The 70,127-nt window shown below is 42.0% G+C and overlaps 1 protein-coding gene across 1 annotated transcript; it reads right to left on the bottom strand.

Annotated features, from left to right (window-relative positions):
* Positions 1-23,302: 23,302 nt before the first annotated feature.
* Positions 23,303-39,391, bottom strand: LOC131592156 (transcription factor E2F7-like). Its single transcript, XM_058863471.1, has 12 exons — positions 39,311-39,391; positions 37,079-37,354; positions 35,003-35,171; positions 32,420-32,701; positions 31,620-31,778; positions 30,426-30,563; positions 29,386-29,580; positions 28,675-28,759; positions 27,481-27,994; positions 26,343-26,613; positions 24,719-25,143; positions 23,303-23,479 (listed from the first exon to the last, which is right to left on the bottom strand). Exons 1-12 carry the CDS (start codon positions 39,389-39,391, stop codon positions 23,303-23,305), a joined length of 2,772 nt encoding a protein of 923 aa, XP_058719454.1.
* Positions 39,392-70,127: the final 30,736 nt, after the last annotated feature.

The following is a 70,127-nucleotide window of genomic DNA, read 5'->3' as shown; positions in this document are numbered from 1 at the left end:
TTGCACTGCTGGGAACAACATCCCTTCACAGGGGCAGCTCCAGTGAACCCATAGGTGCTCTGCTGGACTCCCTGCACACCCCGTTTACACGCAGACCAGATTACCTGACTGGTTCAACCCCAGGTTTCCCACAGCAGCATCTCAGATGTCTCATTCCATAAAGCCATAGTGCAGTAACACAGAAACAGTCTGAGCTGGTGCCTCTGGAGAGAGACCCCCCAACCAAGGAACCCCATGGCTTTTATACCCTCACAGCCTTCTTGGGCACAAGCCTTGCTCTTCTCCTGAGACCTCCTCTCCTGCTCTCTCCCTCAGTGTCCATCCACCCAGCTGATGCCTCTGGTCTTTGTGCACTTTGTTATCCAAAGGGCTGGCAGTTTATGGCCTCTTGTCTTGGGCTCCCACCCAGAGCTCAACCTGCACCTCAATCTGCATCTCTACCAGCAGCGAGCTGCCTGCACCAGATGTATTCCTCAACACAAATGTGAGCTGACAGGCAGTTCCCTGACCCTGTGCCCCCTGTCAGCTGGGCTCTTTCAGAAGACTGTGAGATGGTTAGGGTAACGTCCTTCCATGCAGCACTTTGCACACTAAGTGTGCTGAGGAGAACAACATTTAGCTTTCCTTAGGGTTGGATTCCTCCTGCTAATGGTTTCTTTACCAGCAGCTTATGTGGGCTTCTCTTGGACCTGAGCTGATTCAGTTATGTTATTTCTCAGCATCATCTCCAAATAGCTCTGGATGGCACTGTCTTTCTTCTCCCATTCCAAGGAATGCAGTGATGTCTCACCATCCATTTATCACACTCTGGATTTTTCTGGACATGTTAATTGTGTCATACTTGAAGAAAAGTATTTATTGCCAGTGTATCAACAGAAACAGAAAGGGCACCACAGAGACAAGCTTTTGCAATTACATCAGGGAAGACTTTTTAAAAACTCTACTAAAGACTCCAGTAAATCAAGCTAATTCCAGGTGGCAGTTGGTATTTTTTAGCTTTCTTCAGGTTCCATCAGAAAATGTCCATCTTTCTTTACTGTTCTCCTATCCTAGACCAAGGCTGGGCTGTGCCATGACTCCTGAAGTGCCAAAGGAGGTTGTCTGCATCCTGGAAATCCTCTTTCCTGCTGTCAGCCTAATAAACACACCCCAAGCCTCAAGAGTTATTTCTATGAAATAATGGTGTTGGTACCCATAAAAGATGCTGGCTTTCCTGTTCAGATGTCCAAATACACATTTAGCTTTTGTTTCATGCAGCTACCCACTTGTTTGAAGTTGCAAGCGCATGCTGAGTGCTAGTTTCCTTCTTTCCTTGTTTCAAAATGTACACTCTGTCTCTGTATAAAAGTATCTCTAAGTGTAGGAAATCCTTCTTCCTTTCATTGTGCATCTATTGGACATGTAATCCATTTGCGTAAACAAAAAGGGAAATTTTGAAAAAGTGGAAGGAAAATCCCAAGCACATTTGAATTAACATATTTTTGCCTTTCAATATATTGTATTTACCTTATTTTCCAATGTAACACTCCTGAAAATTTCCAGACATTCCTGGGGGACCCAAATTTTCCTCTAGAGACCCAAGGTATTGGATTAATCAGGGATGACTCAGATGGCTGTGTAAGCCTGGCTACTGACAGAGTGGGCTCCACCTCACTGGAAATCATCTGGAGGATGCATATTACATAAAAGAAATAGAAATTCATAGTTCATCTAGGCAGAAAAAGTAGTGCAGAGACATGTAACCATTGCACTGCTCTGAAGAGCTCTTCTGCAGGACTCCAGCCATGGGGAGAGCCAGCCAGGCTGGGCAGCTGTGGCTGCCCGTGTGGTGCTGCCAGCTGCAGCATCCAGTCTTTCAGCCACACAACACCAGGAACCTGGAGCAGCTGCACAGCCTCCAGTGGCCAGAGCACAGCTGGCCCACCACAGGGGCAGTGACAATGGCCACTGATGGGTAGCCAAGTGTTTCCACAGCACTTTGAAGTGCTTTTTTTCTTTTTCATAAATAGCTTGCTGTCTTGTTTTCCCAAAGAAGCACAGAATGTGTTTTACTTCCCAAGGACACCCATGTGCCCATGGGCAGGAAGGAAACACCTGTGGAGGTGAGCAGGCATGGTGAGGAGTTTTTGCTCTGTGCTGGTTTGTAGGAATGTATTGCAAGCCACTTGAAGGTTTTGTACAAAATGAGTAGTGTGCTAATGTCCTGGCCTTCAGAAGTATTTCAGGGCTGGGGTTTTCCATTTGTCTTACTTTTTTGCTTGTTGTGCACGAGATGCCGAAGTAAATTATTTGGAGGGGCCAAATCCGCACCGGCACTGTCTGGGCGATGTCCACCAGCCTGCCTGGAGCCCAGGCCTGTGTCTGGTGAGACTGAAGAGCGTGCCCAAACTGATCAGATGCAGGCTGTTTCCAGGGCACCTGTCAGGACCTGGAAGGCAGCACCTTGGCATCCCACTCTACAATGCCCACACGTTGTGTGACACAAGCAGCAGGGCCAAGGGTCCAGAGCCTCGGTGCGCTCCCGGCTGCTCCAGTCCCCAGGGTGGCCGGGCACAGCCCGGGCAAATGAACAGCTGGGAGAAAGAGGCCACAAAGATGTAACACAAAGCTACTGTTGGAATGCTGGCTGCCCAAGCTGGTTCTGGAGAATGTTTTGGAGACTCATGGAGATTTAAGTTGTGGTAATTTAACATTTAAAAGCAAATAGGTTCTCCCTCCCTACATATCTTCTAGACAACAATGTTGATCTGAAGTGTTCACGGTGCCAAAGGCCTGCTCAAAGTGACTGGGGCTTTGACTCCTGCCTGTCAACACTGGGTCTTAACATATGTCTCCTTGGAAGTCAGTGCTACAGGCCTAACCTGGCAGGCATGGCTTTGGAAGAGCCCAGATTTGTAAAAGAATGGCAGGAGGGTACTCTGTGGTGTTTCTAACCCCAGTTACTAGAAATTATAACAGGATCTGTAATGCTGTAGCTGTTTAGATAGGTGCCTTGGCAGTCGTTTTCTTCCCCTGGCATTTTCCCATTATTTTTTCTTGACATTCTTATATAAGAAATAATACTCTATTTTATGGAATTGGTCAGAAACTTAAAAAAACCCCAACCAATTAGAGTAGGGGCTGGTCCCATTTTAAAGTAACTTCTCCCCATTGCTCTCTCTGCTCCAGGGCTGGCAGCTTGCTTCATTCCCAGGCATTCTCTTCATTCCCAGTTTGTAATGTCAGAGATGAAGTGCTGTTAAATATATAATTAAATACATTTAGGAGACACAATCTACTACCTTGGTGATATCTATAGGAACAGGTGCTTAAAAGCTGCGTGGAAAATGAGAAGTCCATTTTTCCAAGTGTAGCAAACCTACTGCTCAGTAATGGTTTTTGTCAAACTGAATCTCCATGCCCTACTGTTAAAACCCAGGAATCTGGTAGAGTATTTTTTTCCAGAAAACCATTTTTTCCTTACAGTCTGAAAATGGCCTCTTAGTTTTAAATGATGATTTTAAAACACACCAGAAATTTATTTTCCTGCATTGGTTATTCATTCTGCCTTAAGAATAAAAAACAGATGGGACTCATTTTCTCTTACTCGGTCCAAACATTTCAACAAGTGGGTTATTTTTCTTACCAGCCTTTGGACTCCCTGCTGTCCTTAACAGGATTATTTGGATAAATAAACTGATCCAACTTTGACCCTTTACTAACCATTCACCTGAGGCAGAACATGCAGAAATTAAGGGAAAGAAAGGATGTCTGTTCTGGTGAGAAGCAAGCTAATATTGCTTTACTATGAAAAGACATAAAATTATTCTTGTCTGAAAAGAAAAATCATGAATTTTTGGAATAAATATCCTGTTTTATTTCTGATGTAGTTGAACAAACACTAAAAAGTTAACAGGTTGGAACAGTTTGGGAAGGAAAAAGAAGGAAGGCTTACTCTAACTACCTTATGGTTTACAGATGTTTCAGGTAGGCATATAGACATCTTTGTTTCAGAGTTATCCCTGTAGGACTTTGCCAGTGTTCCAACTCATTTTTCCCTTTGAGGCTTTGTCTACCTTAACTACAATTGGAGGAAAACAGGATATGGTCTAGCATACAGCAAAAGCAAGATAAAAACAAACAGTGAGACAAAACCAGTATCCGCTATAGACAGGAAAGGAATATTTTCAAAAAGTGAAATTATTAATAAAATAGGACCAACATCCTTGTTCTTAGGGCTGAGTGAATTAACAATACAAAGATGCAATGAAATACCTTTATCAGTGATAAGTTTCAAAGACAATACTGAGGTGGAGATGCTGAACAAGGGAACTTAAAAGCTGAGCAGTGTTGTAAGTATGCAGGTCACAAAAGAGGTGCAGGTTAAATTCACACATCCTTCAACTGCTTCCCAAGCTCTGATCACCAAATGTTCTACCAAATTCTATCAAATGTAGTAAAATGTTCCAGTGGGATATACCTACCTTTAGGATTAAATGTTTTGGTGCTGTGAATGACAGCCATGACTGAGGTCCTCTGACATGCAGACTGTGTAATGCTTCTGGCCTTCTCCTCACAACCTGATCTTTTAGTAGAGGGGTTATAGGTGCAATGGAAGTGATGCTATGATAGAATGGAAGTAGGAGTTGGACTGAAGCATCGCTTCTGCCTGGTGACCAAAGGTTTAAGTGACGTTGATGTGTTGTCCCAGTGTGCAAGGAAGCACACACTGCAAACATGCAGCAGTGGAAGAGGATGTTACCTGCTCCTTTTTTGTTTCTGCTGGGTCGCCGAAAGCTCCTGTTTGCTCAGATGTGCTGGTAGGGCTACATGTGAAACTCCCTTCCTCCGTTAAGTTCCTGTGAGCTAACTGGCACCTCTGAATGGAATTGTTTGGACTAAGAAGGGGTTGAGGAGATGCTCTCCTGAGGAGAAAGTGAGAGTGGTGAGGAGTGGTTTGCAGCAAGCTAAGAGCACTTGTCTCTTTGGCTGTCAGTGTTGCAGTCGTCCTTAGTGTCAGGCCCTGTGAATTTGGCCCAGTAATTTATCACCATGCAAACAAGGAGCTGGTTACAACTGTGAATTCCAAGAGCAGGCATATAATTATCCTGTTTTTACTGACTCCTTCAGCTAGAACTGCCTTAGGACAGTTAACTGTGGCAATCGAGAAACCAGACAGATCTGTAAAATAAATTTTTCTCAAGCAATCCTCTTATTTTATACACAAAGTACTAATTAAAAGTAATTCAAGTTGTGAAAGAGTGTGTAGGCAATTTCACTTTACTATAATTTCTCTTTATATTCGATATTGTGGGAATAAACCAAGGAGACAGAGCAGTATATTTGACAAGAGGTAGGGGAAATGACCCTACACAAGATCATTTTGTTTCTGTATCAGACATATGTCACAGCTGCAGTAGTGTTCTGCTCTGGATAAGAAGGGTGTGCAATGTAATTTTAATGAATATTTAAGACCCTGTTCCAAATGTGAATGTGGTCTAATGAACATTGTGTCCTGGTCTCCATTAACTTTGACTGTGTAGTGACCTTGGATAAATCATTGCATTTCTTTGTGCATATGCTCATCTACAGATGTGCCTTCCTCACAGATATGTAGTGAAGATTCATTACTTGATGCTTACAAAGTTCTTTGAAGACATAAATAAATACCGTTATTTAACAATGCTGAAGCTTTGAGACCAAGAGGGCATTTTACCCCACTGCCAGTTGGGAGCTACAGTGACTGTCCATAAGTAAATGCGTCTTTCACCTTGGTGTTTGCACATATTCTGCTAGGTGTGGTTATGAATCCACATGATCACTGTCTGTGAGTGCCCAATCTTTTATAGCAATTAAAGAACAAATTGTAATCATTTTTGCAGAAACTGTACACTAGAGATGAAAATCTTTTGTATGCACTGGCATGATTTGGCGCTCCAAGCAAATACAGGGCGATTTGGTTTCAATCATTCCTTCATCTAATTCATCTAATCCATAGCACTTCATTTCCCAGGCAAACAGCAGAATCGTATCTGGACCTGGGGATGCATTAAAATGAAACAAGTTTGAAATTCATAAATTTATTTCATGCCAAATCCCTGGAACACATTGGCATTGTTGTGTCTTTTCTGAGCTTTCAGATGAATGTTCTAAACTGATATACCTACACTTCTTATGCTGTAGTTTAATATGCAACAGGAGATCTCTCTAGCACAATGAAGCAATAGAAATCTTGATCAGAACTATTGAAAAAATGCATTCTCATAAAATCTGACTAAAAATAGTATAAGTTGCTGAATATTAGATTTCCACCAATTAAAGTTAAATTAGACTTTGTCCCAGATTGGTTGTTAACATATTTTTGGGGTATTTCTTGCCAAAAGAAACAGCACTGTCATGGAAATAAAGAGGAGCTAAAAACTGTTAGAGTCATTCTAAATTGTTTCCAGGTTGATAAGCACACAGTTATTATCATGGCTCCATTTCCCTGTGTTCTCTCTTTGTATTGAGGCTAAATGGGTTCATTTCCACCATGAAGGGTGACACACACGGAATTGTGGGGAAAAACAGCTGTGTGTCCAGAATGGCATGAAACAGACCGTGAAATAGTGGATGAGGGTACTTTGCTTTACCACTAAACGTTAATAGGAAGGAAGGAAGACTATGACAACCATGAGCATCATTCACTGATGACAAAACAAACAGTGAAGCCACAGGTTTTTTGTCTTTGCTGCCATCTAGCAGAAGATGGACAGCCTGACATCCATCCGCCCACTGGGACAGAGAGGAATATTAGAATGCTGAGGCATGTGGGGGATAATGTGGATTATGGTTCAGGTCTGAGCTGGCCATTCTGGCTAGCTGACTCTTAAAAGGTGGCTTGTTTCTGGAAGAGCAGATTTAGAAGTAGAACTAGCTGAGACTCACTCCTGTTGCTGGAGGAGTTAAAACAGTCTGGGCTCCCCTGTTTGCGCTGTTGGACTGAAGGAGATGTACAGCCAAAAGACTCAGGAAAATTCAGATATGCCCTCTAAAGACAAACCTTCTGAACAAGATAAGAGCTATTTTCCTTTCTGGGGAAAGGAAAGCACTCGTCGTGTGTACAGACCACATTTAAAAATAATCAGTTAATAATATCAGTCACCTTGACCAAGGTTTGGTCAAGGCTCATGCTAAAAACCCTTTTGCTTGTAACACATTTCAAGCAAGTCATTAGCTGATTCTGAGTGTATACTGCTTTATCATCTGAATGGTCTTGAAGAAAGCTTAGTTACGTAATGATCATGTTAGGCTCCTAAATGAGTTTCCTTTCCTGTAATTATTAATCGTCCAGCTTCTCTCTTTCTTGCAATCTCATTTTCTCCTGCAGTGTATGTTCCTTTTTCAGGGACAGATAACTATGTCTTGCACACAGTCATTTATGGTCTGTGTTCATTAGCTCACAGGCAAAGGAAGCAAAGCAGACTGCACTCTGATTTTCCCTTTGTGCAATGGAAACGGAACATTTATTATGGTTTTGTTGCTGAGGAGAAGTTCAATTGCTAATGTAATGCAGGCTAAAAATTTGCAGGAAGAAACGTTTCGTGTTCTGGAAAAACTGAACTCGCATGTGTTTTCCTGGGAGGGAAAAAATTGTCTAAACCTGGGCTGAGGTGTTCTTTGGAGGCTGAGAAACATTATGATAATGTTGTACTTAGGCTCAAACTAAGGATTAACCAGGTCGCTCAGCCTGAAGGTTAAGCTTTAAAAGAAACTGAGACAATTAAAGATAGAGGACTATACACACAAATCATCCAGGTAAGCTTGCCCTGTAACTATGTTCTTTATATGATTGAAGGTAAATAATTTTCCTGCCAGATATGATTAGACTGAATTTTTCAAAGATTAAGTGAGAAGTTTTATTCCCATTCTTCTTCTATTTGACATCACAATATGCAAAGAGCATTTGCCTGTGAGGAGCATATCAGAACCTATGAGACCCACACTCAGATGAGTTTCTGTGATGCTGCTTTTTCCTAGGGCTTATGAATACAACAATAAGTTACATTCTGGGTCTCTAAACTACATTAGATGAATTACATTATATGAATGCAAATATATGTAAAGTAGTTTAAAGGGAGTGCGTTGGGGAGGGGATGTTGGCCACCCTTCCATGCTGGAAGGGCACAGGGCATGCCTTGCTTTCCTTGGGGGAGCTGCCAGGGGGACAATCCTCTTCAGCCCAGTATGGGGAAGTTCTCAAGGGCAGAGGGCTGTTTCACACATGCTGCACCTGCAGAGCCACAACCCTTCTCCAGGTGCTGTGCATCAGGATATCACTTGCCAGGGCCTGTGGCTAGTGTGGGATAGACATTACCCCATGAACATCCGCTTCAGAGGGAGCTGGGAGTGAGGGTGTCCAAGGAACCATCATGGCCCATCAGGACCATGCTGCCTGGGTGCTGTGGAACCCTGTCCTATCCTATGCATTACAGCACTGGGTTCTCCTCTTAACCTTGCAGTAGGGATATTTTGAAGTGATTTTATTTCACAAGCCTTCTTCAACTATTCCTTTTCCCCAGATTCCAGTAGATCAGAAGGGAGTGGTGTCTCTGCTCAGGTATAGCCCAGTAGCCAGCCCTGAAGAGCTCACCCCACTCATGTGGTCTCTGCAGTGCATGAAGTGTTTGTGTTTCTTGTGGGGCTCAGTCTGGCAGAATTCCATGGTTAGCCTCTGCTCCTGATCAAGAAGGAAAACATTCATGTATGCTTGGTTAAAATAAAGGACCTTAATTGAGAGAAAATGAGAGAGTAACTTTAGCTTTAAAACAAAACAGTTTGCAAAGCATATTGTCAGTGTCATCAAAGAACTGTTTTAAATCCACTTAAGCTAACTCAAATAGACTACTTTGTCAAAATGAGAGTGTCTCATGCTGCAGAAATGTACTTTTAAGCCATCTAAACAATGCTATCCTGGCAGTACAATTATTATTTAAAGACAGATTAAAATTAATTGATTTTTGTATCAACACACTGATACCTTTACAATCATTTCAGTCTTTCTGAAGTCCACTCCAATGCATGTTTCCTTTATGAACTGGGAGCTCCTAAAAACTCAAGAGGACATTCCTTTTTTATGTTCACCAGGTCCAGACTGGTAGATTTTGTGTTGTTTTTCAATATGTGCTATCCAAAACAACATCTAAAAGCAAAGGATGTGTAAAGTGACAGTCAGATTCAGAGAAAGTGGAGTTATGTGCATGATCCTTGTATTATTCTGACTGACAGCTTTATTAAATCACTCGTGCCTCTCTAAGCACTTTCTGTGATAATTTACTTGCAGTTGGTCTGCAGTCCTTAATTGTAGGATGTGGTTGGTGAGGCTCTGAGCATACTTTAACTGGAGCTCAATATTCAGGGCAGGAATTATATTTTCAGATGTGCATATCATGTCATGATATGACTGCTTTTTATGCAAGCAATAAATGAAGGTAACTACAGGAGGCAGAAACCTGTGTCTTTCCTTTTGTAGAGGGCCTAAGGGTATTTCCCAGAAAAGAATAGTTTGTCAAACCTACATGGAGTTAGCTAAAATAAATTTACAAAAACCCAGTATTAGATGATGGATTTATGGGCTACTGATAAGTGACTAAAAGCAGGAAAGAGCAAAGCTGCCTAAATCACCACTTTCTCTGTTATTAGTGTGCATTTATGCCTTCTAACATTCGTTGATGATATTCATTCACTCTACAGTGTGTTTTATTCATTCCTTTTAACGTATTGCCTGGTTTTCTGGTTTTCCCAGAGGAGGAGAAGGTGGATCCTTTTCTAATGTCCTCTCTATAATGTTTTCCCTTCCTCACTCAAACCAACAGCTCTTTGTGTGCAGATAACTGAATGGACAGTTTAGCTTCCAGTGGAGTTTTACATGTTCTGGAGATGTCAGCCATGGAACAGGCACGGAAAGATGATCCAGAAACCACAGCTTTGAAGCATGATGTTACCTACACAGAAACTGTTTGCTCTTTCATGTAAAGGCTGATAACTTTGTGGAAAAAATGTCAAGGGCTATCAGGGAAAAGGCTTTCTGAAAATTCTCAAAAGCTGAAGGCTTTTTAAAAAATGTTTTCAGAAAATAAAAAACAAAAATGCAGAAAATGTGAGGAATGGCATCTTTCTCTCCAAGATGGAAACCTTGAGCAGAAATAGAAATTACTGTCTGTGCTCCCCTGCTGTGGAGATATTTTCACTCTCAGAGAATTTATGGCTGCTTGGGAAAACACTTACCTGGGTAGAAGAGCAATAAACATAAGAAAAACTGAGAGATGCCAAGACAGTTATTTTATCATCTATGTTATTTTAACTGTTTAGAAACTGGAAAAACCCCACTGTGTTTATGTCATGCATAGATTTAATTTCTTGCTTACTAAGGAAAGCTGAAATCACTCACTGCTTTTTGGAATATGAGTGCAATATGATCACTTTGTAATGCTGGGGAAAAGAGTGGGGATCTCTACATGATAGAGATGGTCCCTGAAGGCAGTATCATCATCTGATCCTTGGCACAGACAGTGTCTGACATCATCTGAGACCAAAGACTGTCAGATAAGTAGCTATTATCTTTACATAAAGAGGCAGCAGTTATGCACCTTAAGTGTTGTTTGAAGTTCCCATCTGCCAGAGCAAATGCCCAGTGCACAGGTTATACTTTGCACATACCCTGAGGAAATGTATGTACCTGGCTATAAAGAAGGAAAATGAGGGCAGGCACTGGCAAGTTGGCTGGACCCAGAGACCTATTTTATTCTTGCGGTTGAGCTATTGTCAGCAATGCTGCAGTTCTAGGAGCAGCTTCTGCATTGGTTCCAGCTGGGGACATTGCTAGTGCTTGTCAGAGCCCCAGACTAAAGCACTGACTTGCTCAGAGTCCTAAACCCCCCTATGCAGGGCTGTATGTCACGTACATATACAAAAAAATAACCCCAAGAAACCTCCAAACAACATTTTGGTTAAAGTGTATTTGGGTTATGAGCATATTTAGGTCTTGTGTGCAGCATTAGAGATTTCATTATTGAAGGCTGTCATCAATTTGAGGTCACTAGGTGAGAGATTTAGTGGTGCAAAACTGGGTGGCTGTAGTTTTGCTGCTGCTGGGGACTTGGTGTGGCTAAAGTGGAGATAAGAAAGCTTCTTATTCAACCTCACATTTGGTATTTACTTAAAAATCAGCAAGCTGTTCATGTGGACAAAGCTTGGCAGAACTCGAACATATCAGCACTTGCGTAATGAAGGGTGCTCCCACATGCTTGTCTTCTGAGATCCCCTTACTGAGATGTACCCAGGACTTTTTGGAAATTGTTAAGTTTCTTAGGGCCAAAATAAGCCTTTGTAATTCCCTCTCTGGAGAAGGTGTTTGGAAGAGGAACCAGCTGCAGGTGACTAAGAACTGTGACAAAAAGGTGTTGAACAGATGATGAGGAGCACTGCTAGCAGGGCTGTTAGGAGCTCTTGGAGACTATTCCACTTCTATTGCCCCATTCTTACCTTTCTAAAAAAATATCAAGCCCTATATAGCCAAACAGTAGTTTTATAGGGTAATAGACTTTATCTATGCTAGCTAGAATACCCACATAGCACTTTTCTCAGCTCCTCAAATACCTCATACTTGGTATGTGATTTTCCTGGCCACAGCAGATTGTGGTTTGGGCATGGTGGTGAAGTGCTCACAGCCATTGGTTGCTAAGTAGAAATGTTGCTTTATTTCATATCAACTGAAATATTTTCAGTGTGTACAGCTCTTGTTCCTGATGTGCATTTCAATGGCATAAAATGAGAAGCTATGAACATCTTGTCACACTTTTCTCCAGGGACAAAGTGTTGATAGGACAGAATTTAATTGAGATAAATGCAGTGAGATAACAGTCTTATGTGATATGACCTTACTGCAGTAATTAAAAAATGTCTTGCAATGAGACACCTTGGCCTAACTAGCATGCTGCCAGTAAATTTTTCTTAGGCATTAATTTTCTCCACATCTCCAGCTACATCCATTGTCCTGTACTCAGAGAAATCAGTCCCACAAGCCTCACAAAACTGAAAGCCATAGGAAGCAGAGATCAAACCAAGCTCCTTTGATAGTTTTGTTGTTTGTGCAACAAACACTCTCCTTGTAGTACGTCATAATATGGAATTCTGATGTATTTCCAGTGATGTTTAATCCACGTCCAAAGCAGGATTTTTTTAAAATCTATGTTATGTCATGGCCAATGTCCCATAGGAGTGATTCATTCCTCCCTGAAATGCCCTGGAACTGGGTCACTATGCAACTGGATAGTCATAGAAAAAGATCTACTCCCAAACAACAAACCAAAATTGCACAGTTGGATTACACACTGGTAAAAATAGGAGGTGATTGTGGTAAGGCTGAATGCTGAATCCACTAAACGGAGAGTTTAAAAAATACCTTCAGAGTTTTATATATAGATATATATGGATACTTTAGTCATGGTATAACTTTTACGATCTTGAGAGAAAGCACAAAAAGATTTGATGCCTCTAACAGAAACCACAAATGTGATTTATGATTCAAACTGATCTGTGAATTTCTGCTGACAGAATTTATGACTTACCTGAACAAGGAAAAGTTTTATTCTGCAATTCCAGTAGAATCAAATACTGGATAATATAGAAAAGAAAAAAGGAAGAAGGGAAGGGAAGGGAAGGGAAGGGAAGGGAAGGGAAGGGAAGGGAAGGGAAGGGAAGGGAAGGGAAGGGAAGGGAAGGGAAGGGAAGGGAAGGGAAGGGAAGGGAAGGGAAGGGAAGGGAAGGGAAGGGAAGGGAAGGGAAGGGAAGGGAAGGGAAGGGAAGGGAAGGGAAGGGAAGGGAAGGGAAGGGAAGGGAAGGGAAGGGAAGGGAAGGGAAGGGAAGGGAAGGGAAGGGAAGGGAAGGGAAGGGAAGGGAAGGGAAGGGAAGGGAAGGGAAGGTGCGGGAAGGGAAGGTGCGGGAAGGGAAGGTGCGGGAAGGGAAGGTGCGGGAAGGTGCGGGAAGGGAAGGGAAGGTGCGGGAAGGGAAGGGAAGGGAAGGGAAGGGAAGGGAAGGGAAGGGAAGGGAAGGGAAGGGAAGGGAAGGGAAGGGAAGGTGCGGGAAGGGAAGGGAAGGGAAGGGAAGGGAAGGGAAGGGAAGGGAAGGGAAGGGAAGGGAAGGGAAGGGAAGGGAAGGGAAGGGAAGGGAAGGGAAGGGAAGGGAAGGGAAGGGAAGGGAAGGGAAGGGAAGGGAAGGGAAGGGAAGGGAAGGGAAGGGAAGGGAAGGGAAGGGAAGGGAAGGGAAGGGAAGGGAAGGGAAGGGAAGGGAAGGGAAGGGAAGGGAAGGGAAGGGAAGGGAAGGGAAGGGAAGGGAAGGGAAGGGAAGGGAAGGGAAGGGAAGGGAAGGGAAGGGAAGGGAAGGGAAGGGAAGGGAAGGGAAGGGAAGGGAAGGTGCGGGAAGGTGCGGGAAGGGAAGGTGCGGGAAGGGAAGGGAAGGTGCGGGAAGGGAAGGGAAGGTGCGGGAAGGGAAGGGAAGGTGCGGGAAGGGAAGGTGCGGGAAGGTGCGGGAAGGTGCGGGAAGGTGCGGGAAGGGAAGGTGCGGGAAGGGAAGGGAAGGTGCGGGAAGGGAAGGGAAGGTGCGGGAAGGGAAGGGAAGGTGCGGGAAGGGAAGGGAAGGTGCGGGAAGGGAAGGGAAGGGAAGGGAAGGGAAGGGAAGGGAAGGGAAGGGAAGGGAAGGGAAGGGAAGGGAAGGGAAGGGAAGGGAAGGGAAGGGAAGGGAAGGGAAGGGAAGGGAAGGGAAGGGAAGGGAAGGGAAGGGAAGGGAAGGGAAGGGAAGGGAAGGGAAGGGAAGGGAAGGGAAGGGAAGGGAAAAGATTTTTACACTTTATTTATGGAAGTTAACCATAATGCAACAAGGACTCAATTAAAATATAGCAGAAAAGTTCCTGAGAACAGACCGACACAATTCCTTAAAAAGTGAAGAACTGGCATACAAATGTTCTGGAGACAACATGGTGTGGAACAGTCTGCTGTTATGAGGACTAGATTAATTTTCTATTGATTTTTTCAAGAACTGCTGCAGTGAGGTAAATTCCCTCTCCCCACTTCCCAGAGCTTCTCCATATTTCCTGTATATTAGAATTGCTGATTTCTAAATGACAACTTGGGACAAGAAAGCAAGGACTGTCCCTGTAGAAGTGATAGAGTTACATTCTTTTTAATGCCATCTCAAAGGATGTGAACGCTCATCCCTGACATGGAACTCCTCCACTCTCATAAAAGTTAGTGGACGGTGGGCAGTCCTAGAGAAAATGACCCCAAGCAAGATGGATGGGTGAGGGGGGTTGTGCCCCAGAGGGCTATGCCTGAACAATTGTGTCACTTTCCAGGCAGCACATTTATGGATTTACCTCAAGTTGTAATGTCTTCCCTGTTTTACAGAACTTAATTAGGATGTGCATCTGGTTTGCAACATGGACACTGATGGGACCCATCAGAATATGTCAAAATGCAGTGATACTACAGGAATACGTGGGAGAAGATGTTCATATAAGGGGTTATCTTTTGGAAATGCAGAATGTTTGACTCAAAGGGTTTCACTCTCAGTTAATGTACACAGGCAGAGGCAGCGCTGTCTCCAGCTGTTGTGCAGTGCTGGATGAGCACCAGAGCTGTGCCAGCTAATGCAACCCCATAGAAAACCAGGTGAACAGTTTCAGGGGATGAGAAAACTGGCATGAGAAAACATCCCAATGCAATATTCAATGACTGATTGCTTGGATTTGCTGACATTTTTCACTCTTTGCAGAACTGTTTCTGAACCTGTGATCATCTCACAGTTTCACATTTTCCTAGACTGAAATGGAAATGACCTAGCTTCTCTTTTGGTTCAGCTGTAGGTCACTGCCTGGCTGCTGTTACCACAAAGGTTTCTGAATTTCTTTTCTTATTCTCCTCCTCCATAGAACCAGTTTCCATTCAGCATCTTGTCCTCCAAAGGGTTTCCAATGGCTTTTTTGCCCCTTTCACATACAATTTCAAGCTGCTGTAAACAAGTTTTATTGCTGGTGAGCAGACAAGAAACAACTTGAAAAGATAAGAAGGACATAGAAAAATGAATTCCCTTTAGAAAAGAGCTTGAGTATCATCAGCTGTGGTTAGGCAGGAATTTGCACTTCCAGTGTGGCAATTAGATGCTACGGTGCTGGGCTGTTGGAGGGATATTCAAACTTCTTATGATGATACAGCTTTCTGCTAAGCTGCTAAGAACAAAAATCTATCAGTTCTGGCAATTGCACTGACTGCTAGAGGAGAGCTTTAGCCAGATGTGGTAAAGCAAAATTCCCCTTGTGCCCCAGGGTGGCTTTCTGTTCAGTGGGTGGTGGCTGCTGCCTTCATCCCACAAGTGGCTGAGTTTAACTGGTCCTGGTGAGCACGACAGAGAGAGTGACCACAGATCCTCTGGTTGGAAAGATATTTAATCCATCTCTTCATGCTGCTAGTCATTGATCCAAGTGTGCTCTGTTTGAAGTACTGCTGAAGGGGGAAGTTCTTTTCACTCCCATCTGGTTATGATTAATCTCAGCTGGGCTCCCTTTGGCCAAGGAGGAGCCCAAGAGAAGAACGGTCTCTCTCCCTCTTAATTACACTGCTTTAACAGAGAAACACCAGTAATTAGAGCCCAGAGATGCCAGTAGGTATATGTGAATGTGGTGTCAGTTTACAAGGTGATATGTTAAAGCTGATTCAAGCCAAAACACAGTCTCTTTCTCATTACCGAGGTGAAATTAATCACTCTGTCTCATTAGCACACTATTGGATTAAACAGAGTCATTTTAACCTTCCTCCCTATCTTGGAATCTACTCTCACACAAAAGAAATGAATTTCCTTTGGCAAATATGATCAAGCTTTTGCATCTGTGTGGACATGGCTCTGCAGAGTTAATTTTAGCCTTTTTATTATTCACCTGAACTTGAGTGGCATGTTTAAGTCATTGTCTTGGAGACATCCCTGGTCCAGACCTAACTTGAGGAGCTTGGCTGGCTGAGTCCCAGCTGGGATCCTTTGCTGAGAGGGGCTGCTGCTGTGAAGAGAGCTAAAGGTGAGACACCGCCCCTCCTCTCCCCTGGAGCTGGTTTTAGGCTTTATGGCTGCTCCTACCCAGGCTAGATGGCAGCTAGGTAGGAGCTGTGCTGGGGCTCAGCCTCAGAGCAGCCTGGTTGCTGAGCTGGGTGATTGTTGGGCTGCATCTGGCCGTGCCTGCTGTCTCTGGGCCCACATCAGACCCTCACAGGCATTCCAGCTCGTGGCTGCTGAGGCTGCTGCCTCCACCAGCCTTGCTACCACCCTTGGATCCCAGCTACGCTTCCCTGGGGTGCAGCTAGCCTTTGCTGTGCTCTGCCATAAGTTTTTAGGATTCACCTGAAGGAGAAGGATCTAGGTCTGTGTCAGACCTTGTTGGTGCCTCATAGCCCTGCATTGGGAGATATTTCAGGGAGGGATTTCTGCTGCTTGTCTTTGCATCTCATTTTTCATTTAGTATTGGCCAAGCAGAGCCTGTCCTTGAAAATGAAACAGAGCAAATTAGTATGACCCAATTTTGCATAGAATTACAAAAATAACATTTTTCTGTGCAAAATCATAATCCAGACCAAGATTTTCTGAGCTTCAAGTGAATTAAAAGGTTTATGAACCCTTGAGAATTATTTTGCTCTCTTTAATTAAGCTCATGTCTTGAGAAAGCCAAGGGGAGGTTTACAGATATCTTTAACAAGTAACAAATGGCAAGGATTTTGCTAGGAAAAAGCTGGTGGTCTGGTACTTTCTTCCTGTCCCCTGTTTTTTCCGAGATAACAACTCACTAGGGCTGTATGGGACTTTGCAGCTTGCCTTAAAGGGATGTCCAGAGAGACTCTTAACAGGGCAGGAGGGAGGCTGGCGCCTAAGTGAATCCTTTTATCCCCTACAGAGGCTCCTGGAGCTCAGCCCTAGCTACTCTGGCAGGGCATTGCATAGTTATCTGATTATACCAAAATATATTCCCTGAAACATTTTTTCCCTCTTTAATTGTTTATGCTGGGAAGAGCTTTTGCTTTCTCAGCCTCTTAAAATACTTTTTTTTCTAATGCGTTTGAAATGTTTTTGTAAATGTCTTATCTGCATAAGAGCTTCAAATGATGTGAGTTCTGCCACACAGTGATGGAGTGGAATCTTACATTAAAAATCAGCGATCAGACAGCAAGGGAAGGTCACGCCAAGACCATCAGGCTTATACTGTGGGAGCACAAGGGCAGGTTTTGATGCTGTCCCAAGCCAGCAGGCTCTGACATGTCCAAATAATGAGAAGACCCAAGCAAGGCTGAGCAGAAAATCCCTAAATTATTTTCAAAATTATTTTCAAATCAGTGAATGTATTGTCTGTTTCTTAACACCTGCTCAACAGGGCTGGTCCCTGCACTCTTGTCCATTTTTCTCCACATCCACAAGCTAGATCCTTATCGCTTGTGAGGCCAGTTGATATTCCTGGTTGCCATTTCTCTGGATTTAGAGAAGTCAAAGAGTGCTTTGCTCAGTAATGTGCAGTAGATGATGGGTAGAATTAAGAACTTCAGAACCAGATCTTCCTCCCTTTCAAGCTAATATAGACCAAGAGTGAGTCCACTGAAACCACTGGCATGGTGTTACTTATAAAAGCAGAGAACACAAGTGTTTGAGTGTTTGCCACTTGACTACAGTGTCTGTACAGACATTTTTAACCATCATCTTCCAAACATCCTAATGTCTGTACAATAAGGATGAAAACCCTAATGTAGGTGAGGTAGCAGGTGGGGAATTTTGCCATTACTTGGGGCAAGCCTCAGAGCAGAGCTCCAGTCAACTCCTCCCTTACATCTACCTTATGATTATTTAATTCCCAGAGCATTTCAGGCACAGAACTAATCGTTACCAGTTAATCAAGATACTGAATGGGGGTAGGGTGATTAAATTACATGCTGGTTGGTTATCACTGAGATGCAGAGACTATGAAGAGGCAAAGTGTTTTTCTTAGCGTTGAAGAATTTGCTGTCCAAATAAGGAAGGTGTTTCCTTCTGGACAATTTATTGTGGAATCTTTATATTTACTTCTTATTTTCTAGGCTTTGAATTTTTTTCTTCCCAAAAGATTAACCCTGGTCCAAACTGGCCCATTTTAGCTGCTGTTACAGGCACTTACCAAGATGCAGTATTTTACATATATTGATGGTTTGTTCGGTCTCACTACATTGCCTTTGATACCACACCATGCTGAGTGTAAACTGCTGGTTCATAGCTGTCAGTTTTGAAACAAGAAAACAGCTGTGGGAAAAAAACAAGTTTCATGCTCCCCTCCCACCCAGATTTGGTATATCGTCTATGAAATTACACTGTTGTCACATCCAAGGTGAGAAATACCCAGCCAGAGGCGAGGGAAAGGCGTAAAAGTCTGGCGTCTCACATTCAGGGCCAAAACAAGAACTTATTTATTTGGAAAATGCAGTAAAATGGAGGAGCTCCAGCTGAGACAGGTTTTGTCTCCTAGGATGTCCAGTGATATCAGACTTGGAGGTCCCCGCATTTTGTGAAGAAGCAATTCAGCCTTTTTCCATCCACCACCAAAGTTACTGTGGCCTGCAAGGGGAATGAGGGAAGACTTAATGCTCTTAGAACTTAAGCTGGTGTTGACTGACATGACTAGCATTAATTTCATCGCTCTAGGAGTCCTTGAAGAAAGTGCTTGAAAAAATATCCTAAATTCTCATCACATTTCTGATAAAATAAATGAATCTGGGAAGAATCAGGACACTAATACTTCCTGCACATGGATCTTTTCAGATGATTACAGTCAGCATGGCTTGAATTTGCCTCAGTTGTGTGTGAGGGCTTTCTTTAGGCTCCTTTACATCCCAAGCTATTAAATTTTAAATTTTTAAGTAGGTCATAGAGCCTTGCTCAGGAACTCTGGGCTAGAAGAAGAAAGCATTGCCATGACCCAAGCACCTTACAGAAAAGCCTCCTTGTTGACCAAGACAGCTGGTGAAGACCTGCTTCCCTGGACATGATGGGAGCAGGCTTTACTTTGCTGCCTGGTGGAGGTTTCCCTTTTGCTTGCCTCTGGCTGGGTTTGCTGGCAGTGCTCAACACGTTCCAGCACCAGGGGGTGACTCGCCCAGCTGGCTCTGGGCTGCCCAGCCTGTGCTGGGAAACACCAAGACATTCATTGACCCTGGTGCTGCTTGTTAACTTCTATTTTTTATAGCAAGAACTGAACCAGATGGAGTTTGGTGTACTCCCCTATTTTTACTTCAAAACAGGGGAGTTTTAAGTGCACCTGTGGAGGTAAGGACAAGAACTGTTGGAAGATACAGCCCTGCTCCTCCTCAAGGAAATGATGACCATGGTCCTGTCAGCGGAGCTGGACCAGGATTAAGGCTTGTTAGTGATTCTCATAGTGTAATCTTATTAATCTAATTTTTCCTGTGTCAATGGAAAGGTATTATTGTTGGAGCAGCAGGTCAGAAAAACTCCAAAAACAACACTGAGTGAGCTGCTGAGTTTTCCTTTTAGAAATGAGTTTTGAGGATCTCAACCATTTGCAGCTCACAGTCATTTTGCAGCCATTGTGGGTGCCATGGGACATTAACTCACATCTCCTTAATCCTGGGAGGGGTAAGGTGGCAATTACTGGGCTTGCTGAAATCAATAGTGAACCTGCCATAGATTTTAACGGGGACAAACTCAGGTTTAGGTTGAGCTGTGTCTTATGTGTGTGGTTAGGGAAGGACAGGAGAAAGAGAAGTGGAAGCCACAGGTCTGTGGCTGTGTTGTCCACTTGTTCTTTCCAAGCAGCTGTGGTTCTAAGGACACCAAGCAAGCACCAGCTCCTCGGGTGTCTGCAGCTGCAGTTGGGCAGGCATTGCTGCCATCCTGTGGAGAGCAGGAACCAGGGACAGCTGCAGGGCCATGGGGGTCCAGGGTCTGGCAGGCCCCTTGGCTGTGCTGGGGTGGCCTCCCTTGGTGGCCAGCTGGGGATCACCTCGCATGGCTTCGGGCCAGGGCCACCCAGTCCTGCCCTGGCCTGCTCCATGACGTTAAGGGCCAATTTACATCGCAATGCTCCTTGTGCCTGCAACAGCTGGGTTGTTGCTGAATTGTGCCCATGATGCATGAAACAGCTGGATGCTGGAGCCACTGGGGCAAGCTGTTATCCTCTGCTAGTCCTTCAGTGCTCACATGCAACAGAACCTCCTCACCTGGACACGTGGTGCAGGAATATTTGTTTGCAAGGGTGTCCTTGAAAGTCTTCCATACTGAAATCACAGCCTCAGTTTTAATTTCATTTTTTATTCTGTATAAGCTTAACATTTTGCTAACAGATACTATAAAAAAATATTCAACCCAACAGTGTGATTGGAGTAAAGCTATAGCAGACAGGTAAACAGATAGCTAGAGAGCAGGAAAAGCAGGACATCTAATCACTGAAGAACTGTTATAAACAGCAATAAAATTAATATCTATAATTAACTAGCAGTGCAAAAAAAACAAACTGGAAGCAGCTTTACATTAAAAATACAGCTTTTTAAATACAGAAATAGCACCAATTTACAGAAGACAATCAGAAATGTAAACGTGGCAGATAGATTCAAGTATAAATTATATGCTCCTCAACAACTGACTTAGGACAGAAAGGTTTCACAAACCCTGCAGAACTTCCTGGGTATGCACTTTGCCTCAGTGCAAATACAAATTTTGCTTTTCCAAAGCTACTTTGCTGATGAGCTGTTCCTAGTTTATTTAAATTCTTAGCTTTCAGTGAAGGTAAAGATAGGAAATGTAAACCCATTCCCTCTTGGCAACCAACTGCTCCTCCTCACCAGTCTAGTTCAGCAGCTCGGGTACAGAACAAAGCTGTCCCCACTGCTTCAGTGGTCTCACTCTATTTTAGCAAGAATTTTGCATTGACAAAATCAAGACAGCATATCCACATCCTTTTTCTCCTAGGCTCAAAACCTGTTTTCCCATCCATGACCCACAGAAGACAGAGTCAATCTCATTTCTAGACCTGCTGTATTTACAGAAACTCAAAACTGTAAGCAGAAATTGGAAATTGAAAATCCATTTTCACTCTCTGCATTTTCAAGTATAGTTTAAGTTAATTATGGCACACAATAGCATCACTGACAAAGAAAGGCAATTTTGGTGATGATGCTTCAACTTTGGCTCTTTGAAGCAAAGAGCCAATATTAGCTCTAATCCTCCCTGCTCCCAGCTGCCATATCACTAAAATGCTGCACTGTACTAGAGGGAGAGAGAAGAGACAAGGTTTGGAGAATCAGCACCCACCGTTTTCCCTGGAACCCCAGCAGCAGCACATGCACACCAGCAAGTGCAGGGGCAGCACTGTGCTAGTTACACACTGCTTTTCAAAGCAAAATTCATCTAAGTGGGTGTATAAGAAGAAATAATTCAAAAGAAAAAGCTGTAAACTTTCGTAACTGTAGTGTCATTAAATATAAAAAAAATAGCAGTCTGAAGATGTCTCTTTACCACCCCTGAAATTTCCTATGATAATTCTGCTATAGATTTTCTTTCAACAAGGGCTAACCAAGCCCTCTCAAAAACCTGTTATTGGTCTAGTCTAAGAGAAGGCCACATTACTCAAACTCTCAGCTTCACTAAAATTCTTTCTTAAATTCCATTTTCATTATACATTTCATTATTAAAATAAGATGCCCTCATCAAATTCCCAGCCTCAAAGTCCTAACCTCCCTTGACCAACAAAATAGCACATCCAAGAGTGCATCTACCCTTGGAAAATCAATACCAGTACCAAAGAGAGAGCTGATCATGCTGGCCTTACATTTGCTAAAAGTCCAAGCTAAAGTGATGTCAACAGAAACACTTTCTGTCTTTTGAACAGGAGACTGCACAAATTTAATTGCAGTTTGCTACATGAGTGAAAACATACCCAAACATAAGAGCATTAGCTCTTAAAATTATGTCCTATATTGATAATAGCACCATCTATTATTTGAGGACTTTGAATGTGAACTGTTACGACCTTTCTTCCTCATTATCTTCTCCTAGGGTGTACTGATAATTTTTATATTACTTTAAAAATCAAGGCTCCTGCTCCTTTCAACTTCTTTTTCTTGTTTAGATACATAAGTTCTCCCTTGTCTTCCCAACATGCTCAAATGCACTATTAACTAGCCACAAAACTCCAGTAAGTGAAGAGTTAGGCACTTAAGTACATACCCCTTAAGTACACTTAAGTAAACAGCTAAATAGGCACTTAGTAGACTCAGGTTAGACTGAATCTAATCATGAGTGAGGTTAATGACTTATCAGTATTCCTTGGTCAAAAAGTCTAGGCTGTATATTTAAACAGAAGATGAAATCTTAGCACAGTCCTCTCAGTGGTTTGTCACTCTCAAATCAGCTTTCAAATCTGCTTAAGGATTCAGGTTTTGTATTCTTTACATCTAATGTGCATATTTTGCTCAAAGTAAAAAAAAACAAAAACCATCCAACCCAAGGACTAATACAGTTCATTAACACAACTATAAAAACGTTAACATTCACAGTTATTTTGGTCTTAATATTTTTCACATGTATACATTCAATCATACTGTGTTATTATTAGGTTTTTCTATCCACAAGTGCTGGGCAAATTGTACAACAACCAACTGACATTCAAGTAATCCTACCCTGAGAAAATCTGTTATTCTGAAACTGCAAAAATCCTTTCTTTTCATTAATCCCACTCCAGTATACAAAATAAAAAGCAAGGGGTTGCACTGCAGAGGCAGGATTTGACAGATTGGAACCAAGGAAGTAGTTGCTCTCACAACTGCAAAAGTTTATCATTTTACCACAGATTTACTCAGGGTAAGTAGAGTACATGCAAATGAAATGCTTACCCCGGATAAGTGCTAGACATCTCACTTAAAACCATGAATAAAGAACCCCTGGGGACTCCAAAAGAATCTGTTTGCATCTCTTCACAGAAATGAAGACAGTTTCCCAAATTAAAATCACAATTACAACTTGATGCTCACAAGGCTGTGTGAAGCACAGAATCTGAATTCAAATCAGTACTGAAGGAACAATTCAGTAAAAGGATTTCTGTACCAAGGGTGATTTTGAAGAAGATGGCTAACAGAACCAGTGGGTGAATAGATAGTGGGGAAGCATGCCAAAAGGGGTGACATTTTAACGTCCTCCTCTTGCCAGGTAAGAGCTGCTCTCTTGTAATTGATACAGGGTCTGAGGACAATCTGCCCACCCCTTGCAAAGAGTGGAATTAGTCAGGGCTGGTACTAGAGATTTCCAGTCTCCTCTGCACAGAGCTGGCATTTCTGGTCTGGTTGCCTTCATTTTTCTTCCATGCCACAGGGTCTCCAAGACTTCCAGGAGTTTTAAAAAATGCCTCATGATGTGCAGGACGAATGCTCTTGGGAGTGAGAGGAGCTGACGAAGGCTATTTGTGAAAAACAAAACAAAACAAACTCAAAAAAACAAAACCAAAACTATTTGGCAGGATTTTGTCAAAGCCTACACATAAGTGGGCAAACAGAGGACAACTGGGAGACATTAATCCTGTACCCTGCTACACATCCTTTCAGAAGCTCCACGTGAAAAGCTTTTTGTTCTGGAACTAGATGCTAGTACAGCACTGCTGGAAGATGAAAGCCTTTAATTTCCAGCTTGAATTTTTTCATAATTAGTTCACACTCATTTGTTCTTATGACAATCTTGTCCTTTAGCTTCAATGGCTCTTGCTCTTCCATGATGTTTTACTCACTTTTGTTATTTGTTACCATCAAGAGAAATCAAAAATTACTCTTCTAAACCCTGACCTCTTCTAAGTGCCGCTCTACTGAAAATTCCAATGTTAGCATCTGTAATCAGACTGGCTGCCATTCTCTTATTACAGCCTTTTCCTAAGCTTGAAGAAGATAAACATAAAGTAATGTTTATAACGCTTCCAAATCTATTCAATCTATTTGTCACTGAATTAGGCAACAGGCAAACAAATCACAGATTTACAAATATGAATTGAATTAGTGCCAAAATGTCACCGCTAATAGTTGTAAAGGTAACACTGTGTGACATGACTGTTTTATGTCACTCACTGTGTTTCAGATAAATGAGTCCTCCCTCACGATTGAATTTCTGATTTTTTTAACTAAAAGTCTGGTTCTATGGTAAATTAAAAAATATATACAAAAAGATCAACAATCCCACAATAATTGTTTTCACTCAGCTCTGATGATGCTATTACTTTTCCATTACACAGTGAAGAGAGATCAGAACAGGGCTGAAGGGATAACCCACGACACTACTACTGAAAAAGTGTTGCAGCCAGCTGACTCCTGAATTCTGACACATAATCCTCCTGTCCTCCTAATGTTTTTCTGTAGCCATTGCATAGCACACAATGACACTGTCAGATGGGGGAAAAAAACTTAGATTGCTGGGGGATTTTAGAATTTCTGTAAGAGTTATAAAAGCACTTCACTGTTCAGGACTAAATGTGCTGTGCTGTGTATTGAACAGTGTCCCACACCCTATGCCACCGCTAGGACGGACACACATAGGCTAAGTGGAGACACCAGCTCTCAGCGTTGACACAGAGGCACCAGCCTGTGGGCACACGCTGCCGTCAGGCACCTGACACAGCTCTTCCATCACCGCTCCTGCTCACCTTCCCCCTTACCTGCTGCAGCTTCAGAAGGGTCACCGGGTGTCCCATACACACAGGGGAGTCCAGCTTAACAGCACTGCAAGACCTTGTAAGCACAGGACTCAGGTGCAGAGCAGGGTGAGCCGGCTGCTGTGGATCCACCGAGGGGGCGGGTGAGACCTTGGGGGTGACGACGGCCGTGGTGCTTATGAACACGGGGCTGGTTGATGCCAGGCTGGACATACTGAAATTTGTGGAGGCAGCGGCTGAGAAGGGGCCATCGGGAACTGGGGAAAGAGGACTGGTGAACGAGGGAGAGCAAACGAGAGGGAAGGAAGCCAAGGCTGCTGATGGCACCATGACACAGGGTACACTTAGAGACGGCAACTGGTTCGCGGCCAGGCTGATGGCACCAGGGGCTTGGTTTGCAGAGAACAGGAAATTAAAACTGCTTAATCCTAAACCAAAGAGAGAAAAAACAAAGCATAAATACACTTGAAAAAGGGAATTAAATTACTGTAACTTCATCTACAAGAGGAAAAAGGTGTGACAATAAAGCCTGCCTAGGAAGTAAACTATGACAAAATAATAAAAAATAAGGAAGAAAATTGTCATAAACCCCTAACTCTTCTGTCCAGCTCCCTTTCCTTCCCTGCCTGCATTTTCCTCCCTACTTGTCCATTCACTGTACCTGCATCCATTTACTTAGGTCATACGAAGTACCAACCACACCCCTTGCTGGTTTCTGCTTCTAACTTTGATTACAAGCAACATCCTGGCTAAACAAATTTTTTTTTCACTAACTGGAATCATCCTCTGCTATATGCAAACATGTACATTACTTTTAATGAGGGAAAAAAAACCCCAGACAAATCAAACCCAAAAAATGGGAGACACCCACAAGGATATATCACAGAGACTTTAATTTTGCTTAGAACAGCTAAACTACTGTGTTGAAGCAGAAAATACCAGGATCAGCACTCTTAAACTGAGCATCTCTGACCTAAATGAAATGCTATAGACCCTACTCCATGTCATGACTGAATCAAAGACTAAAGCAGTAGTCATGGAAATCTGCCACATGTCCTGTTCCCACAAAGCAGTCATCCACTGCACAAAAACACAGGCACAAAACATGGTGGACATGAAATCCCATTGCAGTATTTTCAGCTGCTTCCTCTAGATCTCCACAGTGTCATACAAGCAGGGCTGGCAACATTCCCAGTGCCTTGGGTTTCAGGGGTTACACTGATAACGTATGTTACAAGACAGTACAAAGTTTGAAGGCGATGAAATTCATACACTCAGGGGATGCTGCTGTTCTATACTGGCCAGCCTACTGCCAAATCTAAACTTCCAGCACCTTTGAGTTTCAAGTGTTGGATAAGTGTCTTTTTTTGCTGCATATAATTCAGGCATACATACCCCACACTGTTTAATACTAGTAATGTTTGGGAAGCTCAGAAAAATGCCTCCTTTCAACAATTGAAAACAACAGTTTACGTTGAGTCAAGAGATTTCAGAGTTACTAAACTACTACAGAGAACTGCTGTCAGGGTTTTTTATGTCAAATATTCACCTATTTGTAGGACTCAGTATTTACTCAGTGAACAGATACAGAGGTTTGGGTGCCTCTAGATCTCATGGCTGTCCTTACCAGCAGCAGGCTGAACATAAAGATACTGTGGCTGGAAAGGTTGATTGGCATTTTCTTTAGAGATGTGCTCATTTCCTTTAGAGGGTTCATCAGGTTCTTTGCTCTGAGATTGTTTTTCTTGCTCCAGACAATCGAAAGGCTTAGTAGACTCCTTGTTTGCTGCCTCTGGAGCAGCAGGACTTGCAAGGTCAAGATGATTGTTTTCAAGATGTACAGCAGCTGAACAGCCACCTCCTGGGGAAGATTCTGCCTTTGGTGACTCAGAAGGCTTCTAAGCAAAAACAAAAGTGGAAATGACGAGTCCAAACTGAAATAATACAATACCTCTCATGCACCTTCCTTGTGCATCTGTGCAAAGGAGCAGCACAAACCTGATTAGCAAATCACTAAGCTAAAAATTTTGTTTGAGGGTTTGAAGAGCCATATTAGTGATGCCTAAATCCTGTGCCCTTTGCTGTAGTTCACATTCAGTACTTGGATACACTACATAAGAAATACCTGACCTCTGGGATTACTTTTTTATTGACAAGGAGAAACACTTGCTTCAAATGGTTTATATTCAATATTCAAATGGTTTATATGACATGATCTTGAGCCTGACCTCTACTTTCAGTATTTTAGTGAATTCTGAGATAACTAGGCGTTGCCTTCATCATCATCATCTTCTTTCACCAGCCTGTGGGCAGCACTGGGCCTCAGAGAGAGGGACTCAGGCTGGAGAGTAGGGGGAAAGATCAAATCACATTTGCCATAGCTCAGTGGAGTAAGCAATGCTGCTGCTGTCTGGGAAAGCCCAAGCTAACAGGGGAAGAAAAGTAATAATTACATTGATTTCTTCCCCTCTGACCCATTGTTTTGCTGAAGAAAATGATCAGGATGCTAATTCCAAAGAACAGCTGAGCATCACATCACTATGCAAAGCAATCCAAGTCCATTTTCCCCTGCTAGTGTGAAAACATCTCCCAGTTAATGCTTATACTTCCTGACACAGCCCCCTTGCAAGTTTATTAACATGTGGGAGACAGCATTTTTCTCTCTCAAGAGCAGTGTAGTGAATTTTCCCTTCCAAAAACACTGTCTTAGGCAAAAATCTTTCCTTACTATGAGAAAGCCTAAGTGATAATGAAAATCACTTTACCTTGGGTACTACAAGTGAGAGGGGCACATCACTGTGCTCCAACGTCTGCTTTTTAGCAGCTGGCTCTTCATCAGGTGCAGAGGGCGATGAGCACTTGTGGGAGCTGCGTTTTTGGCAGACAGTGGGAGGCACAGCAGCCTGAGCTTCTGCATTCCTGTTTCCCAGGTCTCCTGCAGTGGGCAGGGGCTCGCTCAAGTTATTTTCCTGAAGACCATGGCACAACATAAAAAGGGATGAAGATGGAAAGCACACGAAGGGTTGGCTGGGGACCAGGGTAGGTTTTCCATTTTCTGCGTTGGAGTCTGCTGGCGTGGAAGAATGTGAAGCCTGGCTGCTGATACCAACTGGTAGTGAGAAGTTTGGCACATCTGCCTGAACCACAGGGAAAACTGCCTGAGGCAAAGGGTTAACACAAAAATCAGAGTCCCCAGGAACAGGAAGATGGGAGAAGGGTAAGGTTATGTTGGAGTTCTTTGCTGAACTTTGTATTGTTTCGGTGTCACAAGCTTTATTCCTAAAAAACAAAAAAACCCCAAACAATAATGAAAAGAGGAAAAACATTTACTCCAAAATTAAACCCCTGTTTTATCCTTAGAAGCAAAGAGGTACTATTTGGACATAAATGTGGAAAAATTCCACCCCTAAATGACAATTTTTACACAGTTCACAAGAAGGGTCACTTTTTATCATTTTTAATTACACAGAAGCAGAGCTCTCAGGTTTTTGGTGGATCAATAATGCTTTTGGCTGCACTTGACTAGTCAATCATTCAAAAATGAATTCAAACTGGAATAGGTGTAGAGAAGACAGATGAGAGACGGAGATGCCCTTCCATGGAATCATAACTTGCACAACCTACCCAGACAATAGGTCAAAGGATGCAGGAATGACCTATATAAAAACATATGACAGAAAGAGCTACTGAAGCAAAACACCAACACTGGTACAAGTGGGTGTAAAATGACCATGAAAAAAAAATAAATCAGTATTAAATTAGTATTATCAATATTATATATATATCAGTATATATATATATATCAACATTAGTATTAAAATCAGTATTATCAGTATTAATATTGTAATAATGAGACTTTCTGGCAATTTTTTTATTTCAGTCTCATCAATGGAATCTGTCCTTAAACTAAACATGACAAGCACAAAGCTGCAACTGGACAAGAGTTAAGACCAACCTACCCAGTATCTTCCTCTATTTTCTGTCTGCAGACAGCTGCTAGATTTATCATTTTGGAACAATTTTCATCTGAATTCGCAGTAGCGGCTGAAAAAACAAAGAGGTATTCAATTAATCTCAGATAGGTTTACCAAGCATATTTTGATACTGGCCATATAAAATAATTGCTATAATTTTTCAGTCCTGACACATTTTTATAACATCCACTAATCACCTACAGCCAGAACCTGCAAGATACTGAGAACTCTCAAGTCCCACTGGAGGCGTGTTCAACATCGTCATTTCCCATAAGAGGGAACTGTGAAAAGCTCTGTAATTACTTTATCTTTTTTAACAACTATCTGTTAGATTGTTACAGTAAATTTCACTATATTAGGAAATATAAAATAAAGGAAGCATTATGTGGCTAAAGTTTTTATCTTAATCAAGTTTTCACAGTACAAACTGTAGTATAGTTGCAGTAAAGAGAAACATTTAGCTGCAGAAAATAAACTGCAGATTCAATTGCATTATGGCCCAGATTCACCTCATGTAACTTGAGGCATTTGATTGGAGGTTCTAAACCAGAAATTTCATTATCACATGAACAGTAGAAATATAGGTACCTCCCAAGAGTAATTCACATATTTAATTATGCTGATTCACCCAATCAAGTGCCCTCAATCTGGGCAGGTCCAGTGGGATAGAAAAGAACATGCTTCATTAGTAGTTACCTTGCCTCTCTTGACGTGGGCTGTTAGGCTCAGAACTGACCTTCCTTCTGGTTGCTTCACAAGGCTGCGCACTGTTAAACGAAGCGTGACGTGTAAACTTTTGCTTTCCAGTAGCACTGGTCTGGTACTGGACACAGGCTCCTCTCTGTGTCCCTGGCACAGGATCTGACGTTGGGCTATGTCCTCTCAACTCATCTGTAGGGACATCATTTTGTACAACAGTCCTTCAGGCAACACAGCTTGTCATTTAGGCTTCTGCCATATTACTAGACTTGGCATTAAGGGAAGAGGCAACCTCTCGATTATCTCAAACCACTCAACACTGAAACAAGTCTAGAATTCAGTAAGCACCAGTAGACAAGGTAAGGGCTTCCTTCCATCCATTCCATAGCAGCTGCAGCAGCAGCCACATTCTAGTGTGCTAGCGAGGAGGGGAAAGGCTACTAAGATAGTATTTACATTATCCTTCATTTTACTTGTTCCTGGCACTGTCCTGATGCAAATATCAAAGCCAAAGAGCTTCCCTTTGCTCTGGCTTCTAGCCAAGGAACATCAGCTCACAGAGATGCTTTGTCCCACCACCTTGTTCTTTTGCAGACAAAGCTTTTGTAAAAGGGGCCATAAGCAAGAAACAGCCCTGCTCTACCTTGGTATGTACCCTTAAAAATAAAATAATTCACTGTATAATTATTATGGAATTACCAAAATTTTGCAACCCAGTGCAGCTATGGACCCAGATTTGAAGGTATCAGTTCTATCTATCTATATATCTATTGGTCTACAATTCATACAGTTATGCATATAGTTATCTAAGTCAGTGTAAGAATACCTACAAGACACAGTATCCTTTGACATCCCTCCACAGATCCAGATCTTGGGTGCAGAGTCTAACATGGGCCAATGTTGAGTTGGCAGCAGTTAATAATTACAGGGTACCCACTGAATGCTGAGCCATTCTTTACACACAGAAAGCAACCTTTTACCAACTGAGAAGAGAGCATCAAAGAAAAAAGAATATAAATGCCAGCTACACAAGTTACCAGTGTTTTCAGGGAATTCCACAGGCCCAATCCACTTGAAAGCCGGTTTGCGTCCTCGTTCCTCTGTGACATGGACTTTCTTGATCAAGCCTAGGCTGGTGAGAACATTGGCAATATCATACAGTCTTCGTACCTTTGCTAACAACAAAAGGCAGGAGTAGATAAGAGAGTCAGGTTTACCATGCATACAGGACATATTTATGTGCTAATTTCATTCCAGACTTTGACCACAGCTTTCATAGATGAGGTGGCCAAAATCAAATTGGCATGGACTTTGGCTACCTCCTATGAAGGCTGCCATGCCAACTCCCACCTGATTGTCACTGCTGTTTCATATCTTAGCTGCTCAGGTTTAAACTCACCTTCTTCATTTTGATGGAAATAGGTTAGGAAGTGATTGCATCATCAACTTGCCCAGAAAAGGCAACTACCTCCATGAAGGTAAAGAGAAGTTGGGGGCAAGAGGCACAACAGTGCGCAGCTCACATGAGGACACATATTTATAATTTTAAAAAATATAAACATACTCAGCAAAATCTCTGTGACTCTAGTAAATAACACCTTTGAGCTGACTATGATACCCACATATTTTCCAGCTGAACTCCTCACATTTCTTCTCATACTTAGGGAAGAAATTTAAGACTGAAGTGCAAATGCTTTACTTTAGAAGTACTTTAAAGACTTAAAAGTCTTTATCTTAGAAGACTTGTTTACTAATGCCAAGTTTTCCCATGTTATCCAAGGGATTGAAGTACAAATCCTCACAAACTGAGGATTTGCCATCCAGCTGTGAAAGATTTCTGGGGTAAAAAGGAGAAGGAACACATTTCTGCAGAGAGAAAATTAATTCCATTAAATTAAACAACATGTTTCAGTTCTGAAACATCATTCAGAGCAGTACAGGAAACAGGATTTAAGTATGAAAAAAAAAATCCAAACTAACAAATTTTCTTTTTTATTTTGAAGTTGAATTTGGGAGATAACTGTCAAACTGACTCTTCCCCACACTAAGCTCTGTTTCCACAAATACACATTTTCAATGAAAAAAACCCCAGAACGTATCCCAGGAAAAATGTACAAATTGCTTCTGCTGTTACATACTGGTGTCTGTTTGGTGTCACTCCAAACGTGTCCCCATTATCTTTACTCACTGATTGATTGATTGATTGATTTGCCTCTCATTAGCCATCTTACTTTTAAATTTGCTGTGGTCCACTGTATCCTGGGTTTCTTCTATCAGTATCTTTGCTGCGATGTCCAGAGTGACTATCTTGGTCTTGGAGACAAGGAACAGCATGACAAACTTTTGGCTCATAATCCGCAATGACTTGTCCTTTCTGCTGTTTGCAGATGCTGCATTACAAATAATACCCAAGCCTCTTAGCATATGTCATCCATCACCGCCAGAAAACTAGTAAGAAGGTTTCTCCCACACAAAATAAGCAAAGTATTTCCTTGCCAGAAGGCAGAAATTTATTGAAAGGCAGCAAATAACTGATTAATGCAGACAGGAGTCTCTTCAAAGGGCATTAAAAATTCAAACTTGAAAAATAGGTTTTGGAAAGTGAAATTCCAAAGCTGATTCTATGTTACATGACACAGTTTTGTGCCACTATAATTTTGTGACTAATGGACTTTGTAATTTAAAACCATTATGTGTTATATGGGGAGCATGCAAAGAGTAGACAAATTCAGATGGTGCTTTCTGTCAGGATAAAGCATGTAGTGTCAGATACACGTGGGGAGAGAACTGGATTGTCCAGCACAACTTCCTGCCAGTCTGCAGGACAGAGAAAAGTATCTGTCTTGAGACCTGTGTTAGGGACAGGAGAGAAGGAAGAATTCTGTACCTTCCATGGAGAATTCAGCACCTCTTTGCAAAGGAAAAGCTTTTGTTATTTAATTTAAAGGCAAAGCAAAGGAAAAAGCGACACAGTAAACTGGAGAAAGAGATATGTGTTTCTGTATCATTAGCCATTTAGTAATCATCTTACCAGAGATGCAATCTGGTTCTGAAAAGTCCAGTAATGGTCTGTCTTGAGAATCTGGAATAATTTCCTTTTTCCGTTCTCCAAATTTGTATTCTAAGTCCTGCTCCTTGTGCTGGGAGGTCATTAACTCTCCATACTGCAGCTCTCCTGCCTCCTGCAGCATTTTCAAAGTTTGGCTGAGGTTGTGCCGGCCATGCCAGCAGTATTGGTTCTTGGCCACACGGCTGACCAAGTGCAATGACTCCAGGACGTTCACGATATCGTAAATTCGTCTCCGCTCAACTCCTGTTTGGGAAGTGGAGAGGGGAGCAGATAAAAAAGACATAGATGCTCATCTTAGTTCAGCAGAAGCAAACAGAGTACAGGTTGTTCTCTAATAGACATTTTCAGTGTTCATGTGGACACATTCTATTAGATACATCTATATTTGCACACTGAAAATCTGATTTATGCATGGCCAGCTTCACACTATGTTGTTCTGTGTCCATTTTAACTTCCAGCACAGCCATGGCTTCAGCTCAAACTGTGTTTAGAACTGATTACCACCTACCAGCCCCATTCACTACCCAAACTGCCCCAGGGTTTTCAGAGCACTTTGGATCTTCCTTACACAGAGCTTCAACACTCAGACACGTACCTGTACACAAGCCTGTGTGTAATAGAGGGCAGAAAAGGGTCTGCCACCGCATAAAAGTCCCTCCATACAGAAACCAGGGGGAATGCAGTCCTCCACTTGCACTTAGTGACACAATTAGTTTTACTTGCCAAGTAAGTTACCAAGTAAAGGGGCATCAAAAGCTTCACAAGGTGCAGAGGTGTAGAGCGGTATAGAATGAGACCTCAATACAACAGAAATGAATCATGAATGCTGGCTGGGTCTATACCTGTAGGAAATTTATGAAATATGTCCAGCTTGAGTTTGGCCTGACTGATGTGAGCAAAGTTGGGGATTGATTATGAACAGGTTGATGGCAGTGCTCACTGTCCTAGGTGCTTGTGTCCAGTGCTGTTTGAAGTGTGGCTGTTATATGTAAAACAATGTACTATATGCTGATGGCAGCATCTGCACCAAAAATCTTTTAACACTTAACATCAGCTGAGCAGAACAAGCGCTAGCTGTGAAGAATTTGGAGCGAAACACAATTAAAAAAAAACGAGAGGGCTACACATATCCTGGAGTCTGTCAGGCACCAGCAGTACAGCCCCCTTTGTGGCCTTCCACTGGTCTTCCGTGAACAAAGCAATATACATTTGTAGCAAAAGCTGTATCACAGATGCCATTTGTTACATCGCGAGCAGCAACATCAGCAGGAGGTAATTTTGTGGTCACTGAAGCAAGTGGATACAAGCAAGGAAGAGAAAACCAAAGGGAAAAAGACAACCAAAACCTTCCAATTTCCAGGAGGTGAAATTTCCAACAGTAAGTTTTAGAGGAAAGCTTCTGTTATTTAGGAAAGCAAGGTAATGCCACTCCCAACACAGAATAAAGCACTATTCATGTTCAACTGTACAAAGTTGGAGCATGAGCATCTCATGCAAACACATAAAAGAATAACTGTAGAATCTAAAAGAACAATTAATTTTAAAAATAATTTACCTAATCTGTACTCTAGCTAGTATTTCTGATTATTCTGATATCTATTTACCTAATCTGTATTCTATCCTATTTCCAATTCACTCTACCAAGGCAAAAAAATGGGTATTCCAAGGCCCTTCTTAACAGAGGCACAGAAGATATCATTCTTCTGTTCCTTCCCAAAACAGACAAATTTAATTCTTTTCCTCTTAATACCTGAGTCTTAAATGTAGATACAAGATTTATTTAGTTTAAGTCAAATTTTGTAAAGCCCTTCCTAGCTAAGAAACCACCTCTCCAAGGACTCGGATATTTTTGTTATTAATCTGTCCTGGCTGAGTCCTCTCTTCCAAGTTTTATTACTTCTGGCAGATATTTCATTAATCTTTTAACTAACACCAAACTTAACAGCAGAACCAGCAAATGGGCTACTCAAAACCTTCTTGCCACCTCAATACATGACATTTTCTCATGGTACTCTTTCAGCTCTCCCAGCACCTTCCCATCACAAGGCAATATTCAAAGCTAAGATAACCTTGATGAACCATGAGATCTCGGAAGATATGATGTCAAACATGTTCAGAAGTCAGAGAGTAAACACAACTGATCTACACATACCAGTATGCAATAATTTCCTCAAATGTTTCATTTTGACAAAATTTCTTGTCTATAAACCCTCCTTCAGGGGGTTTGTAAATCCTAACTCCTTCAGTGTTCAACAAATTGAATATTTAAGACAGCAACTGAGTTCAGAAACAGCTGGAAGCAAGATCTGTCCAGTAAAAAGTGCAGAAAGTCAGAAAACAGATTTCAAAATGGTAGTGCTACCAAACAACAAAGACACTGAGGAATATTAGGCATTTCCAACTCTTGATTAGTATGATTAAAGAGTATCCAGATGCTGGAGAAGGCAGATCTTGAATGTAGTCTGTTAGAATATGATCTTTGGGAGGCCCACCTGTTAGGTTACCCCAGGTGATCAGTTACCCCAGTTTTGCAGGTATACATACCAAGAATTGCAGCCACTTCATCCAAAGAAATGGTAGTTTTCTCTGTTGACAATGGGTAATTTGGATAGCGAGCTAGAAACTTTTGGCACAAGAGTCCTAAGCTTTTCTGTTTTCTGCTGGGTCTCTGCTTTTCAAATTCATCAACCGTGCCGTCATCTACTATATCATACTGTTAAAAAATAAATGTTAACCCTTTAGTGCAGAGCTTTTAAAAGCAAGACATAGTCAAGTGAGGCATATTTCAGATGTCACCAATATTTAAGGTATTTTCTAATTCAAAAAAAACCCCAAAACATGGACACCTTGAAAGCACAGAGCACTTGGATAACACAATTGCAAGCTCTTCTTATTTCATCACACAAGATACCTACAGAAAAACTCTCATCTGTGCAATTATGAAATAGTGGCCATGCATAAGGGAAAAAAGCCAGTAAGATCAACACCCAAGACTAGCAGATGATAAGATTATACTCAAGAAAGAGTATTTCTTTTGGAAAGAAGGAAGAATATGCTCCTAAACACTTCTGGATCTAATAAAACAGGAGATGCAGAAGCCATCAAGAAATTCCTGCAATAGCTCTTTTCGCTGACTTTTACAGTGACTCTATCACTTAAAAAAAGGTGCTACTCAGTCTTTGAACCTTAAATGTAGTCAAGATGTTAGCTTAAGTAATTCTGTAGGATGGCCTGAATGTGGTCTTTCTGACCCTACAGCGAGGAAAAAAATAGAAACCAGCAAAACCATGGTGGCAAGAACGTAGGAAGAAGTATGTTTATTTATCACAAAAAAAGAATGATAGAGGATTATTTTGCACTGGTAACTCTGGGGTTTCCCTCTGTGTTATAAAAAGGAAAAGAAGTCTTGCCCTCTGGCAAAGAAAAGCTGAAGGTGGTAGTAGCTGTTAAAACCTGTGTTTCCTTGCTTATGGGATCTTAAATTGTCCTGTGGTAGCTGTAACTAAGTAACCTTGTGGCAGGCTGGTGCTCTGATAGAACTGAGTTTTAAATAGCAGGGAAATAGCAGTATTCTTACTCTGAAACGTCTACTTCTTTTGTATGTTACCTTTCTAAGTGCAGAAAATTATTAAATGGAAGTTTTACAACTAGAAAATATTTGAAATCTTTATCGTAGCCACCCCAAAAATGCTGTGTGATCTTAGCAGGCTTGGAGCGGTAATGAACTAACCTTAAACATCAACTATTTTCTGCCTACTGGACACTTCGTTAGCAATGATCTTTAAAGAATTGTTTGCTTTGTTATGACTATGAAAACTGCAGAATTTTCTACACTACTATTGCTACTGCAGTTGCTGTAAAAACTACACTTCTAGAATGATCTGTACCTATGAAATGATGCTTCCCAGTAGGACCCAGAACTATTTTCCTGTTGCTGAAATCACCAGGGAAGGATATCCTACAAGAAATAAACCAGGAGAGGAAAAGCAGTTGTTGGAACAAAAAAAAAAAAGATGAAGGAAGAAAACCGTAATGATGCTTACTACAATCTCATCCTCTCCAGGGACAGACTTCCTAAAGTGAGGACAGGGATCAATCCCTGCATTACCTGAGTCATGTGAAGTAGAAATTTTAATGCTTGGCCTTGCTTTCTGACCACTAGTTTGGTGGGAAAGTGGGGAAAAAAGGGTTTCAGCAGACCACTTTGCAAGACAGTTGCAGATGAGGTATAAGATTTGGAAAGTATGTTCCCTCACTGTCAAATTTATTTTTGAAAATGACATTTGCTGAAAACAGATCTGGCGATTTTCTTTCTAATGTGGTTCAAAAGTACTTCAGTTGGGGAAAATCACATTTATGCTCTACATCCTTCACTGTCCTTTTAAGTAATATTCAAGTTCTTGAGGGGATCTCAGGTCAATTACTAATAAGAGTTATTTTTCATCTTTTCAAGTCCTGCTGCTCAGTCAGTGCTGTTTTGGTGGAAGTGTCCTTGGCAATGTCTTACAATTCTGCACCTTTCCATAGGGAGCAAAGAACCAGATGGAAGCAAACTGAGGAGCAACTTAAGGAAAATCTGAATCCTAGCTGAATATAAGGTAATGGTGTTCTGAGTCTCACCTGTAATGAATCAGGTGTGTCACTCTGCTCACTGTTTTCTATGGGTCTGAAGAGCTCTTTCTTCTTTTCCCTGTCCCTCATGTCAGGGCTAGCAGCACTAACAAGAATCTTCAGGTTAGCAGTAGGAGTCCAGGGATCAGGCTGAGGTCTGTCAGTGATCTTAACAGGTGTAATTGGATTTCTTTCCGGTGTGCAGCCTTTTTGCTTCGATAAATCAATTGGTTCACTCTTAATGGGAGTCTTTGGGGCCATCCTGGATCGATCAAATATGTTTTCCTATTAAAAACAAAGTTCTTTAGACACAAAGTTCTTCAGACACGTTCCATTAATCAATTTCATGATTCTTATGAAGGCAGTTTTACTGACGTGTGCCTTGGCACTCTCAGCTATATTTAGCTGAGAGTTATTCAGTTATTCTGCCTTTGTTGGGAATGTTAAAATATTCTACATGCTGCTGTACTGGAGGAAGTATATTTGAGATACTGCCTTGAAATACAGAAATTTTAATTTATACTGGATTACCACAAGAACTTTATGAAGTTTTTCCTTTTACTTGGAGTAATTTAACTATTCTGCAGCTGAAATATGTTTTAACAGGTGATTCCAGAGGTCATCCGAACATTCATAGTCTAGCTAGAAAAAAGTTCTAGTAACAACTGAAACTAGCTTTTTCTAGGAGCAGTTTTGTGGCATTCAGACTGGAAACAAATTTGGCACATCAAAAGCATTGTGCTCTGACCACCTATGAAGAACACTTCTGCAAACATTCACCTATGAATTACCCAAAAGAATGTAATAAATACATCCATTTTTTACAACTGTCTCACTGTTGTTGCAAACTTACTACACTGTGACAAGTAGGGGTCAACTTAGAGGCCATGGTACTTCTTGGAATATATATTCATATAGTGTTGGCACTCAATATTTTCTTGCAATTTCACATAATCAACCGTTAAGTAATGCAGAAAGTCTATCTTCCCCTAAAGTTCTTGTTCATTATGTCTGGTGGTAATGGAACTGCAGTGAGGGCAGGTGAAGCAACATGCTGTTTCAGTACCTCAGATGTTCACATCTGTGCAAATACCACAATGAAAAAAGTGTGAAAAGCACATAACTATGCACTTTCAAATTTTTATTTCCTACTATCAGATCTTTACTTTCTACTATCATGATTGCTACTAAAGTAAGAAACACTTTCACCCTCTCTCCCCCCTTTTTTTTTCAGTAGCTGCAACACTCTGTGAAGTCCTACCTGTATTGCACAGAACTGCAAGGGCAGTTGGTAGAAGCATGAGATAGTGGACAGGAAAGGCCAGTTCATGAACTTAGTATGCAAGCAGTAATTAAAAAAAAATCTCTGATATAATAAAAGTGTAATCTGACAAGAACTGTGTGAATTTTGGAGGACTCAGATTGAGCATGGACAAGAGATCGTGAATTGCATCTAGTTCAGGAGACATTAGAGAGTAAGGTTATGCCCGAGGCTACACACGCAGTCTCCTGGCTGGTGAGGCAGTAGGGAAGCAATGAGCTTGTTCCTTGCTGAGTGGCCCTACTTAGCCTCTTGGCTGGAGAACACTGCTTCATGAACACAGACCAGAATGGAAACCTAGTGGACGTGTCCATCAGCGTGCTCAAACTACTGCTAAATAACAGAACTGGACTATTCCTGTGCCAGCTTAGGCCTGGTGGTTCTTTCCTTTAGAACCATGAGCCTCTACAAGAGCTCTGTCCACCTTACCACATAGTAGTCATTGGACACTTGAGATCACCGAGTGAGCTTTACTCATGTGAAAGTTCAATGGTGTTTCCCGGTGTGTAGTACCAGAGTGCAATCACTTCACTTAGTGGCAAGGGTGGCATGACTCAGGCTTCTTACACTGGATTATTTCTTTATCTTAAGGGTAGCGCTGGACATGCCAGTGCTCCAAGTGCTCACAGGTAAGATGCTGCTGCACAGACCAACAGGGCAGAGCAGGTTCGATGGGCAGCCCCTCAAACGCTGCCCACAGAAGCCACAGAAGCACGATCCAGAGCCCGGCCCCCGTCCGAGCCCCCCGGGTGGCGGCCCTGCACTCGCGGGGCTGGGGCTCCGTGGCGCCCACCGCTCCAGACGCCGTCCCTTCCTCCCCGTTCCTCCCCTCCCCGTACCGGCCCTGGGCTCCGGACAACGCGTTCAGGGAACGAGCGGCGCCGGACCGGACCGGACCCCCGGCCTGCCCTCCCACTCACCTTCTGGGCCGCCTCGGCGCGGCCCCGCCGCCCCGGCCGGGCGCTCGCCAGGTCCCGCAGCGCCAGCACGCTCACCTCCATCTGCAAAGCGAGAAGGCGCTTTTAGCCCCGCTCTTAAGGGCAGCCGCTCCCGTCCCCGGAGGGACGCGCGGGGAGCGCGGATGCTCTCGGGGCTGCGTTCCCGGGGAGGGAGGGAGGGAGGGAAGGGAAGGGAGGGAGGGGCGGGAGGCTCGGCGGGCTCCGCGCCCTCACCTCGGCCGGGGCCGGGGCGCGCGGGGGGCGCGCGGCTCTGCCGCTCCCGCCAGGCGCCCTCAGACATCGCTTTACAATCCGGCCAATCAGGAGCGGCCGCCGGGGAGCCCCGGCCGCGCCGCCGGCCAATCAGAGCGCGGGCAGGCGGCGCGAGGCAGCGGGCGCGCGGGACGGGGCTCCCGCCCGCGCGGAGCCGTTTCGCTCCTTTTCTTGGCGCTCCCCGCCCTCCCCCTCCCGCGCTCTTCCCGCCGCCGCCGCCGCGCCAGGCGGGAAAGGGCCCGCGGAGCCTGTGCCGGGAGAGCCGCCGGCCTCTCTCCCAGAGCCGCTGCCGCCGGCCTCAAACCGGGCAGGGGGGAGGAAGGGCTGAGTCTGCGGGAGGTGGGGGCCGCCTCGGTCGCCCGGCCAGCGGCTCGTAGGAAACGCCGCCGCGGTGTCCGCGCCGGGGCAGCGCCGCCCGGAGCGTGTGTGGAGCGGCTCGGCGGCCCCGGGCGGGTCGGACAGCGTGGTGACCCTCCGCCTCATCCCCTGGAGCGAGTCTGCTGCCGGGAAGGTGGAGCGAGCAGACGCCATGGGGAACAGCCTGGAGTTCTGGCTTCTCCCTGAGACTCTGCTCTGTGGTTTTCCCTCCTTTGGTACCTCATTACATATACCGAGATAAAGGAAGAACTGGAAGGGAGCCTTGTCCAAAGTTAACAAATCAAATCCCGGCGGTCTGTGAAACTGTGCTTCACAGAAGAAGTGATGAGATTTCAGTTGTACCTGTTAAGACTTTAAAAAATCATAACTTTCTGCAATGCAGAATACTTCAGTCATGAAAGTAATTGCTCTAAGCTTGAGACCCTTTCTGGAGAGATTTGCTCTGTGCAGTGTAATGAAATTTGTTTTTTGAAGTGTATTTAAGATTTATTTATTTATTTAGTATAGAAGATTTTTTTTTTTTTTTTAGTTGTAACAGCAGACATGCTGCTGCGTTATTCCTGTCTTGTTTTGTTGTGGAAGGCTTCCGTCTGAAATAGCTCATGAGCTAGTAATGAGTTGTCACAGAAGAAAAAAATCGAAGGCAGTTCTGATAACTTATAAAAATATTCACTCAGTAATTTCTGAGGAAGAGAAAAATATTCTTTACAATAAGATTGTAGAAAACAGGTAGAGATTGTCCCTTGCTTAACTATAATTTATTAATTTTTAAAATGCTCTGGATTTTTTTCTTTCCGGCAAGTTCCAGTACGCCACAGTTTGCTAAAGAAAATTAAATATAACCTCTCAGAGAACCTCCTCTTATTAAACAACGTTTAAAAATGACCCCATACAAAAAAGTCTCTTAATGTTTTTAAAACCTTTGTGTTTTTAAGAGGCACATTAATTCCATAACTGCAAAGTGTGTCTCTCAGTACATATTTGCAGATAGGTAGAGAGAAACATTTCTAAGGAGTGAGCTATTACTGCTGCTCTCACTCAGGATCTCTGAAAATAGACTGATGAGAATCATAAGAAATGCAGAGTCATGGAAAATCTAAGCAGAATCTCGTGTCACAGAGTGACAAGCCCAGGCATGATTTCTAGGCCAAAGGAAAAGTTGAAAGTGTTGCAGCTGAGAGCCTGCTTGTGTGCTGCAGCCCCAGTGACAAGAAATTGCCATCTGTCCCTTTTAGTCATCTACTTAAACTAAAGTGACACAGAAATATACTTCCTCAGACCTTTATCTTAGATATGTCACAGGCATTTGTGTATCCACTGCCAAGTAACAACATCTATTGTAAGGTATTACATGTGAAAGTTTAATAGGTCTAACTGCATTTGCAGCTCTAGCACAGAGACTTTCTTGTTAAGACCTTAATGGTGGTTAGGAACTTAATATTTGACCCACTTGCTGAAATACCATGGCATGTGCATGTAGAAGTTCATTTGATTATTACAGTGATTGCTTCTGGCCTTAGGAAACTGGTCATTTATAAGCCATTAATTGGAATATCTGTAGGTTGGCATGGGACTCAGGAGGCCTAAGTCTAAATACCTGTCAACATCATTACAGGCTATGTAGGCAATGGGGGACTTTCTACTTGGGATGTTTCTGAGTCATAATACCATAATTTTGCTACTGGAATGGACCTGGGATATAAATGAGTTACTATTACAGATTTCTCCAAGTTGTCAAGGGAGAACTAATTTGAATCAAGTTTGACATCATCATTTAATGTTGCTGTTGTTTTACACTCACAGTATTCCTGGCAGCAGAGCTGGGTACTGTTCAAAGGGGCCTGACTGAAGTCTGCTGGGTTAAATTCAGCCCAGAAGGTGTGGAGCTCAGCATGTGGATGAGAAGTGAAAAGCAGAGTTGGAGGGAGAGAGGCGTCATGCCTGTTCTTAAGGGAGGTTCTAGAGCCCACTTTGGCACTGAATACAGTAAGGGGTGTGAGTCATACCTACATATATAGACTAACATAGACTACATATAGTCTATATTATATAGACTAAGGTGGGAGAAGTGAGACATAGCACTGGGTAGGCAGCTGTGGGAGCCACAGTGGGTTTGAAGGGACACAGGGTGCTGGTTTAGTCTGAGGAAATGATTTTTATTTAGATTGGAGAAGTGCTTCGCATGGGAGGTATTGACAGTGATTTGGATTCCTCTGTACAAAGATTCTTCTGTGATATGGAAATAAGACTGTTCAGGATTAACATATTAAACTGTTACACAGTGCGATGAACATATATAACATAAAAATATACTTTGCTATTTCTTATATGTTTTTATATAGAAACATATTTGTTAAACAATGCTAATCTTTTTCATAAGATGAATACATTGTGTTGTAGTGCATTTAATAAGCAATTTCTTTGTTCAGTGAAATAAACAAAAAACCAAATCTCTAATAGTGAAATGCAAATTTTAGCTGGTAAACAAGTTATGAGTTAATCAGAAACAAAACTATGACATTGCATTTTCTTGCTTGTCTATAGCAGCTGAAAGAAGGCTGCTGATTATCAGGTAAGCTTAATTGTTGCAGCCATCATATGTCATAACATCTTCCAAGATGATTTTTATGTCTATTTTGATATGCACAGGTAATCTACTACAACTGGCAGGAATAAGTGAACAAACTGATGACTAAATTTCAACACAAGTGCCTGCTCTTGAATGATTTTGTTGTATAACTTTTTTACAGGCTCAAAACCCACTATCTGATTATTTATGATTTTGAATTAATGGTACATGGACTAAGATAGAAAGTCGATACCTTTGACAGAGGAGATGGATAAAAACAAATATCAAGTGTGTTCAACAGCACTTTTCATCTCAGAATAGGAAATAGCTTTTAAATAGCTTAAAACCTGTATTATTTCTTGTAATGCAAAAAATATCATGGACCAAAGACCCAGTAGTTCCTCTATCCTGTCTCATTTTCTTGGCTGCCTTTTCCTATGAGCTCAGTTGTGATGAAAAATTATATTTTTCCATCTGTTTTGGCTGATATTTGAAATTTCAGGTCAAAAGCTAGGACAGAGGAAGAGACAGATCCAATTAGGAGCTTTGATTTCCATTAAAAGCCAAACTGAGTCACCCATTTGCTGAGCCATCAGGTAATCTGTGTACACCAGCATTCTCACCAGTGAGGGTACTGGTGTGCCCAGTGTCTGTTGGCAATGGTTTCCCAAAATGCTGCTGACATCATCTCTTCCCTGGAGCAACTTGGAAGTTCCCATCCTTCAAGGACCTCAGGCTGCCTTGACCTAGGCATGTTCTGCACCACAGGGGCAGTAGCTATGACCATTTGACATTCAGGAACAGCTGGAGGAGATTGCATTAAGGGTGATGCTACGGACATGTGGCATCAGCAGCAGGGCTGGGAGTGGGACCTGGACTCAGCAAAGCTCTTCTCCCTCTGTGCTGTAGAGTCATTTGCTTGTGAAGTTTGCATTCGCTATAATACAGAACCGCAGCTCTGACAGGAGGAGCAAAGAGGGGTCACAAATAGACCACAATAGGTGAGTGGCTCACTTAGTGGCAGGGAAGATAAGCACATTGGAAACCATTCCGCTATTCCACTACAGGAAGGGCATTGGATGAGTTTCCTGTTTTCTGCATGCTGCAGTTGCTTAATGTTCCATTGATATCATTGCTTTGTCCCTTGGCTCTGCCTTATCTATAAAAAGAGCAGGTGATTTCCTTGGACTCACATCAAGGAAGGCACCAGTGATGTTTAACCTGAGGCTGCAGGTTCATAGAAGGGCCTCAGGTCTTTGGTATTTCCCATTGCCTAATTCAGGTGCAGCCCTGCTTGGGGCTGCTGATTCACACAAGGCAGCTGACCTTTTGCCCATTGGTTAGTGTAGGCAACTGCTCCAGCTGGTTTGAAAAATCCCTTCTAGGAGCTGAGGAACTGGCATGTCCATGCCTCAGTCCTTTTATGGGTCTGATTTCAAGTAACTTGACAAAGGTCTCATAAAGAAGCAGGTAGCTTGCTAAATCACACAGCCCTTGAATCAGCTTTGTACCTGAAAATCACCTCCAGCTGCTGATGTTAAAAAACCTGAATCCTTCACAAAGGATTGCACTGGTGGTATTGCATCTGCATTATTTTGTTCAGAATTAAACTGTTGTTTGCATACTGAAATTAATGGTCAGCTCTATGTAAAGCTCCAATTTCATTACTCTTCTCTAAGTGGGATACAGTTTGCTTATTGTCCTGTACCACAAATCTTCTCTGCTAGGGCTCAGGTAGATAACTTTGCATTAAAGAGAAGTGAACAAAGAATCAATGTCTTTACTGTAAAACTGTTTTCAAATTGTTAAAATGATTACTGAAGTAATGCATGGTGACTCTAGAAAGCCACCCTGATGGCTAAAGCCCTGTCTACCTGCACAGTGCATAATATCTTCATCCTGGATAGCCCTTGATTTAAAAGAGTCTATTAATATCTTTCATCTGGTTGCTGTAGCAGAGAGAAGCTGTGTGCAGACTGTGTCTTTTCAGGTTACCTGAAAAGTGTTTAAGTACCACTGCATATCTTGTTTTGACTCATCCTAAGATGAATCAGGACCTCACAGCACAGGATGCTATTCAGACACACGTCTATGCAGCTGCAATCTCCATTGATTCAAATTAAAGTCTAGAGTTCTTTGTTTCTTTTGTGGAATATCAAGAAAATGCCGACAGAGAACCATTCCTGCCTAAAATTCACAGGAGAAGATTTCTTGTTCTATAAAACTGTCAGTAGTTTAACATAAAAAGGGATGTATTCTGCGTTGTAAATATTCAGAACTGCTCTCTAGTGATTATTTGCTGTTATTTCATTGTGCAGAATAGTTCATCAGTGCTAGTTTCCTCTATGGACCAGCTACCTGAAAGTTTAACTTTTGAACTGGCAGTGAAATAGAATGCCAGGTATCTTCTTACAGATGAATGGTTTTCCTCCCTGATTTCCTGTCTAAAAATGGGACGATTGCTTTCCTTAATAATTTAAAAATTTCTCTTGAGACCAAACATGGAAAATAAAAATTTGAAAAATAGGCTCTTACCTGGAAATTACTGTCATAAATGTTTTAACAGAAGTCTCAATATGGCCCTCATGATGTGCTACCCAGGGAATTCTGTAAGACTGTTTACAGTTAGTGGTAAAATCTGTTCATGACAAAACCTCCAATGGAGAAACAAAATCAACAGATGGACAGGCATGACAAAAAAAAGTAAGTCACATATTTGTTAAATTTTTAGCACAGTAGTCCTGGCAAAGACTGCCATAAACACTCCTAACTCATTTCATTTCTCTGCCCTGTACTCTTTGATCTGATCTGATTGTTCCTAGATTATAAAGCCAGAGGGACCATTAGATCATCTGGTTTGACCTCACGTGTGTTGCAGGCCATTAAAATTGTATTCATTACCTTTGTATTGATTCTAAGGACTTCTGCTTGGCTAAAGCTTGTGTTCCACAGAGGCATGTGGTATTGATCTGAAGACAACAAAAGACTGTGAATCCATCATTTCCACTATTATTAGTTTAAATATTATCCCATTGTCCCTAATAATTTTTTTCCCCTTATTTCTAATTGGATTTTTTCTGACTTACGTTTCAAGCCACCTTTTATGCTTTCCTAACTTAAACTGCAAGGCCTTTTAAGTATTGCTTTTTCCCGTGGCAGTAATAAGAAGGTCACCTCTTGCTCATTCTAACAGACTTCACTTCTTACTTAAAGCTGTTTTTTATTTTTATGGAGCAGATCATCTTGAGTGCCATCATACAGTACATACAGGACAACCAGGGGCCCAGGCCCAGCCAGAATGGGTATATGAAAGGCAGGTCCTGGTTAACAAACTTGGTCTCATTCTATGAGAATTAACCCTCATAGTGGATGAGGGGAAGGTTGTTAATGTTGTCTACCTGGACTTTAATAAAGCATCTGACACAATTTCCCGCAGCATTCTCCTGGAGGATAGGGCTTCCCAGGGCTTGGACAGGTACACAGTTTTCTGGGTAAAAAACTGTCTGGGTTGCCATGGTCAGGGAGTGGTGGTGAATGGAGATACAACCAGCTGTCGGGCTGTCACTGGTAACATTCCCTGGTGCTCGGTAGTGGGGATAGTCCTGTTTATAATTATTATTTATTGTTATTTATTATTATTTTTATTGATGATCTGGATGAGGGAATTTAGTGCACTATCAGTAAGCTGGCACAAAACACTTAGTTGGGCAGGAGTGTTGATCTGCTGAAGATCAGGAAGGCCCTGCAGAGGGATCTGGACAGGCTGGATCAATGGACCGAGGCCAACTGGATGAGGTTCAACAAGGCCAAGTGCTGGGTCCTGCACTTGGGTCACAACAACCCCATGCAGTGCTACAGGCTGGGGACACAGTGCCTGGAAACTGCCCAAGGGATAAAGGAGCTGGGGGTGCTGGTGACAGTGGCTGAACATGAGCCAGCAGTGCCCAGGTGGTCCAGAAGGCCAATGGCATCCTGGCCTGGGTCAGCAATGGTGTGGCCAGCAGGAGCAGGGCAGGGATTGTGCTCGGCACTGGTGAGGCCACACCTCAAGTTCAGTGTCCAGTTCTGGGCCCCCCACTCCAAGAAAGACATTGAGGAGAGAATGTCCAGAGAGGGGCAATGGAGCTGGTCAAGGGTCTGGAGCACAAGTCCTGTGAGGAGTGGCTGAGGGAGCTGGGGTTGTTATTCCTGGAGAAAGGAGGCCCAGGAGAGATCTTTATCATTCTTCTCATAAAGCAGCCCTTATCTGCTATGTGACAACCCTCCTCACCTGTGAATTTTATCAGTCTTTATTTTTTTTTGTCCTTGTTTAAAGCATGCACCTACTGAGAAGATACCACCACAGGTGTTCTATACAGTATGTTTTAAAGGCTTGCTGCTTTGGCAAGTTACCATGCATCAGCAAAACCGTCACTGGACTCACTGCCCATCAAACTGCTATGGGAAGGAGAGCAGTTCCCACTGGTCCCTCGTGTTATCTAAGTGTCATGCATGAACAAAACTGCCTGGCTGGTACCAGCTTCTATAAAGCAGAGCTACCAAAACAGATAAAGAAAACCACTTTAACAAATGGGGAAAATCTCAGCTGCCAGTAGGACTGTAGAAGCTCTTACACATTGATAAGGAATTGGTAAGGTACAAACTTGAAGTTAAGGAGCACGTTAGGGAGATTTCAGCATCTAATGTAGAAAGTTGTTGCTGGGACAGCAACTTGTGGCCACCAAACATCCTTTGTGGCCACCAAACCTCAGAAGTCAGCTTTTCTGCAGGAGAGATGGGGTTTTCACCTGAGTAGTTCCTGCTGCCTGGGAAGATACCAGGCTGCAGCCAGAGCTGAATCTGGGCTACTTACCCCATCACCATCAGCTGTAGTTACTGTCAATAGCTGGCTCTAAACTTGATACAAACATATTTGCATGGCCAGTACAGCAGTACACAATTCATTTGCTGTGTGGGGTGGGAGAGATAATACACTGTTTAGATGCTCTCAGTGCCAGCTTATAGGTCCCTGAATCTCAGAGTGGAATCTGAAACTCAAGTGCTGGTCATACTCCGTATTTGCAGAGGTAGATGCCACACTGCATGTAAACCCACATGCACAGTGTGGGTTTCAACCAGACAGCAGGAGATAATAAGGACAAGACTAAGCCCTGAAGCACATCTTTCTGCAAGTCTCTGTCCTGTGTGATAGAGCCTGGTGCAGAAGTCTTCAGAGCAACTGAACTTTGGGGTGAAGTCTAGAAAAAGACGCTCTGGTGATGACTGCGTGTCACATTATCTGGTGATTTTGGTTTCAGAAGTGTATTTTCTGGATGTTGAACCTGAGCTAGTGCTGCCTGACCCTGCAGTCATGCTAATAAGCCCTCAGGCTAATAAACCCTGCTCACTTCCATCATGGACGAAGTAGTATTTAGAACTGCTGTTGCTTATATCACTTTGCTTTTTTCCATGCCCCATCTCATCTCTTTTATCCCAAGGCCATTAACCATTTTGCTTGGAGCTGCCTTAGATCTGCTGTTTTAGAGGCAGTGATGTCTCTACTGTTTTTCAATGTTTTATTTCTTGGAATTCAGAGCAAAGAGAGCTCCATAGTTCTTCAGGGGACTAATTGCAACCTGGCAGGGCAGCCGTGTTTACTACCTGGGCTGCTTCCACACAAAAGCATTGTTCCCAGGCTATAGCATGGAGCAATACAGATGCACTCATGTAGGGCTGTCCCTGGGGTAATAAACTAGCACTAAGCTGCTTCTGCACGGAGCCATATGATGTGTCTCCAGCTGTGGTGAGGTCAGTCTGGAAGCCAGATAAATTGCCAATAAGAAACAGAGCAGAGCTGACCATATATCTGAAGTCTTGCACAACTGTGTTTTTAAAAGAATGACACTTAAAGAAACCTATTACTGGACCATTGTCCAGTATTGCATTTGGTAGATAGTAGAGGCTTATTTGACCTGCAAAGGAATGAAGACATTTAGCACCTTCCAGAAGCAGAAGAATACCTAAATCTCTTGGTATTTGTAAGGATTTAGTATTACACTTACAAAGCACTTCAAGGAAAATAGAAGCATTATGGCTGGCACATGAAAGCTGTGATTTATCAAAATTTCTTTCTCAATATGAAAGGAAGCTCTTGGAGGTGAAATAAATTGAAATACCTATTTGAAATGATCTTGTCAGGGCTAGAGAAGAGGATAGCATTGCAATCTTATACGTTTTGTGGGACATATTACAAGAGGCGTCTTAGAGATTTCTCTAAATACATTTTCATTTCTCCAATGTTTGTAAGCCCAGAGTAATATTTTCCCTTTTCTTTGATGTATGAATATGGCTATTTTGGCAGGGGTCAACCAATGCAATAAAATTAACACCAGAACCCCAGCATAATAGGGTTTAAAATGCCAATAGAGAATGGAGTTATGTGTCTCTGCTAAAAACCAAGTACTATTTGTCTGATGCTTAAGATCTGCCCTATAAACCCCACAAATCAGCTAAAGAACTGCTAGAAATTTGGCAAATTTTAGGACCTGACTTACTACAAGAACTTACACTTACAACAACTTGCAGTGGAAGGGTTTGGATACAAAAGTAGTTTACAAGCCCAGAAAGGCCATCTACCCTCCAGACACTTGCTCTTTTTGTTTCCCTTTTTTACATTTCTTGCTTCAGTACACTATAGAGAAAGACATGGGAAAATACCCTCTCTCATCAACCATTAAAATTTCCAAGTGGATTGTTCTCTATTTTTTTTAACCTAAAAATCATGTGCTTAAGCTTGATATAACTCATACAAAACAAATGGGAAATAAGATATTCTGCTGGAGCCTTTGGAATATGTTTTAAGCAGTGGTTTACTAGAAAGATTGTCAAACTCATTTATATTCTTTTAGAGAAATACAAACAATACCTCTTTTTGAATCAGAGATAACATTACCTTCTCTCAAATATAACTCTGCCATATGCTCTGTGGGAGAGGTGATAGTAAGAAATCAGAGGAAGGACAGAAAAGGAAATCACTTAGATTGGGTCTGGTCAGGCCTATTGGCTGCAATTAGCTTGTGTAAACACACTTCATACCATTTTATTAAGGACTCCCTTACATACAATCTGTTGGTCACAGGAAAAATACTAGGAATATCCAGGGGTATTCAGGGAGGTTACCTTGAGCAAAACTGTACAGCATCCCTGTTGCTCAGTAATTACAATTAGTGCTGGTGAGTACAGGAAAACACAGGGACCAGCATGTCAGATTAAGCCAGAAGCCTGCCCCGAGCAGCCCCATGTCTCACAACTAGCAGGAACAAACATTTTAGGGAAGTACATCAAATCAGAATATAAAGTGATCTTTTCCCTGATCATTATTCCCAGATCCAGTACTTCAAGGAACTTCCTGAGAAAGCACTTGCATCTAGGCAGTCACGTTGAGCAGCTGCCTCTGAACTTCACCTGCACAAAGTCACTTTTGAGCTCAGCTGCACTCTGGGCCACCTCAGTGTTCTGAAGTGACAAGTTCCACACTGTAATTACACAGTGGAATTACATGGTGTGGAAAGTACTTTGCTTTGAAATATGATGTCTGCCTGAGTAAAAAGGTTTTCTTAACATTAAGCTGTATGTTAAAACAGTAAAAATGAACAAATGAAAGGTCTGCTATGATATACCACTATAGGATTGATCTCCAAGTGTGTTAACACTGCTAGTTGACTTGCAGGTGTAGATCACATGTTTAAGTGCCAGTGCTGTTCTGATTCCCAAAAGCCTTCTAGTGCATATGAATGAGATGCTGTGTTTGAGCTGCAGTGTGTGCAACCAGAGGCTTCTGGTTCCTTTGGGAATTCAGTTTCAGCATGAAATTGATCTCTTTCAGCTACTCTGGCTGAGCAGGTGAAAAGTGAAAATAATTATCAAGGCCCTGTTGCCCCTAGTAATTGTGTGAAACCTCTGAATATGCCTGCACTGCAGCTTGCTGACATAGTTTGCAACTGTCTGAAACGAGACAGTGCTCAAAATAAAGAACAGCACTGCTTTCCTCTTAAATGTCTGGAAAGCTGAAAAAACTGGGTAGTCTGTCACAGGCCTTTAAAATGCTACTCATTTTCAGTGCAAGCATTGAGTGAATTGCTTATTCAACATATCTAGTGTCCCCTTGACATATAGCTGGGAATGCCAGTAATTGGGCTCAATGTAGTGGCTTGTCTCTTTAGATGAAATACCAATAACTGATTTTAGTGGTGCAGCCTACACTATCAAGGAAGAATGCTGTATCTAACCTAGAGAATTGGCACCAAATATTAAATGGAAGCCACTCATATTATTTTTTGTCTGAATACCAAGGATGGCTAAATAAAAGCTCAGGGCTTACTTTCATTGCTTGGTAAAAATTTTTAATAATCTAATGCTTAAACCTTCTCGCTCATTAAGGAATCAGAATAATTTCCAGAAAAGTCAGGAACTGATTTTACTCTTATTTTCAGTTTGTCCTTTTTTGGTTTTTTTTCTTTTCTTTTTCGAATGATCAATACAAATGGGAAACTTAAAGATGCTCAGGAGGGAGGGGGGCTGTCAAGGAACTACCTGTCAGTACTCAACAAACATAAAAGAAAATAATGAAAAAATGTTAGCACATATATTCTGGGTTTGAGCTTTGCAAGGTTTGAAGTTTACAATGAGCTTTGCTCCAGATTAGGTTTGATAATTCTTTTGTTGCTACATTAACAAAAAAAAAATAAATAAAAAATTACTAGAGCCAGTAAAGAGCCACTTGGTACACTCACACAAATGGACTCTGGAGTTCTCAGTTAGAAGCTCACACTCCTGCCTGGGAGAATGGGCTGTCTTGGAATAAAGACAAGACAAATCTGCCCCCGAAACCTGAACTCCTTGGCTTCCATGAAAGTATGATAAACAGCTACTAGGACAGCTTGGTATCCAAAATCCAGGAGGTGTATTTAGTCCTGCATTTCTAACCAGGTTACAGATATGGAAGGCTGCTTGAAGTACTGGTGTCAGACCCAGAGGAGAGGCAGGATTTCAGACTTCATCCTGCAGTCAGCTGGATTAGGTTTGACCCAGTCTCTACACAGTGTGCTGAATACCTAATTTGGTACTCTCTGCAAGAAGATATTGGCTTTAGAATTCCACACAGAGCTTGGCAATACCCTAATTAAATGTGAAATTGAGATCCAGATGGTGTTCATGCATAGATGCTGAGTGTTCCCAGTTATGTTGGATCTGGACATTCCTACATGTTTTAGGAGTCACACAGAAAAGTGTGCAGCAAATTGATGTTCCTAGTGACTGGAAGGAAATGCTGGACACTGGAGAGAAATGCTGAGTAATTTGGAAGATAGAATTACATCCTACTGCCATGTCCAGTGAAGATTCTTGGTTGCATTTAGTCCAAGAACAGCAGACTTTCTCAAGTATTCATGTCATACAATAATGAGTCTTTTTGTACAAAAACACAGAACAAATGGGTCTGCTGCTACTGGCTGGTGACTGGTGACATTGATTCAAGGTCAGAATCTTGTTAGCATGGTTAGAGATAAGCATGAAGTATTTACAGGAATGAAATGTCCTTGAATGAAATGCCCTTGCTCTGATTGAGACTTGATAACCTGTCTAGCTGAGAATGGAGAAATACCTCCTTTCTTGTGAAGAGGCTTGTATTATCAGTCTTGCAAACATGTAAGTGGATTTGTTAAAGTTGCTGCATTCCCCACAAAACTGGGAAGCATGTTAAGTACAAATTATTCAGCAAGTACCTTTATGTATAAAGTGAACTTAGGCACATCAATCATAGATGTGCCTAATTGAAGGTCTCAGGGCTTTGCTTTTCTTATGTTGTCTGTTCAGATGCAGTGTGATATAGAGTAGGTTTGATTCATGAGGATGCTGCTATTTAGAAGGACTGGCTGTCAGTCAATATTGATTCTGGAAATCTATTGTTGCTGGAATGAATTTGACAGAATAAAAGTTCTAAGTGTATACCTGTCACTACTCATTTGTCCTTCCTGACCATTTTTATAGGTGTGACACTGGCATCTGAAATGAGAAAAAGCATGTTAATAGTTCAGAGGAGAGAAAAACAGTATGTAGAAGATGTGGTAAAAAAAAAATGCATAGGGAAGCCTTCTGTTTTCCGAGTAATTTCAGTGAAGGTACATTGACATACCATCTGTTCACTGAACAAGGTAACTCAAACTGGAGTGTGAAAAACCCTATTAAACCAGGGGGAAGGACAGGAAGACATGCTTCAGCTACTGCTTTAAATCAGATTGTGACCATTCTATTCCTACAGAAAGATCCTTGACTTGTACCATGTGTCATGTAGGTGGAAGATAAATTCAGCATGCTGTCAGTAAGAACTGTAAGGACTCCAGTGTACACTCACATCTGCATCTTTCTCTTGCACTTGGTTTATGCTGTCATCAGATTTGAGTTTAGAGAGGACGCTGGGGTTTTTGTCCCCTCCTGCAGCATGGGGTCTTGTTCTCCCAATGATTTTTCGAGACATTTCCTGCTCAATAATTTCTCTCTTTCTTGTGGATTCCAATGTTCTGTACTAATATCATGCCCATGACACATCTTTTGAGATGTTTAATGATGACATTTAATTTTCATTGAGTGCATGAGATATTCTGTCATTTCAGAGTAGACCCTCTTGGTTTTTATTCTCTGAGACTGTGAAAGACGTAAGGGATTGGATACACAGCACAAGACAAATGTTTGAGAACTTTTCATGTCATTCCTGTATTTTCAACGTATGCATTATTATAGAGAAGAATAATATTGACATACCACTTTTAAGTAAAGACATTTCCTTTTCTTATGAAAGTTCTATCTGTGATTCTACAGAGTATTCAAGGAGATGTTTCAGAAGGGAGAGTGTTACTGTGTTTTTCAGGAAACCACCTTTTGTGAGCAACTGGACTTCTCTGTTCAATATGACATTCAATATATCTAGCCTTAGGTCCAGATTCTATGGCCTGAGTTTGAACTGGATGACAGTAGCATAATTAAAGAAAGAGATATATATGATCAACTTGACCCAGCCTGAACTTTAGTCTTGAAATATTCTTGCTGTTTCTTGACAGATTGGCAATGACATGACAGGAAAATAAAATGGAGCGGGAAAGGAAGTTAGATTATTTATTAAATACTTAATGTGACTGTGCTTGAGGTAAAGTGATTCTTCTTGCTGCTCATTCTGGTCTGTCTGCCTCTTGCCTTTCTGGAGGTCACTGCCAGCTGAGGTGTTTGCCTGACTGCTCTTTAAATATCTGGAATGATATGTGTTAATGAAACCCCCCCCCCCCCCCACACAAATTCAGGTTATTGCAATCTCATACTTTCTTTAGCAGACATGCTGGTTTAGGAATTCCTGCCCCTCGGTACAAAAGGATTACTTCTCACCCCAAGGAACTGCCTGGCCTAGTTCCCAGCACAGCCCCAGAAGGTTTTGGCACTGTGGTGAGGCACAAAGTATCTGAAGATGAGAAGGGAGAAACAGGACTTCCCTGTAACAGGATTGCCCCATACAGAAGGACACAGGCAGCCCAGGTACAGGCCTTGCATCCCATGGGAATGGGATCATCCAGGGAATCAGCCTGGGCTGGTGATCAAAGGGATGATGATCTTTCCGTAGTCCTCCCTCTCCTTCCCATCTTCATTCTGCAGACCATCAGCACTCTTTTAATGTGCTGATACAGCTTTTTCTGTGGGTGCTGTGCATTCCAGACCATAAAATATACCAGGCATTAAACAAGTGTCTATTTGTGGCATGTTTTTAATTTGGATCCATTTTTAATCTGGATCATTCTATTGATACAGTTTAGAGCATGATATGCTAAGAAGTTGCCTCAGCATAACACTGGAAAGAGTGAAGGAAATAATTCCCGGAGTGCAGAAAGGAGGGGCAAGGAGAGGAAAACTCTTAGAAATTTGCTTTGCAGCAGAAGGAAAAAAACTATACTGTTCCAACTATCTCCTACAGAAAAAGCAGTAGCATTTTGTTTCCACAAGAACTGCCTTAGGGGGGCTTCTCTCTTCAATTGTCTCTTCTGAGCGAGCTGCAGACTTCTGTGGGGCCTGGTGGTGAGGGACCAGCTGGGTCTGGAAGATGTGACTTGCCTAACCGCTCCAAAGACACAGCCACCACAACAAACCCAACATTTCTCTGTAGCAGACTACATCTCTAATGTGTCTTCACTAGTCTGATACAGCTGATACTGGTAAATGTGAAGGAGACTTGGTCTTTTCATGCAGTTTCTTGTATTGCTCAGACAAGCACAAAGCTGTCTGAAAGGATCCGCAGACCCTGTTGTGTTAGAGAGGAGTCCTGAGGTAGTGAGAGCTGCAACAGAGCACCCTTCCCTGCATGATGGGCCAAAGACAAGATTGAATGTGTTGGAAGAAGCAGCAGTGTTAGTATTACAAGCCTTTTATAGACAATTTCTATCAAGGAAAATTGCTTCTCTACATATTAGCTTTTGTAAAATGCAGACTAGGCAGAATTTTTTGTTTTGGCTACAATATGTCAAATTTATGGGTTTGTTTTAACACCATCTTGAAATTTTATGGCCTGGGTGTTTTGTTGCCATTTTTATTTTTTATTTTTTTCAAACAAAGGAGGTCAAATTAAATGAGAAAAATGGTGCTTTCTGGGGTTGGAGTATAAGATTCATTCACTCTTATTCATGTTCTCCTTTATAGTTACGAGGCATAAACTAGTTATCAGATCAAACCTTATAAAAAGAGGAAGGGCTCTCAGAACTGGTCTTGCTTTCCTGTTATGTGTCTGTTGTTCTACAACTTTCAGCTGTAACTCAAATGCAGCACCAAAACCATCCAATATTAGCATAAATATGTTTTGGACAAAGTAGATAATGTTATGCCATGTACCAGATCAAAAATACATGTAAGCTTTAAAGCCAAAAGCACCTCTCAGGTGTTGGAAGTTTTAGTGGCTTTGAAAGTTTAAATTTGCTTAAATTCCAGACAGTCTTAAGTTCTTTTGACTCCAAAAGCAACCATTTGAAACCAAACTGATCTGGTCATCATTCTAGTCAGATGTGTCCAAACCCTTACCAGTGGAGGGCACATGGAAATTCATATCCAGTAGATGGATTTCAGGTCTTGACTTTGACCTGATATTTCTGAAGTCCTGAAATTTTCAAACCAGTCAAGAATAACAGTTTGCAGTAAAATTTTGGTTTGGCCCTTAAAGAAAGAGAGTGCCATGTAGCTGCCACATGAGTCTATGAAAGGGTGACTATTAAGACTATTAAATGACGTCTAATTAGATCACATAGTATCTGAAGGGTGTCTCTGTAGAAGAGAATTTAAACCCCAACTATCATCCTAATAGTTATTCAGAAGCTGTGTCTGGGGACAGATGAGTTATGGGCTCTGTCATGGCTTTGTTGTGTGACACAGAGCTGGTCACAGCACTGTGCTGTGTGTCAGTCTCTCTCTCTCTCCAAAGCAGGGAGGAGGATGCTGATCTTGGTAAAGCTGTTTATGAAAACAGGAAGATATTAATACCTATTTATGCAATGTCCTATTTATGCAATCTGCTTCAGGTAAAATTTGGACATCTTGGAACAAAGTCTTCAATCTGTCAAGGGGAAATATATCTGCAAAAGCTGCTGAAGAAGAGCTGCCAGACCAGAACAACAGCCTGAGCAAAAAGCCTCATACATATACTGCATACAGGTTCCTGTTAGCTGTTCAGGTCCTGGTAGGATGATACCTTTCCATCTGAAAATAACTTGATTTTCATCTCTCCATTTTTTGGCACCTGTGTGGCAGTCACCATGGAAGGGACATCTGTCATTTCCTCCAGCAGTCTACAAGCCAGAGCTTGTTTTCACAGTCATCTGGTAGATGCTCTCAGCATGGGCAGTGTGTCACCTTCTGTCAAAGAGGAGGAAGGGAGGGGAGAAAAGAGAGACAAAGAAGGAATAATCAATTAATAAGGCAAAAGGCTAAAGGCAGGGAAAAATTAAGCAGGAAAGGAGAAGAGAACAAGGGGTTCCATGAAAAAGAAACAGGTGAAGAAAAGAGTAAGATGAGTGGAGGGAGGATAGTGATTCCTGTTATGCACTTAAAAAGGCAAAGCATACCTCTTCACAAGGCCTTGTGCTTTTTCTTCCTGTGGAATAGTGGTGGTTGGAGTTAGGCAGTGAGGTCTATCCCCAAGGAAGTTTCCCCCAAAAGTACTGGCCTGCTTCTCACTGAATCACTGTAAACATCACACAGCTAATGGAACAGCAGTGCCGTGGCAGCTGCCAGGACAGCAGTGGCTTGCTGTGCTCAGGAAGTCCCACCATCTCTGATCTGTTACACAGTGGTGTATGTGGGGGAGAAATGTGGTCCAGGCTAGTCAGGAGCAGGATAGGGATCAGTCTGCAAAGGCAACTGAGCACCCTTTAAGGAGATAGATGAGCAGGATTCTCTGAACAAGTATGGGCCATTCTTCAGGCTCATTAAATAGACTTATGTTTTAGCTCAGCTCCCAACAACATGATTTAGCTGGTTTCTGATTTTTTTACCATGTGTAGATCTTGTGTGAGTTGCTGGCTGTCAAAACTCTGTCTATAAGTAGAGTTAAGTCTTATCAGATTACCGCTTTAGGAAAAAGCAGGCAGCTGAATGTAACTTCTCTCCTGAGCTTTTAAAAAGTGCCTCATGTCCATTTAGTCATAGCCGTTCTAAGAAATATGACCCACACCTGAAAGTGCCTTCATCTTTGTAAAGAATAATCATATTTTTCCAGTGGGCTGTTTTGAGACATTTTGCAAAAGGCAACCTGAACTAAATATATTTGCTGTTAGCTGTTATTCCTTAAAAAACGCAGAAAGTTGTGTTACAACAGAAGATTGTGGGTTTCATACGCTCTGCCACTTACAGATCTTTGCTCTGCTGTAGTATTATAAAAGCTACTAATTGCATGTAAAATGTTGTAGTAGAGGAAGGTGGGTGTCTGGCAGTGAGGAAAGATCCTGACTGTCCAGCCAGGAAGCAAATATGTATATTTGGTTTTGTTTGCCAGGAATCATAACATCTCTAAGCCCCTGGATATGCCTGTGAGCACACAGGGCACAGCAGCTGTGTGTGCTCACAGGCACGTTGAACATGTATGGGGAAGTAATGAATGTGAGACAAAGGCAGCATGTTGAAGTGGGACAGTAAAGCAGAGGAGGTTATAATAATCATTTGGCTGCATAAATTATGAAGTTCAGGTTTTTTGTTGGTTTTTGTTGTTGTTGTTGTTTGTTGTTTTGTTGTTGTTGTTGTTTTTTGTTTGTTGTTTTTTTTTTTTTTGCTTATATAGGGGTCTCATCCTCTGGAGGGACAGTGCTAGCATATACGCCTACCAGACCATCCTTTTCTTCTTATTCACAACATGCCACACTACTGTATTCCCCTTTTTAGACGCCAGGTCGTGTTCCACCATGAGGATGCTACATATCAGGAACCATTTAAGCTGAAGAGAGATGGGCTCAGAGCAGCATGGGGAGGGCACCATCCGATGTTTGTGGGAGGAGAACACTCGCTGGGTCCTGGCTGGTGCTGTGCAGGGACACTGTTGCAGTAGCTGGAAAGGGCCTGCGGAGGGCGAGAGTGAGCTCAAAATACCTCATTACAGGTCCGGTTGGGCTGATTAGCTAATGTCTGGCGAAAGAGATTTTAATGAGATGTTGGACTCACACGGGTAGGAAGCTTTTCTCTTGGAGGATCTTGAAGAGCTGTGTAGCTGGCAGCCTGCTAGTCCTGGCAGCTGTCTGGATCCCAGCAGGATTCCTTCTGACACTAGGAGGAAATTTCAAGGGTACTGTGTAGCCTCCTGCTATTTTATGCTGAGAAGTAGCCCCTGCAGGTGCCACAGTTACAGCTCTGAAAAGTAAAAGACAGAATATTAATGTCTCCTTCCTAAGTTTAAGCAGGGATTCTATCAGGTGGCTGCAATATGGACGTGGATTCCCAAGGACTGTTCCAGCTGGGTGCCTTAAACAGTCTGTGGAGGCAGGAGGAACTGGGGGTGGTTCAAGGTCCTGCTTGACATGCTGCAGCAGTCATCTGCAGCTCAGGATAGACTGTGCACAGCTGAAGCCATATAGGCACGTGTTAAACCCAGGAAGACACTGTCCTTGGGAGGAAGGTGCTGGAAAGAGAAGTGGCAGGGACAAAAATCACAGACAACTGGTCCATCAGGATCCCTCAGGCAAGAGAGGCCCTTCAGAAAGTCATGTACTTCTGACATTTCCTTCGGATTTTATATTAAATTCCATAATATCTGGTCTTTGTCATAAAACTTTATTTTACAGCCTGTGCTTAAGGAAATCTTTTATCTGCATCATCTCTGAAGACAGCCTCCGCCTTTCAGAAGAAGCACAAACCCCAGAAATCCTAAAACTACTAATGCAAAAAAGCAAAATAAAAACAGATCTTATGATATTCCTGGTGGCCATTTTTTATATCAGTGTTGTGGCTGTCAAGCTATTCCTTATGTGGGCTTTGCTCTCAGCTGAGAAGTTTCAAAACTGCCTTCTGCCCTGAAGCCACTAAGGAAAAGAGACCTTTGCAAATCCTCTCTGTAGTTATGAACAGCAAAATGTACATACGAATTATGGGAAGTATTCCTCATAATGAATTACCATGAAACATTCATGCTTGTTCATCATGTCACTTGAGGAATGTGTTTACATAGATTTTTACACGGAGTAGTAGGAGATATAATGTCTTGGGCAGCACCTTCAGTGGATGAGATGGGCTGCTTCTGCTCTAAGACCTCTAACAGTGGACTCCAATGTGCTTAGATTCTCCCATTTAGCTCTCTTTCTGGTAAACCTATGAAGGAAGCCAGTGGTTCACGTATGGAGTGAATCCTAGCCAGATAATAAGGTATTCTACATTTTCAGGGCAGGCAATAATTTGTAACTGTTGTCCAGATCCCTTGCAGAACGGGAGCCCAGGACTGTGACTGTCCTTTGCTGACTTGTAGATAGTGGTGATCTAATGTCCTACAGTGCATGATCCTTCTTCCCACAAAAGATGCATTTCTTGTGCCCCATATCATAGTTTTCCTGAGTATCTCCAAAAGCTTGGCTTTTCTTTGATACAAGGGAAAAAATCACCAACAAGCAGCTACACATTAAAAAACTCATTAAAAACAATGATAGATTGTTCATTTTACATGTAATTTTGTTATTTATTACTTAAGTGCTTCTTAATCTGATTTTTCCATGTCATATTTTTCCTGAACGGTAAAGTTTGGGAATCATTGTTTAATTTTGGTGTCTGTAAGCAGAATTAGACACCTGCCAAAGTGATACAAGTCTATCAAACAGGTGCTAGCATCAAGGGATTTACTGGGCAAAGGAATCCTTAAGTTATGCATAAAAGCATCAAATGGCTGATCTGGTAAAGTCTACCCTGACTTAAGGGGAAACATTATAAAACTCTTTAGAGCCTTGAGGATGGCTAGTCATGAATTATGCTGATATATATCCACATTACTCTTTTATTGAGGAAGATAAGGATAAAATAGGAAAATCAATCATATTCAAGCAATCCAGAACTACAAAATACGTCTTCAACTGCATTAGGCAAGTATTTTTATCCATTTATGTAGACAAATACTTTGTCTTGGTCATAAACAAAATAGAATGTGTGTTTTTATCACTGGTCTATTTAAGCTTTGCTGCAGACATAATGGAACAAAATGGCACAATAGCCTAAGGCTGCACATTTTGTCTGAAGAGACGATACTTTCATTTTTGTGCCTGAGTGAATATTTTTCTTGGGAGGAAAACATTCTTTTACCTGGAAATAAAATATTTCTCAGTGTTTTTGCTTTGATTTTAGTGCTGAACATATTTTTAGGAAGAATGTAGTTAAAGAACTGTTCTGGAAACAAAACTAAAGTCTAAACTTTGAAAGCTTAGTAATGTGAAATGCAAAAATCGAAACCTGTAGTATGCTTCTGTGTAGCTGAGGTGTTTTCTACCAGAAAGCTTTAGCAAAAACAATCCCTGAATCTGGCCACTTGAAAAACATATCATGCAACCCTACTTTAGTTATGGAATTTAATCTATTTCTAGAGGGAGCTGTGCTATATCATTCCACAGTTCACTAGGATTCTGCTTCTTATTCAAGAACACTCACTGAACCAAGGAAATCTAGGTTTGACTCAAACTAATTAAGCTTGTGAGGATTTACAAACACCAGTCAAAATCTTGCCAGCAAAATATTCAATGGGATACACTGTAGAAGCTCAAACCTCTCCCTGAAAATTGAACAGCTTTCCTTGGATCTCCAGCTAGGAATATGAGGCTTAGGAGATATATTTGATTTAAATAGGGATTTTCAGAGCACAAAATGGAAACAAAATGCTTAGGGACCAAAATGTTTTAAAAACTTTTCCTAGTAGGCTGTGCTGAATGATTAAAAGTATTAACAGCTGAACAGATGATCAATTTACAGATGGAAAGCTGAATTGCCTTAGCCTGGCCTGTTTATGCACTCCTGACTTGGTGCCATGGTAAAGCAAAACATATTAAACTAAGCTAAGTATATAGGGTTTATTCCTTAGTTGCAATGAGTCAGAAACATGCAGATGGTTTGTTAAAATCTTTCTGGTGATGAGTCATCTTCTCAGACCACAGTAACTCAGTTGTTTGCAGTTGACATTAATGCCTGTTGTGGTCTGACTGTACCCTTGCTAAATGATAAAACCCTGACAGTCTTAATTTTCCATTCCCTGAGCAATACTATTACACCTGGCACCACACACACAGCACCTGGGAGTAACACAGCCCAACAATGTTCTTCAGAGCCTACATGTCACACAACCATTTCCATTCCCATGTCCTTTCATGAATCTTGAGTGAGGTGGGTGGATTTCAGTCTGGCAAATTCGTGTATTTTTATTTTGACGCTGCATCAGCCTGCAAAGCTGTGAACACAATTAAGGATTAGTGACCCACTGAGCACCGAACGTGCTTGCGTTTGTGGAACTGGCTCCTGTCAGAGTCTGCATGGTGCTCACCAGCAGATGCCTTGTGCTGGTGAATGTCATAGAGACTTGGAGAGGAGAGCCAGTTCCGTGAACTCAAGCATGGCCAGCCCATCTGTTACAGGATTCAGGCCCTTTGGGTTAGATCTGCTTCCTTCATGTAACTCGTGCTTCTGCTGGGTACAATCCTTGTTAATGGATTCCTAACTTAATAAAACTCAGACTGGCTCTGTTAGGAAGAAAATACATGCTGATCTGCAATTTTTTAGAACCACATTATTGCTGATACTGGTGTAGAACTTTTTGTGCATGCCCTGCCTCTCACGTGGTGTGCTGAGGGGTAAGAGATGCTCAGAGGATGATGGAGAGCAGGTTCTGGAAGGTGAGCCCACTCCTGCTGGAGATGAAACCCACAAGTTGTGATGTAGGGCCTCTGGAAACCTTGCACCTTAACACAGAGATGTCTGGAACTGGGTTGGGACAGGCTAGGAGGTTAGATGACTGCATCCAGAGAAGTGAATTGAACAGAAGATACTTCTGTTGCCTTCAGAAGAATATGATGGCATTATGACTCTTTTAGTGGCAGGTTCTGTAGGAGATAGGAGTTATGTCAGAAGCTGTAGCACTTACTGAAGCCATGGTATTCAGTGGTATGTGCCATCAGACACTCCATTTTTCAGTGAGGAGAGTTCCCTAGCTCTGGGAATGAGCAGGAAATATCCAACCCAGGTTTATCCAGAGAGAAAAGCAGCTTGTGGGTGGAAAGGGTCAGAAGCAAAATGTCTGGATCAGAGATGACAAGCTTCTTCCAGAGAGTGGGAAAAGGAGATTCAGAGGAAATTATGGATCCAAGCTGGCAGGAAAACTTTAACAAATATAGACTAATATATGTGTTTGCATGTTTTTCTTCAGCATTTGCCTCGACTTGAGGTAGAGACCATGCGATACAGAACTCAACCTTCTATCAAACCCAGTATTTTTAAGCAAAGCCACTGCAGTTGCTGGCTGTCCTGCCTGTGTTAGATGGCAGTAACCATGGAGGGGTGAAGGATGTCACTGCCAGGATGCTACTGAAGCTCGCAGTCTGCTCTGTGTTACGTTCTCGCCATAACTAATGTAGTTGTGATGAACTACAAGATTCTAGAGTAAATATTTACAAGCAATTTGACTTCCCCTTACACACATATTCTCCTTACACACATATATGCTACCACATTTGCACCTATTCCATCTTTAGTTATACCTAGACTTGAACAGATAGTGAGCTGTAAATTTGGGGTTTGAAAGGACAGATGATGTCATTCTGACAATGTTTATTGACAGCTTCTTCCTTCATCAGGAATCACAGAATGGGTCAGGTTGGAAGGTAACACAGTGGGTCATCTGGTCCAACCTCCCTGCTCATGCAGGGTCATTCTAGAGCACCTGGCACAGGATTGTGACCAGAGACTTCTTCAACATTCCAGCAAGGGAAGCTCCACAACCTCTCTGAGAAATCTGTTCTGCTGCATGGTCATCCACATAGTAAAGAGGGTCTTCCCTATATTCAGGCTGAAATTTCCGGGCTTCAGTTTCTGATCAAGGAGAAGGAAAAAGCAAGAGCTGGAAATGATTCTTTCTTTCTGGAGATAGTCTGTGAATAGAGGAGACATATGAAGAAGAAATTTTATTTTTGAATATATTTTCAAATGATGCTGGGGGATATCCTCTCTTAGAAAATGGAGACAATTAGAGGACTTCATAAAACAGGTTGTTCCAAAACTGATGGGAACAATACTAGAGTAAATTGTGTCTCGTGAAATGCCTTTCTTCCATCTACTGCTTTTTTTCTTCACCAGACCTTGTATCTAACTATGTTTCTATTACACATTTCAATATTTCTTTACATATAGGTCATCTCTGGTAGGTAATTATTGTGCTCAATACCAATTACTTTCCCAGTCAATAGTTATAATAAGTAATATCGTAGCCCTACACCTGCTCAAGTGTTTCCTGCACAAAGGTTATCCAATCCAGCTCCTACTGAAATCATTGTTATAGTTTTTTATTGGAATTTGGTCAACCTTTTAATTTTATATCCTTTTTTGAACACTGAAGCTATTTTGTATTAGACAAAAGGAGCACAGGGGCCTCACAGAATTGTGTTGTTATTGATGAATAACATTGAAAGATTGCTTGCTAAGTTATTCAGGTAGTTTCAGCCAGCCAATGGCATATTATTAATCCTACTTTATATCTAAAGATGATTCTCTTCAAAGTCTCCTCTTTCATCTTTTTCATTGTACTGTAAGATCTATTTGCCATATTTTAAACAAGCTATTTTTTATCCTGTCTGAAGTATTGAAAAAAGTTACCATCTTAGTAATTACTTCAGAATAGCAAATTACTAGTAAGTCACAGCATTTTATCTTCTGAAAATAAAAATGAAACATCTATAACTTTTGTAAAGACATAGAGGTTTATTCATTCCATTGTTTTTCATTCTATTTTTTGAGGGAGAGGGAAGGTAATTTTGTGTTTGTTTGGTCTCAAAAACAGACAGGAAGATGAGCAACTTTTGACAGAACAATCTCAGCAGATAAATAACTAGGTTTGTGTGTACAGAGACAGGAACAAAAAGGACAAAAGAGATGTCAGCAAAGAATTTGAATTTGATTTAGTGAGGAGTCCTGTGGGATGCTTGCAAGTGGTTATTTTGAGCATTAATGATTTTAGCAAGGTCAACATCATGAATAATGCTGTGTGATTAGCAGCAGAGATAACTGTGAGCACAGCACCACTCCCACTGCTGGCTGGTGGCAATTGACGAGCCCCATGGAAAAGGCAAGGTTCCGAGAGGTCTCTGAATGAACAGCCAGCAACTTCCAGAGTAAGAGAGGACTTGTGCTTCTTGAGCCTGATATGTGGCAGAGGCAAGGACAGAGGGCTGGAGACAGTGTGACCATGTCATGTGTGGCAGGGTTTTAGCCAACAAGCCACTGTTTAACAATAGTATTTTGTTGCTAATCTCACAGCTATAGCTCCATGACGCTAAGCAGGCACTGTATTAATGAAAATATCTTCTATGCATCTTTTTCCCCCTGGAGTTCTTCTTGAAGTTTATCCTTCTGTACAGTAGATCACTTTATTGCAGGAATGGAAGAGATCATTTCATCTATTTCACTTCTTTTAATTTGAAGTTCAGACATGCAAGGGGAGAATAGGGAGCCCAAGGCTTTTCAAAGTCATGCTGCCTACCACCGTTTGAGGAAGGAAAACGTAAGTTCCATACTGTCATCTGGGATTTCAGGTGGGATCCTTGAAGTGGGCTGAAATTATCCATGAAGTCTGTAGCAAAACAATAAGAATTTGTCAAAAGAAAATGAAGGGTCGTTGAGGGTTTTTCTGATTGTTGTTAAAACAAAAGGGGGAGAAGGCTGTGACTACAAAAATGAAAGCATTTGCTTAAAGGAATCAAACATTCTTGTTGATAGCAGAGATAATGTCTCTAATTATAAATTAAAATTTTAAAATATAATTAAATACATATTTATATTATATAATTAAAATATATATGTAGTAGTTTAATTTGTTGATCTTTTTTTCTGCTTTTTTTTTTTTTTCCACAGTTTAGTGTAAAGAAGGGTGGAGGCTGCTGATGAGCAAGGTGGAAGAAGTGCCATAATAATTCTATTCACTCTGTGCAGAATGTGTGTGCCAATGCTTTGAAAAAGTGGTTTAGTTTTGGAGGCATAAATCAGTTTTCTGTTAATTTCATACACAAAAAGAGGTTACCTGTGTTTTAGATTTATTATATTCAATTTACTCATAGTCTCAACTTCAGATAGAGATAAACACCATAATGCTCTTCTACTTTTCCTTGTTTTTCACAAGTTTAATTCATGTTTTTAAATGCTGTTTTTAAAGCCCTTTTCTGTATGCTTGCGTTGGGTTTGTGTTGCAAGGTTTTGGCATTGGGAGCAGGGATGACTGCTGTGAGAAGCTGACAGAAGCTTCCCCCCATGTCCCACAGAGCCAACTCCAGCTGGCTCCAAGATGGATCCACTGCAGGCCAACCTGAGCCCAGCAGTGACGTGGTAGCACCTCTGGGATAACAGGTTTAGTGCTGTGACACGGCAGCGGTGAAAGAGGAGTAAGAACATGTGAAAGGAGCAGCTCTGCAGACACCAAGGTCAGTGCAGAAGGAGGAGCAGGAGGTGTTCCGGGCACTGGAGCAGAGATTTCCCTGCAGCCCATGGTGCAGCCCATGGTAAGGCAGGATGTGACCCTCCAGTCCGTGGAGGTCCGTGGAGGAACAGAGATCAAACTGCAGCCTGTGGAGGACTCCACACTGGAGCAGGTGGAGGCTGAGGGGGGCTGTGACTCTAAAGGAAACCTGTGCTGGAGCAGGGTCCTGGCTGCAGCTGTGTCCCATGGAGAGAGGAGCCCCCACTGAGCAGGTTTGCTGGCAGGACTGGTGACCCCGTGGAGGAGCCACTCTGGAGCAGTGTGTTCCTGAAGGACTGCACCCTGTGAAAGGGCCATGCTGGAGCAGTTTGTGAGGAGCTATACCCCGTGAGAAGGAAGAGAAGTTTGTGAAGGACTATCTCCTGTTGGAGGGACCCCACACTGGAGCAGGAGAGACAGTGTTTGATGGACAGAGCATAACCTTCAATTCATGTCTCTGTGTGCTGCTGGGGGGAAGGAGGAAGTGGAAAATCCAGAGTGAAGTTGAGGAAAGGAAGAAGGAGAGGTGAGGTGAGGTATTTTATGATTTGGTTTTATTTCTCATCACCCTACTCTGATTTTTGTTTGGGAATAAATTAAATTAATTTGCCCAAGTTCAATCTGTTTTGCCCAAGCTGTTAGTAAAAATTTCTACGTCATTATGATTGTAGAAATGTTAAGAGTTTCTATCCAGATTTCCTTCTTCCAGTCAATACTTTACCCACAGCTTGTTTAAATTTCTCTTTTTGAGCATGATATAACTGTGCTCAAATCCCTTTAGCACATTAGTGAGGTCTCTGGGCTGTATCTTTGGGAATTAAATCACTCTCTTATTCTGTTTACACTAAAATTTCATTTATAAGGTATATTTCTAAAATCTGCTGGCATAAGCTTCTTTTTACCTTTTGACCTTGTGCATCAGACTCATATTCTGTAATATAGATGCACAAAAAGTATCCTTGCAGGAAACTGTAGACAGCAATTCAGAGATCTAGTCCTCTGGTAAAGGCTGATCTATGAGTAAGAACCCTTGCTATATGCCCTAACCTCACAAAGGAACAGACCATGGAACATGATCAGCTTACCAGGGATTTGGAATAGCTTTACCATGTGCTATTAACTATTCCACACCTCTGTCTCTATTGCAGATATGCAACAAGATTTGTTGCTGCCGGTGAATCACAGAATCCTAGAATCACTGAATCATAGGATATTCTGAGTTGGAAGAGACCCAAAAGGATCATCAGATTCTAACTTCTGGCCCTGCACAGGACCATTCCCAAGAATCACACCATGTGTTCACGAGTATTGGCCAAGTTCTTATTGAACTCTGACAGGCTTGGTGCTGTGACCACTTCCCTGGGGAGCCTGTTCCAGTGCCCAAACAGCCTCTGGGTGAAAAATCCTTCTCTCATATCCAACCTAAGCCTCCCCTGACACAACTTCAGGCCATTTCCTCGGGTCCTGTCACTGGGCACCACAGAGAAGAGATCAGTGCCTGCCCCTCCTCTTCCCTTGATGAGGAAGTTGCAGACTGAATAAACCAAGTGACCTCAGGTGTTCCTTGGATAGTGTCCCTTCTAGATCCTTCACCATCTTTGTAGGCTTCCTTTGGATTCTTTCTAATATCTTGTTTTTATTGTGGTGGCCAAAAGTTGTGAGAGAAAACACTTGCCAAGGAAAAAAAGAAAGGATCACCATTAAGACAAAATATAAGCTGAAGAACACACAGTTGTTTCTGCTGTGAGTCCTAAAATTTGATTTACAAGCCTTAGCGGTGCATAAGCCATTCAGATTTCTCACTGAGTGTCTAGAATGGTATTGTGTTATGAAACTGAAATTGATAAAATTCCAGAAGCAAGTAAAAAAGAGACATTGAATAGAAATTTAAATTCTCACTTTTCTTCATACTTGTACTGTTTTTAAATTCACCCATGCAACTTAGGAGTTATATGATCATTCTTTTGACTTTGAAATAAAATTGTTACCAAATTATTCGTGATAGACTTTTCCATATACAGTTCAAGCAACAAATTGAAACCACTTAAGTCCACAAAAAAGGAGAGAAAAAAGCTGGATTTCTCACTCTCAGGCTTTAGGAAGTGTTGATAAGTAATAAATGTTGTAGATTGAATCTATGTCAATATTTTGTTTGCAGTTTTTCAATTGTATGTAATGCTGGTTAAAGGAGCCACCAGTTCCATATTGCTCTGCATGGAGGCAGGTTGTATACTGAGCACAGAATCACAGAATCATTTAGGTTGGAAAAGACCTTTAAGATCCTCAAGTCCAACTGTTCACACAGCACTGCCCAGTCTCACTAGACCATGTCTCAAAGTGCCCCATCTTCATATTTTTTAAATACCTCCAGAAATGGCTGCTCAATCACTTTCCTGGGAAGCCTTTTCCAAATCTTGAGAACATTTTCCATGAGGAAAATCCCAAGATTCAATCTATCCAATTTCCTGGAATACATCAGCAGAACACAAGAACCCAAACTGAAAGGCTAATGGTTACTCACTGCACCAGATAGCAGCTGGCAAAGCTAAATCATAGGATGATATATCAGAATGGTTAATCTTAACTGACAAAACCCTTGGCTGGTTCTTCTATAATTCAAAATTCGTCCTTCAAGAAGTTAGTCTATAAACCAAATCTTTTCCTCACCCTAAACTTGCAGACACTTAGAATGTACAGGACTCTCCTGAGATAATCTGTCAAGTTTATTTGTCTCTCCAGACAGATTGCCAACCTATTTTCTTTGTGCTCACCCTCCAAAGGCAATTTAATAGAGATTTGAGAATTATGAAGTAAAACAGTGGGTACATAAAGTCTAGGGCTCCCTGCCAAATAAGAGGGTGTGAGTTTTTAACTGTTATCTGATGAAGAGTTTCTATTGCCCTTTTCTCACAGCCTACACCTAGGTTCAAGAATCAAGAGTTTTGAATGTTTTCTTGTCATTGCACCTGCTTCATCTCTCCCTCATGTATGACATGTATCTCAATAGAAAGAGCCCAGGTTTCAAAGGGTTGAAAATTCCCTTGTGATTATTTCATTAAATAATTTGAAAATTGTGGGCAGAAGCAGGTCTTCTGCTGATACCCCACTATTCTGTGCAGGGTATACAAAAACATTCATGAAAACTATCCTCTGGCATTACCCAGAGGAAGTGCTTCTTAGAAAAAAAAAAAAATATTAAAAGACTATTTAAAAAAAGGTGTGAGCCCACAGTTTCCACTCCCACCCAAGTCTTGTTATCACCACTGAGGACCTCAGGGGTCAGTACTTCTCCACTTTCAGGGTCCAAATCTGCATACAAAAACAGTCTCAAATTGAATAAGGGGAGAGGAAAGGAGGAAAGCTCTTTTGTTTTAAGAAAATCATGGAAGCATTGAATCAGCAGGCTGCCAATAGTAACTAAAATATTCATTCCAGTGAGATCACAGCTCTTTGCTCACCTCTCTTCTTTCTCTCTAACCTATTGCTATCTACAGGGACTAGCTCAAAGATGTTCCTGTCATTCGTCTTATCAGGGTTAACTAGGATCAGTTCATGAGTAAAGATTCCCTTTTAAAACTTGCTTCTTTCATGACAATGCTCTGTAATAATTTTTCTAGCCTCTGTTCACAGACTGAAACCTTCCTACCCTTTTGCTGCCTAACACTGAAGAAACTGAAATAAATCTCCTTGGTGTCTCTGTGCTTGCAAAGATACAGTCACTCACTGTGGTGAGTCCCCAACACTTACATTCATCTCAGAGCTTACAGGCAATCCAGGTGCCAACCATACTTAAAACCCATCCCTAAGGCTGTTTTTGTTTCTTTCTTTTTCTACCCTGAATTTTGCAGCTTGTAGCTGGTGAGTGTGATCCTTTTGTGCTCTCTCAGTGTACACCATGAGTGTTCAGGAGGACTGGCTTGTGTCTCAGCTGACTGACACTCTGGGAGCTGCCCCTGGGTAGGTCACCTCTAGGTGAGATGCTTAGGACTGAGGGATCCAGTACCAGGCTCAACAATTCCTCTCTTTACCTGGAAGAAATTTTTTTCTGAGCAGCAGGGACAAAGGCAGCTGCCCTTTAGGAAGGGCTGCCTTATTACCACCCTCCTTCTTCGGATGCAGTTTGCCCCTGCAGTGATGTCACACAAAGCTGGTGTCATGGGAGCTTGCTGCTGCCATGGGATGCTGCTCTCATTTGGTGTGTTACCAGCATTGGCTAGGAGGCTCCTAGCTTTACCCAGGCCAAGTGACCTCAGTGCTGTGGGCGCTGGCTGAAGGTGACAATCACAAATTCATCCACTTCTTAGCTGCAGAAGTAGTGGATGAATCCTGTGACCTCCTGTGTCCCCCTTTTCCTC

The sequence above is a fragment of the Poecile atricapillus genome, chromosome W, assembly GCF_030490865.1.
Source record: "Poecile atricapillus isolate bPoeAtr1 chromosome W, bPoeAtr1.hap1, whole genome shotgun sequence".
Taxonomy (NCBI): Eukaryota; Metazoa; Chordata; class Aves; order Passeriformes; family Paridae; genus Poecile; species Poecile atricapillus.
Note: the sequence above shows the minus strand (reverse complement) of the source record. Positions and strands in the feature narration are given on the sequence as shown.

What these genes read in the sequence shown, in the direction of transcription:
- LOC131592156 (XM_058863471.1), bottom strand. Translation starts at nt 39,391, where the DNA reads ATGGAGGTGAGCGTGCTGGCGCTGCGGGACCTGGCGAGCGCCCGGCCG. An exon ending in ACACACCTGATTCATTACAG is followed by an intron (nt 35,172 to 37,078) that starts GTGAGACTCAGA and finishes ATTTTTTAACAG; the next exon opens with TATGATATAGTAGATGACGG. An exon ending in TGAAGTGGCTGCAATTCTTG is followed by an intron (nt 32,702 to 35,002) that starts GTATGTATACCT and finishes CTTCCCAAACAG; the next exon opens with GAGTTGAGCGGAGACGAATT.